Genomic DNA, 72089 nt, shown 5'->3' on the forward strand with positions numbered 1-72089 from the left:
TGCTTTCCTGATGTATAGTGATTAATCACTGATTATGGCGTGTACCCTATATATATCTTGTTTATGCCGTGTTAATGGCTTGAGAAAGGCTCACAATGTGAAGCCCGAAATGTTGCACATACATGGGGAATGAAGATCAGTTTTTTCAGTATCTCGCGCCTGGAGTGCTGTGACTTTTTTTGCCGTATATCACTATAAATAAATATGTATCTATAGCCATCTCTGTTCATATGCTTACATTATTTATATGTAGCACAATAACTGCATACATGCGTCATGTATTATACAAACTAGAGCCAATCCATCAGCAGGATCTATTGTAGAACTTGCACACTTCTTCGGCCGGTATTCAGACTCATCATCTTGGATGTATGCGGCACTTAACACAAGAGCGACTATTTCTGACTGAATAACTTTACATGATCCTGATCCGATTCCCATGGAGACCTGTGAATCTTTTTATTCAGCTCTACATTACACTATTATATATGACTAGATGGTGGCCCGATTCTAACGCATCGAGCATTCTAGAATATGTATGCGGCCGACCGGGCGCAATCAGCAGAGCGTTGTTTAAATTTGGCGCCAATATCGTTGATTTGACGCGGTGACCGGTCGCGACCAATCAGTAAAGCGGTGTTTAAATTTGGCGCCAATAATGCTGATTAGTCGCGGCTGGTGTCCGCGACCAATCAGCAGAGCGTTGTTTAAATTTGGCGCCAATATCGCTGATTGGTTGCGGCTGCCAGCCACGACCAATCAGCAGAGCGTTGTTTACATTTGGCGCCAATCTCGCTGATTGGTCGCGGCTGGCGGCCGCAACCAATCAGCAGAGCATTGTTTAAATTTGGCGCCAATCTCGCTGATTGGTCACGGCTGGAGTCCGCGACCAATCAGCAGAGCGCTGTTTAAATTTTGCACCAAAATCGCTGATTGGTCGTGGCTGGAGTCCGCGACCAATCAGCACAGCAGTGTTTAAATGTGTCGGCAAAATCACTGATTGGTCGCGGGCAGCATCCGCGACCAATCAGCACAGCAGTGTTTAAATGTGGCCCCAAAATCGCTGATTGGTCGCGGGCAGCATCCGCGACCAATCAGCACAGCAGTGTTTAAATGTGGCGCCAAAATCGCTGATTGGTCGCGGGCAGCATCCGCGACCAATCAGCACAGCAGTGTTTAAATGTGGCGCCAAAATCGCTGATTGGTCGCGGGCAGCATCCGCGACCAATCAGCACAGCAGTGTTTAAATGTGGCGCCAAAATCGCTGATTGGTCGCGGGCAGCATCCGCGACCAATCAGCACAGCAGTGTTTAAATGTGGCGCCAAAATCGCTGATTGGTCGCGGGCAGCGGCCGCGACCAATCAGCACAGCAGTGTTTAACTTTTGCGCCAAGATCACTGATTGGTCGCGGTCTCCAATCAGCGAATCGCATTGGTGAGGACCGGGGAGCAGAATCGTATTGGTGAGGACCGGGGAGCGCCGCTGCCTGTGCGGCTCCTTCCGCTGCGAGATTTCGGGAGATGAGCGGCTTCTCGCAGCAGAAGTATCCTGACCCGCAGCACCGCTCCCCGGTCCTCCCTTGACACCCTAGCCACATGGTTGTCATCGCTGCTGCCTGTGCGGCTACTTCCGCTGCGAGAAGCCGGGAGATGAGCGCCTCGCGCCGGTCATGTCCCGGCTGCATCTCCGTCCCGCAGATGGCTCCGGCGGTCGAGGTCCTTCTGCTGCTACCGTCCGGGAGATGAGCACCTCGCGCCGGTCATCTCCCGGCTGCATCTCCGTCCTGCAGATGGCTCCGGCGGTCGAGGTTCTTCTGCTGCTACCGGCCGGGAGATGGGCGCCTTGCGCCGGTCATGTCCCGGCTGCATCTCCGTCCCGCAGATGAGCCGCTAACGGCCACCATCTTTTTTGAGAAATCCCACGGCGCTGATTGGCCGCTGCCGGACCAATGAGCGACGTGGGATTTCCAGGACAGACAGACAGACAGAAAGACAGACAGACAGACGGGATAACACGATTATATATATAGATGCTGGTTACACAGTGATTTTGGCCATGGCAATCACGCTACCATGTAGCAGCACAGAACGAAGTTTGGCAGCTTGACCTATGTTATGATGAAACAGGGTGTAACCGCAGCATAAGCCAGACTGTGTGTGTAGAGTAACGTCACTGCCATGCGACATCTTTGCCTGCCATACAAACGTCAGCTGCTGGCCTCTGATTAGCCAGCGGTGTGAATTGCAGTGCAGGGACCCAGCGTGTCACTGCACCGCAACACACTTCAGCTGACTGTGCATCCTCTGGTGCACATCTAACTGCAGTAGGCACTGGCGTCAGCATGGGCCCAGTGGCACTTTCTGCGACCACAAGCATTTCGCCCCTGGGTAATGTATAGGACATGTGATGACTCTATCACCATTGTGGATGTGGTGTGGTGATCGGTGCTGCACTGCCACAGATAAAAGCACAGGATCAATGCTCAGTCAGCACCAATGATAAAATGAATGAGGTCAGCGCTGGGGCAGATTACTAACAGCCAATGCTGTGTACTGGGCGGGCAGAAGGCAGAGCTGCACAATGGAGCCGGGCAGTGCCAGCTCTGGTTGTGGGATTAGAAAAGAAAGCACAGGGAGTTGCCCAGTCTGGAGAGCAGCATGAAAACAAAAAGGGGTCAGGAAATGAAGTGAAATTACAGAGGAAGGAAAGGTAGAGACCTAAACCATTTATTCAGGTGTTGTACAAATTTTGCTGCCAAGTGGTAAAAGGTGGTTTTGCTGCAAGGTGGTTAAAGATGGTTTTCTGCCAGGTGGTTTCGCAGCCAGGTGGTTTTGCTGCCAGGTGGTTTTGCTGCCATGTAGTAAAAGGTGGTTTTGCTACAGGTGGTAAAAGATGGTATTGCTGCCAGGTGGTAAAAGATGGTATTGCTGCCAGGTGGTAAAAGATGGTATTGTTGCCAGGTGGTTAAAGATGGTATTGCTGCCAGGTGGTAAAAGATGGTATTGTTGCCAGGTGGTTAAAGATGGTATTGATGCCAGGTGGTAAAAGATGGTATTGCTGCCAGGTGGTAAAAGATGGTATTGTTGCCAGGTGGTTAAAGATGGTATTGTTGCCAGGTGGTTAAAGATGGTATTGCTGCCAGGTGGTTAAAGATGGTATTGCTGCCAGGTGGTTAAAGATGGTATTGCTGCCAGGTGGTAAAAGATGGTATTGTTGCCAGGTGGTTAAAGATGGAATTGCTGCCAGGTGGTTAAAGATGGTATTGCTGCCAGGTGGTTAAAGATGGTATTGCTGCCAGTTGGTTAAAGATGGTATTGCTGCCAGGTGGTTAAAGATGGTATTGCTGCCAGGTGGTTAAAGATGGTATTGCTGCCAGTTGGTTAAAGATGGTATTGCTGCCAGGTGGTTAAAGATGGTGTTGTTGCCAGGTGGTTAGAGATGGTATTTCTGCCAGGTGTTTAAAGTGGTATTGCTGCCAGGTGGTTAAAGGTGTTATTGCTGCCAGGTGTTTAAAGGTGGTATTGCTGCCAGGTGTTTAAAGATGGTATTGCTGCCAGTTGGTTAAAGATGGTATTGCTGCCAGGTGGTTAAAGATGGTATTGCTGCCAGGTGGTTAAAGATGGTATTGCTGCCAGGTGGTTAAAGATGGTATTGCTGCCAGGTGGTTAAAGATGGTATTGTTGCCAGGTGGTTAAAGATGGTATTGTTGCCAGGTGGTTAAAGATGGTATTGCTGCCAGGTGGTAAAAGATGGTATTGCTGCCAGGTGGTAAAAGATGGTATTGCTGCCAGGTGGTAAAAGATGGTATTGTTGCCAGGTGGTTAAAGATGGTATTGTTGCCAGGTGGTTAAAGATGGTATTGCTGCCAGGTGGTTAAAGATGGTATTGCTGCCAGGTGGTTAAAGATGGTATTGCTGCCAGGTGGTTAAAGATGGTATTGCTGCCAGGTGGTAAAAGATGGAATTGCTGCCAGGTGGTTAAAGATGGTATTGCTGCCAGGTGGTTAAAGATGGTATTGTTGCCAGGTGGTTAAAGATGGTATTGCTGCCAGGTGGTTAAAGATGGTATTGCTGCCAGGTGGTTAAAGATGGTATTGCTGCCAGTTGGTTAAAGATGGTATTGCTGCCAGGTGGTTAAAGATGGTGTTGTTGCCAGGTGGTTAGAGATGGTATTTCTGCCAGGTGTTTAAAGGTGGTATTGCTGCCAGGTGTTTAAAGGTGTTATTGCTGCAAGGTGTTTAAAGGTGGTATTGCTGCCAGGTGTTTAAAGATGGTATTGCTGCCAGTTGGTTAAAGATGGTATTGCTGCCAGGTGGTTAAAGATGGTATTGCTGCCAGGTGGTAAAAGATGGTATTGCTGCCAGGTGGTTAAAGATGGTATTGCTGCCAGGTGGTTAAAGATGGTATTGTTGCCAGGTGGTTAAAGATGGTATTGTTGCCAGGTGGTTAAAGATGGTATTGCTGCCAGGTGGTTAAAGATGGTATTGCTGCCAGTTGGTTAAAGATGGTATTGCTGCCAGGTGGTTAAAGGTGGTATTGCTGCCAGGTGTTTAAAGGTGGTATTGCTGCCAGGTGTTTAAAGGTGGTATTGTTGCCAGGTGGTAAAAGGTGGTTTTGCTGCCAGGTGGTAAAAGGTGGTTTTCCTATATAGAGTGGAGATATAACAAACAATAATGTTAAAGCACATTTCAGTCACAAGATATTGATGAACTATCCTCAGTACCTACAATATATCATAAAAGTGAGCACACCCCTAAGTGTAAATGGCACCAAGGAGAAGCCGTGTGCTGCTGGAAAATTACACGTTTGAAGAATAGGACGGCCGCTCAGCCCTGTTAAGCTGGATACACATGGGGGGTGAAGGAGAATTAAAAAAAACGCAAAAGGATGCGAAAAATAAATCTCCTGTTGGGCTGAGTGTATATTAACAATAACTATACAGATCTGGAGCTTTGTGTAAAACATTGTCATTGGGGGAATGATGTGTTAAATGCCCAAATGCAGACAAAGAACAGCAGACATAGAAAACTGTTTCAGATCCAGATTGACTACCATGAATGATAATAGTCAGTAATAAGTTAGTAAATGTTTAGCGCACTGGAAATTTCAATCTTAAAAGGAGAGGCAACATATTATAGAATGACGGTGAGCCCTGGGGGTGACATGTACGGAATGGATCTTGTATACTCACTGCTTTACATTCTGCAGCAGAAATAGGACAAGAAGGATAGAAGCCTAAAAGAAAGATAGAAACAAAGAAATATCAGTGTTAAGAAAAGCATCCTCTATTCCCAGAGATCCCATAATATTGAGTGCACTCGCTTACTCTACATCCTCCATTCCCAGAGATCCCATGATACCGAGTATACTCGCTTACTCTACATCCTCTCTTTCCAGAGATCCCATGATATTGAGTGCACTCGCTTACTCTACATCCTCCATTCCCAGAGATCCCATAATATTGAGTGCACTCGCTTACTCTACATCCTCCATTCCCAGAGATCCCATGATATTGAGTATACTCACTTACTCTACATCCTCTATTCCCAGAGATCCCGTGATATTGAGTGCACTCACTTACTCTACAGCCTCCATTCCCAGAGATCCCATGATACCGAGTATACTCGCTTACTCTACATCCTCCATTCCCAGAGATCCCATAATATTGAGTGCACTCGCTTACTCTACATCCTCCATTCCCAGAGATCCCATGATACCGAGTATACTCGCTTACTCTACATCCTCTCTTTCCAGAGATCCCATGATATTGAGTGCACTCGCTTACTCTACATCCTCCATTCCCAGAGATCCCATAATATTGAGTGCACTCGCTTACTCTACATCCTCCATTCCCAGAGATCCCATGATATTGAGTATACTCACTTACTCTACATCCTCTATTCCCAGAGATCCCGTGATATTGAGTGCACTCACTTACTCTACAGCCTCCATTCCCAGAGATCCCATGATACCGAGTATACTCGCTTACTCTACATCCTCCATTCCCAGAGATCCCATAATATTGAGTGCACTCGCTTACTCTACATCCTCTATTCCCAGAGATCCCATGATACCGAGTATACTCGCTTACTCTACATCCTCCATTCCCAGAGATCCCATAATATTGAGTGCACTCGCTTACTCTACATCCTCCATTCCCAGAGATCCCATAATATTGAGTGCACTCGCTTACTCTACATCCTCTATTCCCAGAGATCCCGTGATATTGAGTGCACTCACTTACTCTACAGCCTCCATTCCCAGAGATCCCATGATACCGAGTATACTCGCTTACTCTACATCCTCCATTCCCAGAGATCCCATAATATTGAGTGCACTCGCTTACTCTACATCCTCTATTCCCAGAGATCCCATGATACCGAGTATACTCGCTTACTCTACATCCTCCATTCCCAGAGATCCCATAATATTGAGTGCACTCGCTTACTCTACATCCTCTATTTCCAGAGATCCCATGATATTGAGTGCACTCGCTAACTCTACATCCTCAATTCCCAGAGATCCCATGATACTGAGTATAATCGCTTACTCTACATCCTCCATTCCCAGAGATCCCATGATACCGAGTATACTCGCTTACTCTACAGCCTCCATTCCCAGAGATCCCGTGATATTGAGTATACTCACTTACTCTACATCCTCTATTCCCAGAGATCCCATGATATTGAGTGCATTCGCTTACTCTACATCCTCCATTCCCAGAGATCCCATAATATTGAGTGCACTCGCTTACTCTACATCCTCCATTCCCAGAGATCCCATGATACTGAGTATACTCGCTTACTCTACAGCCTCCATTCCCAGAGATCCCGTGATATTGAGTGCACTCGCTTACTCTACAGCCTCCATTCCCAGAGATCCCATGATATTGAGTGCACTCGCTTACTCTACATCCTCCATTCCCAGAGATCCCATGATATTGAGTGCACTCGCTAACTCTACATCCTCCATTCCCAGAGATCCCAAGATATTGAGTGCACTCGCTTACTCTACATCCTCTATTTCCAGAGATCCCATGATATTGAGTGCACTCGCTAACTCTAAATCCTCAATTCCCAGAGATCCCATGATACTGAGTATAATCGCTTACTCTACATCCTCCATTTTCAGAGATCCCATGATATTGAGTGCACTCGCTAACTCTACATCCTCCATTCCCACAGATCGCATGATATTGAGTATACTCGCTTACTCTACATCCTCCATTCCCAGAGATCGCATGATATTGAGTGCACTCGCTAACTCTACATCCTCCATTCCCAGAGATCGCATGATATTGTGTGCACTCACTTACTCTACAGCCTCCATTCCCAGAGATCCCATGGTATTGAGTGCACTCACTAACTCTACATCTTCCATTCTCAGAGATCCCATGATATTGTGTGCACTCACTTACTCTACAGCCTCCATTTCCAGAGATCTCATGATACTGAGTGCTCTTGCTTACTCTACAAATATGTCCAGAAGACTCATGAAATGTGAGCGGATCTACTGTTCTTCTTGGACAGTAGGCAAGTAGCACAGTTTATAGTCTGTCCTGGTCACCATCTGAATGAATTAAAATGCCCGGTACTTCAGCTCGTACCATTCAAGTGAATAAAACCGCCATCGATTAACTCTTCACTGACATCCACTATACATGTAGGGTGCAAGTCGGTAGCAGGTGTATGGAGCGGGCTCTGGGGGAGAGCTCGCCCCATGACCAACAAATAATGGCTGTGACACACAGCCAGAACCTACCTATAACAGCCTAGGCTGTTAACCTATTAAATACCATGGTCAAACTCTGACAGCGGCATTAATATTGCGTCGGCATTGGGGCATCATAATACGCTCCGATATAAAGTGATCGCAGGATGCAGATGAAGACCTCTTTGCCCATCATCACGGAGAAACCCAGCCAGTCCGTTGTGGTAAAATAAATGGTGTCATTCAAAAGTACAACTCGTCCTGCAAAAACTCATGCCCTCATACGTCTATGTGGACAGAAAAAAGTTATGGCTCTTGGAGGAAGGGGAGGAAAATACAAAAACGCAAAAAACGGAAACTGGCCATGTCCAGAAGGGGTTAGACAATGCTTGTCTATTCTAGGGATAGGACATGAACTTTCTAGTCCCAGGAGAAGGCTTTTACCTCTAGTAATTACTATCCCAGACTTGAGCTCGGGCAGGAGGTAGAACTATAGGCCGCACATTACTATAAGACGCAGCCCAGGTTTAGAGAGCAGAAAAGAGATTTCCTATTAATTAAAGTTTCCCTGTGGTATAAAGACGTGGAGGGGTTAATATCACTAACTTTACTACACAAGGGGAGAATAAGGAGGCAATGGATCTATTCTGAGCTCTTACCTGCTCCTGATGGTCTTCTTCTTCCCTTTGATATTGGTCTTCTTCCTACAATACATGAAACATATATCATGTCATGGAAATGTGCAGTAACGGGGGATTAGGATCTGTAAAGGTTCCTTCTCAGGAGTGTGGCGGACAGAGGAAATTCCCCAGTTTCTCACTCCAACCCAAATACTTTCTTAGCACAATATGTCCATTTCCTCCATCACACAGATAAAGGGGTCTCCCAGGATTAAAATACTGATGACCAATCGTTAGGATCTGCCCCCAATTCCAGGGAAGCAGACGTCCGGATCCAGATGGAGATCCCACTGATTAGCTGACCCTGACTGTTACACCTGTGCAGATCGGGGGTCACAGGGCCTACATACATTAATGCTTGGTTCAGATGTCCATGGAGTGCGGTCTGAGTACAGACCCCCATCACTGACCGCCCAAACATGACCTCCCCATAGCCAAACACTGAGACAGCAACACTATCAGAAGGATTTGTTTAGTTGGACTAAAATGGACAAAATGGTGTAAAATACTAAAAGAGACATTGTCACATGCTAAATCCTGTACTGCAGCAATGAATGTGACCGCTGCAGCTAATCGCTGTCCTTGTGCCATTTACCATCTTTGGTCAATTGTTTTATATTGGAAAACCACATTAATGTGACTGATATGGGAGGAATGAGAATAAGTGATGTTGCAGCTACGTTCCATTTCTATTATAGGTACACATCTATATCTTCTATTAACAGTAAATTTCTGCACTTACGGAACTGCGATCTTCTCGTTGACCGCGTCCTCCATTATCTCTTCTGGGGTCTCCTCCCTATAGGACATGAAACAGAGATCATCCTATGTGTTAGGCGAGAGCAATAAGTACCAGGGTCACTACAAATACTGTCCTCCACCAGCGGGTCAGAGAAAACACAACCTTGTATAATGTATCAGGCGGGTCAGATAGTGTTATATTTCCAGAAATAACATACGTACTCGATGGATCCAAGGGTCGGACGCCAGACAGGTTTTGGAAACCTATCAGGAATGAAAGTCCATGGAGTAGTCAGGATTTTGTGGATCCATCTTTAGGAGAAGTGAAGAAAAGAAAATTAGTGACAAAGATTTCACAACAGCGAATGTATCACAGCGACCTCAGACCCGCAATGATCCGACAAAGGTGACATATCGGGGCGATCGCACCACTTAGGATGTATTGTGACTGCAGGGGGCGCCACTCTCTAATAACAGCTTCCTCTCCCTGCAGCTTCGTTCTCAGCTCAGGATGATGAAGGGTTAAATAATGTGTTTTTTTACTGGACCCTTTAGTTTTTGATACAGTCCAAGGCCCACATTTATCAAAGTAATTTAACCAGAATTCTGGCATAAATTGAATTAAAAAGTCACAACATTATGGCACAACTTGGAGTTGCTCAAAATTTTGCAACTTTTGGCGTTTTCACATCAGTTTTTCCCAGTTCCGTCAAAATGGGCATAGCTGTGACAGAACAGGGGTGCAGCAGGGGCGTCACACCACTGCTCATCTAATACATGACATGCTGTGGCATTCCCTACTCCAGACTAAGACTGGAGTAAGATTTCTGGCGTGGCGCACAGAGGTGCTCGCCACTCGTCAGATGCTCCTGATTCATTGATTCATGACGAGCGAGACACCCCCTCATGGATCAGGAGAGTCTGACGCCACTACGTCCCCTCATCAAGACTTGATGTATCAGGACCTTAGTTTTTCTTTTTTAATATAACTCCGATGCAGTTTTTTGTGCTATTAACAAAAGTAACTGTTTCTTAAAGTTAAAATTAGTCAAGTCATTAAGGGGTTAAATTGCACTTTTAGAAGGAATAAGAATGGTTTTCAGCAATTACTTTCTATTTCATCTGCACTTGTGATTACATGTGGGGTCCGGTGCTCTTATAGTATCACATTCCTACATCGTACACCCAGCTGTGACCGACAGAAAGGAAGGTGATGTGTTGTGAAGGGCACTGAGTGGTCTATCACAGTAGAATACCCCCGTATGTGACTCACCTCCACACTATATATTCCCGTAGTATGACACCCAGCGATGCTCCCCCATACAGTATGATGACCCAGTGATTACACCCCACGATGCTCCCCCATACAGTATGATGGCCCAGTGATGACACCCCACGATGCTCCCCCATACAGTATGATGGTCCAGTGATTACACCCCACGATGCTCCCCCATACAGTATGATGGCCCAGTGATTACACCCCACGATGCTCCCCCATACAGTATGATGACCCAGTGATTACACCCCACGATGCTCCCCCATACAGTATGATGGCCCAGTGATTACACCCCACGATGCTCCCCCATACAGTATGATGGCCCAGTGATGACACCCCACGATGCTCCCCCATACAGTATGATGACCCAGTGATTACACCCCACGATGCTCCCCCATACACTATGATGGCCCAGTGATTACACCCCACGATGCTCCCCCATACAGTATGATGACCCAGTGATTACACCCCACGATGCTCCCCCATACAGTATGATGACCCAGTGATGACACCCCACGATGCTCCCCCATACAGTATGATGACCCAGTGATGACACCCCACGATGCTCCCCCATACAGTATGATGACCCAGTGATTACACCCCACGATGCTCCCCCATACAGTATGATGACCCAGTGATTATACCCCACGATGCTCCCCCATACAGTATGATGGCCCAGTGATTACACCCCACGATGCTCCCCCATACAGTATGATGACCCAGTGATTATACCCCACGATGCTCCCCCATACAGTATGATGGCCCAGTGATTACACCCCACGATGCTCCCCCATACAGTATGATGGCCCAGTGATTACACCCCACGATGCTCCCCCATACAGTATGATGACCCAGTGATGACACCCCACGATGCTCCCCCATACAGTATGATGGTCCAGTGATTACACCCCACGATGCTCCCCCATACAGTATGATGGCCCAGTGATTACACCCCACGATGCTCCCCCATACAGTATGATGACCCAGTGATTACACCCCACAATGCTCCCCCATACAGTATGATGACCCAGTGATGACACCCCACGATGCTCCCCCATACAGTATGATGACCCAGTGATTACACCCCACGATGCTCCCCCATACAGTATGATGACCCAGTGATGACACCCAGCGATGCTCCCCCATACAGTATGATGGCCCAGTGATGACACCCAGCGATGCTCCCCCATACAGTATGATGGCCCAGTGATGACACCCAGCGATGCTCCCCCATACAGTATGATGGCCCAGTGATGACACCCCACGATGCTCCCCCATACAGTATGATGGCCCAGTGATGACACCCCACGATGCTCCCCCATACAGTATAATGACCCAGTGATTACACCCCACGATGCTCCCCCATACAGTATGATGACCCAGTGATTACACCCCACGATGCTTCCCCATACAGTATGATGACCCAGTGATGACACCCAGCGATGCTCCCCCATACAGTATGATGACCCAGTGATGACACCCAGCGATGCTCCCCCATACAGTATGATGGCCCAGTGATGACACCCAGCGATGCTCCCCCATACAGTATGATGGTCCCGTGATGACACCCAGCGATGCTCCCCCATACAGTATGATGGCCCAGTGATGACACCCCACGATGCTCCCCCATACAGTATGATGGTCCAGTGATTACACCCCACGATGCTCCCCCATACAGTATGATGGCCCAGTGATTACACCCCACGATGCTCCCCCATACAGTATGATGGCCCAGTGATTACACCCCACGATGCTCCCCCATACAGTATGATGACCCAGTGATGACACCCCACGATGCTCCCCCATACAGTATGATGACCCAGTGATTACACCCCACGATGCTCCCCCATACAGTATGATGACCCAGTGATGACACCCAGCGATGCTCCCCCATACAGTATGATGGCCCAGTGATGACACCCAGCGATGCTCCCCCATACAGTATGATGGCCCAGTGATGACACCCCACGATGCTCCCCCATACAGTATGATGACCCAGTGATGACACCCCACGATGCTCCCCCATACAGTATGATGACCCAGTGATTACACCCCACGATGCTCCCCCATACAGTATGATGACCCAGTGATGACACCCAGCGATGCTCCCCCATACAGTATGATGACCCAGTGATGACACCCAGCGATGCTCCCCCATACAGTATGATGGCCCAGTGATGACACCCAGCGATGCTCCCCCATACAGTATGATGGTCCCGTGATGACACCCAGCGATGCTCCCCCATACAGTATGATAGCCCAGTGATTACACCCCACGATGCTCCCCCATACAGTATGATGACCCAGTGATTACACCCCACGATGCTCCCCCATACAGTATGATGGCCCAGTGATTAAACCCCACGATGCTCCCCCATACAGTATGATGGCCCAGTGATTACACCCCACGATGCTCCCCCATACAGTATGATGACCCAGTGATGACACCCCACGATGCTCCCCCATACAGTATGATGGCCCAGTGATGACACCCAGCGATGCTCCCCCATACAGTATGATGGCCCAGTGATGACACCCAGCGATGCTCCCCCATACAGTATGATGACCCAGTGATTACACCCCACGATGCTCCCCCATACAGTATGATGGCCCAGTGATTACACCCCACGATGCTCCCCCAAACAGTATGATGGTCCAGTGATGACACCCCACGATGCTCCCCCATACAGTATGATGGCCCAGTGATGACACCCCACGATGCTCCCCCATACAGTATGATAGCCCAGTGATTAAACCCCACGATGCTCCCCCATACAGTATGATGGCCCAGTGATTACACCCCACGATGCTCCCCCATATAGTATGATGGTCCAGTGATGACACCCCGCGATGCTCCCCCATACAGTATGATGGCCCAGTGATGACACCCCACGATGCTCCCCCATATAGTATGATGGCCCAGTGATGACACCCCACGATGCTCCCCCATACAGTATGATGGCCCAGTGATGACACCCCACGATGCTCCCCCATACAGTATGATGGCCCAGTGATGACACCCCACGATGCTCCCCCATACAGTATGATGGCCCAGTGATTACACCCCACGATGCTCCCCCATACAATATGATGACCCAGTGATGACACCCTGCGATGCTACCACATACAGTATGATGGCCCAGTGATTACACCCCACGATGCTCTTCCATACAGTATGATGGCCAAGTGATGACACCCCGCGATGCTCCCCCATACAGTATGATGGTCCAGTGATTACACCCCACAATGCTCCCCCATACAGTATGATGGTCCAGTAATTACACCCCACGATGCTCCCCCATACAATATGATGACCCACTGATGACACCCCGCGATGCTCCCCCATACAGTATGGTAGCCCAGTGATGACACACCGCGATGCTCCCCCATACAGTATGATGGCCCAGTGATTGCACCCCACGATGCTCTTCCATACAGTATGATGGCCAAGTGATTACACCCCACGATGCTCCCCCATACAGTTTGATGGCCCAGTGATTACACCCCGCGATGCTCCCCCATACAGTATGATGGCCCAGTGATGGCACCCCACAATGCTCCCCCATACAGTATGATGGCCCAGTGATTACACCCCGCAATGCTCTTCCATACAGTATGATGGCCCAGTGATTACACCCCACGATGCTCCTCCATACAGTATGATGGCCAAGTGATTACACCCCTCGATGCTCCCCCATACAGTATGATGGCCCAGTGATGACACCCCACGATGCTCCTCTATATAGTATGATGGCCAAGTGATTACACCCCGCGATGCTCCTCCATACAGTTTGATGGCCCAGTGATGACACCCCACGATGCTACTCTATATAGTATGATGGTCCAGTGATTACACCCCGCGATGCTCCTCCAAACAGTATGATGGCCCAGTGATTACACCCCACGATGCTCCCCCATACAGTATGATGGCCCAGTGATTACACCCCGCGATGCTCCTCCATACAGTATGATGGTCCAGTGATTACACCCCACGATGCTCCCCCATACAGTATGATGGCCCAGTGATTACACCCCGCGATACTCCTCCATACAGTATGATGGTCCAGTGATTACACCCCACGATGCTCCCCCATACAGTATGATGGTCCAGTGATGACACCCCGCGATGCTCCCCCATACAGTATGATGGCCCAGTGATTACACGCCATGATGCTCCCCCATACAGTATAATGATCCAGTGCTGCATTCCCACCCAAAGGATAATACCTACAGCACACACATTATGATGCCCCTACTCATGACGCCCCAAAATTTGCATCCACATACAGTATGCTGCCCCAAGGCTTTCATCTCGCAGAATGATGCCCCACAGTATAATGCCCCAAGATACTCCTCCACACTCAGCCCAATGCATAATAAAGCCCTCACCAGTGCCCAGCCTCAAAACACACAGAATAGTGCAATAGCTAAAAACAAAAAATCTCACAAAGCATTGTTCCCATGATGAGCATGAATCTACAGGCTGCTCTGATCTATACTGTGTGGCTGGACGTTACAGGCGTAATCTAGAGACATCACTGTGTCTGCTGCACCAGACCTGAGACAGTGCAGAGAGCACAGGCTGTGTGGTGGTGTAGGGAGCTGACGGCTCTCTGCTCCACTATTCAACCATATCTATGAGGATACAGATTAAACATGTGCCGACCTCCTGAGACAGTACAGAGAGCACAGGCTGTGTGGTGGTGCAGGGAGCTGACGGCTCTCTGCTCCACTATTCAACCATATCTATGAGGATACAGATTAAACATGTGCCGACCTCCTGAGACAGTACAGAGAGCACAAGCTGTGTGATGGTGCGGGGAGCTGACGGCTCTCTGCTCCACTATTCAACCATATCTATGAGGATACAGATTAAACATGTGCCGACCTCCTGAGACAGTGCAGAGAGCACAGGCTGTGTGATGGTGCGGGGAGCTGACGGCTCTCTATTCCACTATTCAACCATATCTATGAGGATACAGATTAAACATGTGCTGACCTCCTGAGACAGCGCAGAGAGCACAGGCTGTGTGATGGTGCAGGGAGCTGACGGCTCTCTGCTCCACTATTCAACCATATCTATGAGGATACAGATTAAACATGTGCTGACCTCCTGAGACAGTGCAGAGAGCACAGGCTGTGTGATGGTGCAGGGAGCTGATGGTTCTCTGCTCCACTATTCCACCATATCTATGAGGATACAGATTAAACATGTGCCGACCTCCTGAGACAGTGCAGAGAGCACAGGCTCTGTGATGGTGCGGGGAGCTGACGGCTCTCTGCTCCACTATTCAACCATATCTATGAGGATACAGATTAAACATGTGCCGACCTCCTGAGACAGTGCAGAGAGCACAGGCTGTGTGGTGGTGCGGGGAGCTGACGGCTCTCTGCTCCACTATTCAGCCATGTCTATGAGGATACAGATTGGGTATGTGCTGACCTCCTGAGACAGCTTCCCCAAATACAGGATCCTAGACAGGGGCTATGCTATAGAAAGTATACATACTTATAATTATATATCGTGTTTTTCTAAAGGAGCCAAAGGAAAATGCTGGCTCATGTTGTATTTCTCCTGGTGCCCATATTACAGGGTCCGATAAATACAATCCATCTGAATCATGTGTCCTATAAACCTCCTAGACTGAGACATGACTTTCACACCCTGAATGACAACCATCAGTGTAGACAGGTACATAGTGTGTGCAGAAAGGTTTTATATCATCTCTACCTGGAAAAAAAAAGGCACTTACAAAGATTTTTCCATCCTGCACAGTTCTTTCTCTTCCATTTCTATTTTGTCTGCTAACAGTTCCCATCTGTGGTACATGGAACATATATCATCATCTCATATGTAAAGGTAGAAATATCAGCAATATGAAGAGAATTAGTGAACAAATTCTGCCTTTTCGCCTCCATTCAAAATACTTTGCCAACATTTTCCATCTGTCTCGCAAATGATACAATTTTGTCTATGTGGAGCTACCACTGGAGGGCGCTCACTGTATCACTGTACATGGACAGAAGAAACCTATAAGGCTGGCGGCATAGATAGACCTTATGGTCCAACTGCCCGAATTATTTACTTTTAATATACGTCGATCCCAGACTTATTTAATGATATAATGACTAGGAAATTTTCCTTTTTTGAACCTTCATTTCTTACTTCTAGTCTTCCAGGAGCCATGTCCTTTTATTTTTTGGTCTACATAATCATTTGAGGACTTGATTTTTTGCATGTTGAGTTGTATTTTTGAATTACACCAATCACTTTACCATACAATGTACTGAAAACAGGAAAATGGCCTGGCGATATTATTCTCTAGGGCGGTATTACTCTGTAGGGCGGTATTACTCTGTAGGCCGGTATTATTCTGTAGGGCGATATTATTCTCTAGGGCGGTATTACTCTGTAGGCCGGTATTACTCTGTAGGCCGGTATTATTCTGTAGGCCGGTATTATTCTGTAGGGCGGTGTTACTCTTTAGGGCGGTGTTACTCTTTAGGGCGGAATTATTCTGTAGGGCGGTATTACACTTTAAAGCGGTATTATTGTGTAGGGTGGTATTACTCTGTAGGACGGTACTACTTTTAAGGGCGGTATTACTCTTTAGGGCGGTATTACTCTTTAGGGCGGTGTTACTCTTTAGGGCGGTATTACTCTTTAGGGCGGTATTACTCTGTAGGGCGGTGTTACTCTGTAGGGCGGTGTTACTCTTTAGGGCGGTATTATTCTTTAGGGCGGTATTATTCTGTAGGTCAGTTCAAATACAGTGACCGCAAACTTATAAGATTTATTTTAGGATTTAATGTTTAATAATTATGTAAAACTTTGTAAATAATAAATGTTTTGTGGCCCCATTTTCTGAGCCCTGTAGCTGTAGACCGGAGCTTTCTTTTTTATTGATACCATTTTGGTGCACAAACGACATTTCAATTTATTCTTACTGCATTTTCTATGTGTAGCGCCCCGAGGGTTCGGTCGCTACAGAGGTATTGCATCTCACCCAGAGGTGTGATATCTCACTTCCAGGTGAGGATGGAGTGTGGCTCAGGACCCTAACACCCACATGCACTACACCACATTTCCGGGGGGCAGGGCGACAATGCTCCCGAGTGTGAGCATAACTGTCCCTGTCCCTGGCTGGAGTGGGGGGAGGGAACACCTAGAAAGGGGGAACCCAGTAGTCTGTGGGTGGGGAGAGTAGATCCAGGGTGCACTGTATAGAGGAGTATATATGGTGGGCACCATCTTAGAGTCAGGGAGAAAGAGAAGAGAAAGAGAAGGAGAAAGAAGTAGAGAGTGGGAGGGAGCAGAGGCTCTGCATGGGCTCTGCTCCGCAGGCAGGCCAAGTCTCAAGGCCTGGTCCTGGAGGAGAGGAACGGAGAGGAGAGGAATGGAGGAAGCTCTAGGAGAAGACCGAAGGGACCCCAGGGGTGCTGACCGGCTAGCCGCCACCGCACGCCCGCCGCTACCAGAGTAAGGGGGTCAGGCCAAGAAAAGGGAACCGGATCACTCATCTAGTGGAGGAGAGCAACTACCCTCAGCTAGTAACCGGAGGCCGTGGCATTGTACATGCACGGCCCCTAACTACACCCGTTAGGAAAGCACCACATAGGACCCAGGGAAATGGAACAAACGTTTGCCCGCCATGGCCCGAGGCAGCAGGACAGAAACGTGGTCAATTGAGGGGTACGACAGGCCAGAGAAAGGACACACGAAGGGGGTCCTGACAAGCACTCCAAAGGTACCTGGGAGTTGGCCGAGCCCCTCACCTGGTGAGCACAGGACGACGTGGGCAGCCATTACCTGCGCAGAAGTGGCTTGTAGTCTAAAACTGTGAGTAAAGACCCTGGACTGCATCACTGGACTCTGAGTCATTACTGTTGCTCCCGCGCACCATCACCCCCACTATCTGCGCTCACTGCCCTGAGGCTATACTCCTCCCGTGGGGAGTTATACTACCCCCTGCTGCACATACAACATCAGCCTCAGTGATCTGCCCTGCAGCGGCGGTTCTCAGTGACCGCAATCCACGGGTGGCGTAGTCGGACATTTAGAGATTACAAAACCAAAGAAACTGATCTGCCACTGGTTTGACCACCCTGAGCCACGGGACCGGGTCGCCGCCACGGAGACTACAACCCCCAGCATTACACAGAGACCCGGCTCCGGGTATTCCCCTACACACACGGCCCAGGGGGCGCGTCATATGCATCGTACAGCAACCGAAAAAATGATATTCTCGTGTTTCGCCTTTTTTCTTTTTGATGTTTTACGTCTGGTTAAAATAATTTTATATCTTGATAGGTCAGATTTTTACTGATGCGATGATATCAAATGTTTTTCTTGTAATTCTTTTTTTTTTTAATATGAAAAGGCGGGGGAGGGGGTGATTAAGACTTTTTTTTTTTTTGTACATATATATTGATAAAAACGACTCGGAAAATGGCGACAATGGGGAATTTTTTTTTTTTTCTCCAAATTTGAGAATGTACAAGGAAACAGATCCGGTAAAAGCCTAATGGTGCAAAATGTGTAATGAAACCAAATTACAAAAATGGCGTTTAGCAACTAAATATATGCATGTAAAAAAAATTGTTCCCCCAGGTGGAAAACGTATACTTTTATTTATTCTCTAATCTATTGTATCCCCCTGTAAAAATACTGTTCATCAGTGAGGGTCTGGGGCACTGAGAAGTCATTACCGATCTCCTGGAATAACCCTTTATCTCCTGGATTCTTTATCATTATCATATTTTGTCCATGGTGGAATAAATATTACGATTTATGGGATTATCTTTGCTTTGCTGGACTGAAATCTTGGATTGTGAAGTAAATATATATTATTACAGAAGTCACATTAAAAGGAACCTGTCACCCGATAAAGTGCTATTAACCTGCAGATATGGAGTTAATCTGCAGGTTAATAGTGTCCTAAACCTGCCCGGTGCCAGCACTGAGAGTCCCACTGCTGAGAGGAAATGAACGTTATTCCCCCAGCAGCCTCTAGTGATGGTCGGCAGCGGCTGGATCAGTCACCGCTGTGAATAGAGAGTGCCGGCTGTATCCGTCCCTGTACTGACTGACACTGGCTCAGGATTGGGGCCGGCTGTCAGTCATTGCTTTCAGTTACAGCCGCCTCTCTCTATACACAGCGGTGACTGATCCCCCACCGGCACCGCCTATATGACTGGAAGCCGGTGGGAATAAAGCTCATTTCTTCCCAGCAGCGGGGCTCCAAGTGCCGGCACCGGGCAGGTTCATAAAGCTATAAACCTGTCGATTAACCCCATATCTGCTGGTAATAGCATTTTTTCAGGTGACAGATTCCCTTTAAGATAATTGCTCAATTTCCTTTTTTTTCTCACTTGTATTTAATAAGTGAAATAACAATTCCTCTAATGTTTGTAACCCTTAAAAAAACACTTTGGCATCTTTGTAATAAAATATGACACATATCTATTATCTATCTATTATCTATCTATTATCTATCTATCTATTATCTATCTATCTATCATCTATCTATTATCTATTTATCCCTCTATCTATCTATCTATCTATCTATCTATTATCTATCTATAATCTATCAATCATCTATCAATCATCTATCTCATATCTATCTATTATCTATCATCTATCTATTCTCTATCTATTATCTATCATCTATCTATCATCTATCGATTATCTACTATCTATCTATCATCTATTATCTATCTATCTATTATCTATCTATTATCTATCTATCATCTATCTATCATCTATCATCTATCTATTATCTATCATCTATCTATTACCTATCTATTATCTATTATCTATCTATCATCTATCTATCACGTGCAGACAGGATTTATATTATCTGTCCTGAATACAGAGAATCACACATTGGGGAGAAGGAAACATCTATATCATGGCGTCATCTAGAAGGTTTACTTCTATGAGAGCAGTAATTCTCTACACTTACATAGTCACCATGTTCTTCGAGATCAGGTCCGCCAATTCCACATGTGTTTCAGACTCTGGATCCTCACTGGTGTCATCACTATCGTACAAGGAAGATACATCAACTTATAATAAATGGTCAGAAACTCAATAGTACAAGCAAATATAAGAAGCTTTGTCATCTATTTTATTAGAGAAATCTGCTTCCGTCTCCACTTATGAGCCACTTCTGCTCCCCCCGCCTCCTGAACTCACTGTCTACTCTGAAGAAAAAAACACACGTTAAATCTATCTTGGTGAAAGCAAGACAGCCGGTCAGGTCAGTGCGGTGTCTGATTACAATGCCTATTATAGTCTGTAGAGGAGGAAGGGTGAAGGGCAGAGGGAGAAAACAGGAAGCGAGAGACACAGAAACATAGTGCTGCAGCCAGATAGGAGGTTAACTTATCCAAGAGCTGGATGCACAGCTAGACTGCTGAGTACAGAGCTGGATGCACAGCTAGACTGCTGAGTACAGAGCTGGATGCACAGCTAGACTGCTGAGTACAGAGCTGGATTCACAGCTAGACTGCTGAGTACAGAGCTGGATTCACAGCTAGACTGCTGAGTACAGAGCTGGATTCACAGCTAGACTGCTGAGTACAGAGCTGGATTCACAGCTAGACTGCTGAGTACAGAGCTGGATTCACAGCTAGACTGCTGAGTACAGAGCTGGATGCACAGCTAGACTGCTGAGTACAGAGCTGGATGCACAGCTAGACTGCTGATTACAGAGCTGGATTCACAGCTAGACTGCTGAGTACAGAGCCGGATGCACAGCTAGACTGCTGAGTACAGAGCTGGATGCACAGCTAGACTGCTGAGTACAGAGCTGGATTCACAGCTAGACTGCTGAGTACAGAGCTGGATTCACAGCTAGACTGCTGAGTACAGAGCTGGATTCACAGCTAGACTGCTGAGTACAGAGCTGGATGCACAGCTAGACTGCTGAGTACAGAGCCGGATGCACAGCTAGACTGCTGAGTACAGAGCTGGATGCACAGCTAGACTGCTGAGTACAGAGCTGGATTCACAGCTAGACTGCTGAGTACAGAGCTGGATTCACAGCTAGACTGCTGAGTACAGAGCTGGATTCACAGCTAGACTGCTGAGTACTGCTGCTGCTTCTAAACATGCGTTAAGTAGAGAAAAATTATGAGGAATCGTTCTGTATGTGTGTGCTTTGCATAGGAGACATCATAACAGTGAGTCTCTGCTCTCTAGATCAGAGACAACTGAACATGAGAGAGGTGAACACTAGTGAAAAATAAAGGACACAAGTCATCTAATGGCCAGAAATAGTGTTATTCCTCATGTATACACCTAACTTCAGAAGAATGTTCTCTGGATGGCTGGAGGACCCAGCGGTCGGACCCCCGGCTAGGTTGGGACCAACCCCTACAGCTATAATTGCAATGAATATGTTCTATGCAATGTTATTGGCTTCAGCTATCACCCATTAGGTAAAGATGAATCGGCAGCACTACAAGTCTCAGTGTAGCTCTGGACTAAATGTAAGAATTGTTAAATCTATGAATGTAGTTATTAGGATTTTTGATGAGCATTGATGCCTGGAGTGGACACAGACAGAAAAGTGCCCGGTGCAGGAATAATATCTGGGCCTCTGTATCCAATAGCTCATCATAATGCATCATTCTTATGAAAGTGACCCCCTTAGCTCTGGGACCCCTGTGCATCTACAGAGGCTGCACCAGTGCTATGTCCACCTCTGATTGGTGCCTTCCCAATCCATCTCAGATATTAAGCCATCATATTAAATCACACAATTTAGAGTAACCATCATTTTATTTATTTTTTCTCGTGAATCAATAGTACATGTGAAAATAAGAAACTTGTAATATATCTTATTAAAGAGAAATCTGCTTCTTTCTCCTCCTGAACTAATCGTTCATTCTCAAAATTCTTAATTCACGGGTAAAATCTCTAATTAGTGAACACAAATGTTCCCTTTACTGAGATAGGAGACGACGATTGGTGCTCAGAAAGTTCTATGGAGACCTGGAGCTGTTGTTTCAGGAGAACTTGCAGCAGAATGTCTGTCTGCCTCTAGCTGCTCCATCCTCCTCTTCCTCTCCATAGAGTTTAATAAGCACCAACTGTCATCTCCTATCGCCCATCATTCTGCCTCGGAGTCTGAAGGGTCAGAGTAGCGGGCGCGATGATGTCATTACAGAGCGCCCACTGCTCTGAGATGTGCGGTGCTTCACACCACAGACTCAGCAGACCAGAGTATTGGGTGGAACGAGGAGAGGTGAGTATTGTATTTATTTTTTTAAATCAGTGACTGGTGGCCATAATGTATGGGGGTGCATTGTATTGTATGGAGGACCACAGGGGGTGCATTATATTGTATGGAGGACCATGGGGAGTGTATTATACTGTATGGAGGACCATGGGGGTGCATTCTAATGTATGGAGGACCATGAGGGGTGCATTATATTGTATAAATGACCATGTGGGGTGCATTACATTGTATGGAGTACCACGGGAGGTGCATTGTATTGTATGGAAGACCATGGGGGGAGGGCATTATATTGTATGGAGGACCATTGGGGGTGCATTATACTGTATGGAGGACCAAGGGGGTTCATTATATTGTATGGAAGACCATGAGGGAGGGCATTATATTGTATGGAGGACCATGGGGGTGCATTATATTGTATGGAGGTCCATGGGGGTGCATTATATTGTATGGAGATCCATGGGGGTGCATTATATTGTATGGAAGACCATGGGGGGTGCATTGTATTCTATGGAGGACCATTGGGTGGTGCATTATACTGTATGGAGGATCATGGTGGGTGCATTATATTTTATAGAGGACCATGGGAGGTGCATTATATTCTATGGAGGACCATTGGGTGGTGCATTATATTCTATGGAGGACCATGGGGAGTGTATTATACTATATGGAGGATTATGGGGGGTGTATTATAATATATGGAAGCAATTGAAGGTTTTGTGGGGTCTGTCATACAGTTTGTAGGCTATTATACTATTTTGAGGGCTAGTGCAGGCCATTATAAAGTGTGGGGGCCATTATACTGCATGTAGGCCCATTATACTGCATGGAGGGCTTGAAGGGCTGTGTGGGGGTCACAGTTGGGGGATCATACTGTGTTGGGGTCAGCATACTTTGCCTTGACAGTTGAGGTGGGGTACAGTAGGGTCATTATACTGTGCATGTGGAGGAGTTCACCATGGGGGTATCATACTGTGTTTGGGGGACACTTTTGTTGGCATCACACTTTATGGGGCAATGGAAGAGGAATCTAGGACTTCAGCTGGAGGAAAATGACTGTAAAGGCTGGAAAGTTGTAAGATCTGCTCCTTTGTAACTCGGGGTAAAGTGTAATTACCCCACAGTCAGTCAGTGGGGGGAGGGGAGAAACTGTGAGAATATTGATCATTTATCATCCAGAACGTTTGCTTTCATTAGCGCAATAAATCTCAGCACTTACATCATCTGTTCTATCTTCTCCAGGAAGATTGTCTTCTCCTGAATGTCTTCTTTGAGGAAGGTGATACGCTCCTCCCTATTGTACATGGAGAATAGATCTGATAGTGAAATCTACAAACGCCAGGAATTATTCAGCTGTTCAGCAGTATTATAGCGACCATGACACATGTGGTAAGTTCTCCCCTTCTCCCTCCATTCTAGGTCCTTTCTTTGACAACAGTTTTACATTTACTATATTACTCTGTTAAAGGGAAACTGTCAGCAGGTTTTTTGCTATTTAATATTGGAGCAGCTTGATGCAGGGTCAGAGACCCTTATTCCAGCAAGATGTCACCCACTGAGCTGCTTGCTGTAGGTTCAATAAAATCAGTGTTTTATCAGCAGGAGATTATCACTAGAGGACTAGTAAATCTGCTGCCATGTAGTCCTCCACACTCATGAGCTCTGTGTAACTCTGCACCCACTTCTGTTTGGCAGCTTTCTGCCTATGCACAGTGCACGCAGAAAGCAGCCAATCAATGATGTGGGCGGGGCTAGATAGAGCTCAGCATTCAGATAACTGCTAGATCTGCAGCAGAAAAAACAGGGATTTTATTAAAACTGCAGCCAGCAGCCCAGTAAGTGACACATCACTGGAATTAATGCTTTTAGATGGTGAAGGAAAAACTTGGTGATAGATTCTTTTCAATGCGTAGCATCACCCCCTTTAGTCCAGTTAATAATAAACAAAAGAAAAAAAAATACACATATTTGGTATCACCGTGTTCAGTAAAGTCCGATCTATGAAAATATAAAATGAATTGACCCAATCTGTAAAAAGTGTAAAGCAAAAAAATAAATCAAAATGGGAAAATTGCGCGATTTTGATTGCTACAACTCCACAAAAAAAGTACTAAGAAGCGAACGAAGCGTCGTAACTCCCCCAAAATAATATCAATAAAGACATCATGTCACCACGCAAAAAACCACAAGCCCCACATAGCTCCATCCACCAAAAATAATAATGTTACGGGTATTCAAAAATGGAGACTGAAGCTAATATTGTAGTAATTTTTTTTTCACCACTTAAATAAAACAAAAATACAAGTTTGATATTGTTGTAATCGCAGTGACCTGATTGGTCCGGGCATTTGTCCGTGAATAAAGAACGGACATCAGACACAGAAATTCATTATTATATATATGTATAGAGGGAGCATTACGGTCACTATTCTGATTCATGACTTTTCTTATTTCGGACTTACATAATTTGTTCTCTGATTTTCTCTCGATACAAATAAACGCCAAATCCTAAATTGGAGAAATAGAGAAGTTTCCTTATAAATAGCCGAATCTTAAATACCAATTGTATCCATAGTAAATATTTCCATTACCAGCTAATTAACAAATATAAGGTTTTCTCATTAATAATGTATGGGATGGGAGAAGTTGGAAGGAGAGGAAGCTTGTCATAAGAAATCAGACACTTATGTAGGTAGGAAATGGGGAATAATAAGGACGGACAGGAGTGTAAGACACGTATACTCACTGTAATACTTCTACTACAACCCTCAGAGGAGTTCCGGGCGAGCGGCTGCTTATATAGTCCTCATGATGTCATAATGTCCAGGCAGAGGTCACCATGGCGCCGATCCTGTGATGTCACAACATTCTAGAATGTGCCCTTCAGCCAATGAGATCCAATATAATCATATGTAATAAAGTCTATGGAGGGTTTATAAATGTATGTAAATATTCTGATACAGCAAATTGTTAGAAATAATAGGACCCCCCAACACACCCATGACCACATATGTGCAGAAGCATCTTATAATCCAATGTGTTTCTTATATTGTTATTATACATATACACCATATGGACACACATATAGGGGTGCAGAATTATATAACATCTCATTCTATATCCTTAGGCATTAATTTGGAGTTGGTCCCTTTCTACAAGATTTTGGAAGCGTTTGTGGGAATTTTTGCCCCTTATTTCAGAAGAGCTGATGCTGGATGGGTGGTCCTCCTGACCAGCAATCTTCATCCCAAAGGTGTTGGATGGTGTTGAAGTCCAGGCTCTGTGCAGCCAGTCAGGTTCTTCCACACCAAACTCTCACAACTTTGCATTTATGGTCCTTGCTTTGTGCATGGCTGTAAGCCATAATCATCAACATTAACAGAAATAAACACGTGAAATAGATCACTCTGTGTGTAATGACTCTATATAATATATCAGCTTCACTTTTTGTATTGAAGAACTAAAATAAATTTACTTTTTGATGATATTCTAATTTAGTGAGATGCACCTGTATATACATTCTCCATCCTGGTTTATATGTCCCTTATTCTGGGACTCATCCTGATATATATCCCCAATGTTCTGCCGCTGTTCTTTAATGTATAGTATAAAATCATCCATTATACTCATCAGGGCCAAAAGTCATGGGGCATAATGCACTCTCCATAGGCCTCCTTACAATATACTGCACAGCCTATAGTCATCCATAAAGTTTTAATGTGCCTCATAGTCACCCATAACGTTTAATGCACAGCCCATAGTCCTCCATAAAGTATAATGCACCTCATAGTCACCCATAACGTATAATGCACAGCCCGTAGTGCTCCATAAAGTATGATGCACAGCCCATAGTCACCCATAAAGTATAATGCACAGCCCATAGTCACCCATAAAGTATAATGCACAGCCCATAGTCCTCCATAAAGTATAATGCACAGCCCATAGTCACCCATAAAGTATAATGCACAGCCCATAGTCACCCATAAAGTATAATGCACAGCCCATAGGCCTCCATAAAGTATAATGAGTCTCATAGTCACCCATAAAGTATAATGCACAGCCCCTAGTGCTCCATAAACTATAATGCACCTCATAGTCACCCATAAAGTATAATGCACAGCCCATAGTCCTCCATACAGTATAATGTACAGCCCTTAGTCCTCCATAAAGTATAATGCACCTCATAGTCCCCCATAACGTATAATGCACAGCCCGTAGTGCTCCATAAAGTGTGATGCACAGCCCATAGTCACCCATAAAGTATAATGCACAGCCCATAGTCACCCATAAAGTATAATGCGTCTCATAGTCACCCATAAAGTATAATGCACAGCCCCTAGTGCTCCATAAACTATAATGCACCTCATAGTCACCCATAAAGTATAATGCACAGCCCATAGACCTCCATACAGTATAATGTACAGCCCTTAGTCCTCCATAAAGTATAATGCACCTCATAGTCCACCATAAAGTATAATGCACCTCATTGTCCACCATAAAGTATAATGCACAGCCCATAGTCATACATAGTAGTATAATGCACAGCCCATAGTCATCCATAGTAGTATAATGCACAGCCCATAAATCGCCATAAAGTATATGTGGCACCCCAGGGGTCCTGTTGCCACAGCGGCATTGCCTCCCTCAAAAGAGGTAATGCCATGCCTGGAAGCAAGCAGGGGTCCCCTAGTCAGAGGTACTAAACATGCAACATTTTCCTGGCTCCAGACCAGCAAGGGGAGCTCCTCCCCTTGGCAACTGGTATCTGGGGGCGGGGTTAGTGAGTCAGTGTGAGGAGTTGAAGAGAGGATGTTGAGGAGAGAGGAGCTGGGGACTGGAGCTGCGCGGCAATTCACCCCAGAAGCATCAGCACAGAAGAACCGGACACCGGAGTCCGTGGCTGTGGGGCACTGAAGGCCCAGCCGCAGAAACCGAAGGGCAGGAGACTGCAGGTCTCCTGGCCCCATCAGACGCCCGGAGGCTCAGCAGCACCGCAGGGTCCAGCACCGCCACGTGGGAGCGACGCACCAGCAAGGCCCGAGCTGCCTGCCATACGGGTGAGTACAGAAACGCCGCACTCAGGGACGAGGGCCACCGCACAACTACAAGCAGCAGGGCCAAAGAGTTTAGTGGAAAGGGAAGGCCTCCAACTTCACCTGACAAGGAGGATTCTTTACTTGCTTCCAGGCTGCATCTATCGGCCCGTCACCGAGTACCCCACGGCCCAGGGGGCGCACCATAAAATGCGTCTCAGTCATCCATAACGTAAAATGCACAGCCCCTAGTCATACATAGTAGTATAATGCACAGCCCATAGTCATACATAGTAGTATAATGCACAGCCCATAGTCATCCATAGTAGTATAATGCACAGCCCATAGTCATACATAGTAGTATAATGCACAGCCCATAGTCATACATAGTAGTATAATGCACAGCCCATAGTCATCCATAGTAGTATAATGCACAGTCCATAGTCATACAGAGTAGTATAGTGCACAGCCCATAGTCATACATAGTAGTATAATGCACAGCCCATAGTCATCCATAGTAGTATAATGCACAGCCCATAGTCATCCATGTAGTATAATGCACAGCCCATAGTCATACACAGTAGTATAATGCACAACCCATAGTCATACATAGTAGTATAATGCACAGCCCATAGTCATACATAGTAGTATAATGCACAGCCCATAGTCATACATAGTAGTATAATGCACAGCCCATAGTCATACATAGTAGTATAATGCACAGCCCATAGTCATACATAGTAGTATAATGCACAGCCCATAGTCATACATAGTAGTATAATGCACAGACCATAGTCATACATAGTAGTATAATGCACAGCCCATAGTCATACATAGTAGTATAATGCACAGCCCATAGTCATACATAGTAGTATAATGCACAGCCCACAGTCATACATAGTAGTATAATGCACAGCCCATAGTCATACATAGCAGTATAATGCACAGCCCACATTCATACATAGTAGTATAATGCACAGCCCATAGTCATACATAGCAGTATAGTGCACAGCCCATAGTCATACATAGTAGTATAATGCACAGCCCACAGTCATCCATAGTAGTATAATGCACAGTCCACAGTCATACATAGTAGTATAATGCACAGCCCATAGTCATACATAGCAGTATAATGCACAGCCCATAGTCATACATAGTAGTATAATGCACAGCCCACAGTCATACATAGCAGTATAATGCACAGCCCACATTCATACATAGCAGTATAATGCACAGCCCATAGTCATACATAGTAGTATAATGCACAGCCCATAGTCATACATAGTAGTATAATGCACAGCCCACAGTCATACATAGTAGTATAATGCACAGCCCACATTCATACATAGCAGTATAATGCACAGCCCACATTCATACATAGCAGTATAATGCACAGCCCATAGTCATACATAGTAGTATAATGCACAGCCCATAGTCATACATAGTAGTATAATGCACAGCCCATAGTCATACATAGCAGTATAATGCACAGCCCACATTCATACATAGCAGTATAATGCACAGCCCATAGTCATACATAGTAGTATAATGCACAGCCCATAGTCATACATAGTAGTATAATGCACAGCCCATAGTCATACATAGTAGTATAATGCACAGCCCACAGTCATACATAGTAGTATAATGCACAGCCCACAGTCATCCATAGTAGTATAATGCACAGTCCATAGTCATACATAGCAGTATAATGCACAGCCCATAGTCATCCATAGTAGTATAATGCACAGCCCACAGTCATACATAGTAGTATAATGCACAGCCAACAGTCATACATAGCAGTATAATGCACAGCCCATAGTCATACATAGTAGTATAATGCACATCCCATAGTCATACATAGTAGTATAATGCACATCCCATAGTCATACATAGTAGTATAATGCACAGCCCATAGTCATCCATAGTAGTATAATGCACAGCCCATAGTCATCCATAGTAGTATAATGCACAGCCCATAGTCATCCATAGTAGTATAGTGCACAGCCCATAGTCATCCATAGTAGTATAATGCACAGCCCATAGTCATCCATAGTAGTATAATGCACAGCCCACAGTCATCCATAGTAGTATAATGCACAGTCCATAGTCATACATAGCAGTATAATGCACAGCCCATAGTCATACATAGCAGTATAATGCACAGCCCATAGTCATCCATAGTAGTATAATGCACAGCCCATAGTCATCCATAGTAGTATAATGCACAGCCCACAGTCATACATAGCAGTATAATGCACAGCCCACAGTCATACATAGCAGTATAATGCACAGCCCATAGTCATCCATAGTAGTATAATGCACAGCCCACAGTCATACATAGCAGTATAATGCACAGCCCATAGTCATACATAGTAGTATAATGCACAGCCCATAGTCATCCATAGTAGTATAATGCACAGCCCACAGTCATACATAGCAGTATAATGCACAGCCCATAGTCATACATAGTAGTATAATGCACAGCCAACAGTCATACATAGCAGTATAATGCACAGCCCATAGTCATACATAGTAGTATAATGCACATCCCATAGTCATACATAGTAGTATAATGCACATCCCATAGTCATCCATCGTAGTATAATGCACAGCCCATAGTCATCCATAGTAGTATAATGCACAGCCCATAGTCATCCATAGTAGTATAATGCACAGCCCATAGTCATCCATAGTAGTATAGTGCACAGCCCATAGTCATACATAGTAGTATAATGCACAGCCCATAGTCATACATAGTAGTATAGTGCACAGCCCATAGTCATACATAGTAGTATAATGCACATCCCATAGTCATACATAGTAGTATAATGCACAGCCCATAGTCATACATAGTAGTATAATGCACATCCCATAGTCATACATAGTAGTATAATGCACAGCCCATAGTCATACATAGTAGTATAATGCACATCCCATAGTCATACATAGTAGTATAATGCACAGCCCATAGTCATACATAGTAGTATAATGCACAGCCCACAGTCATACATAGTAGTATAATGCACATCCCATAGTCATACATAGTAGTATAATGCACATCCCATAGTCATACATAGTAGTATAATGCACATCCCATAGTCATACATAGTAGTATAATGCACAGCCCATAGTCATACATAGTAGTATAATGCACATCCCATAGTCATACATAGTAGTATAATGCACAGCCCATAGTCATACATAGTAGTATAATGCACAGCCCACAGTCATCCATAGTAGTATAATGCACAGTCCATAGTCATACATAGCAGTATAATGCACAGCCCATAGTCATACATAGTAGTATAGTGCACAGCCCATAGTCATACATAGTAGTATAATGCACAGCCCACAGTCATACATAGCAGTATAATGCACAGCCCATAGTCATACATAGTAGTATAGTGCACAGCCCATAGTCATACATAGTAGTATAATGCACATCCCATAGTCATACATAGTAGTATAGTGCACAGCCCATAGTCATACATAGTAGTATAATGCACATCCCATAGTCATACATAGTAGTATAATGCACATCCCATAGTCATACATAGTAGTATAATGCACAGCCCATAGTCATACATAGTAGTATAATGCACAGCCCACAGTCATACATAGCAGTATAATGCACAGCCCATAGTCATACATAGTAGTATAGTGCACAGCCCATAGTCATACATAGTAGTATAGTGCACAACCCATAGTCATACATAGTAGTATAATGCACAGCCCACAGTCATACATAGCAGTATAATGCACAGCCCATAGTCATACATAGTAGTATAGTGCACAACCCATAGTCATCCATGTAGTATAATGCACAGCCCATAGTCATACATAGTAGTATAATGCACAGCCCATAGTCATCCATAGTAGTATAATGCACAGCCCATAGTCATACATAGTAGTATAATGCACAGCCCATAGTCATACATAGTAGTATAATGCACAGCCCATAGTCATACATGGCAGTATAATGCACAGCCCATAGTCATACATAGGAGTATAATGCACAGACCATAGTCAAACATAGTAGTATAGTGCACAGCCCATAGTCATACATAGTAGTATAATGCACAGCCCACAGTCATACATAGCAGTATAATGCACAGCCCATAGTCATCCATAGTAGTATAGTGCACAGCCCATAGTCATACATAGTAGTATAATGCACAGCCCACAGTCATACATAGCAGTATAATGCACAGCCCATAGTCATACATAGTAGTATAGTGCACAGCCCATAGTCATACATAGTAGTATAATGCACAGCCCACAGTCATACATAGCAGTATAATGCACAGCCCATAGTCATACATAGTAGTATAATGCACAGCCCATAGTCATACATAGTAGTATAATGCACAGCCCATAGTCATACATAGTAGTATAATGCACAGCCCATAGTCATACATGGCAGTATAATGCACAGCCCATAGTCATACATAGGAGTATAATGCACAGACCATAGTCAAACATAGTAGTATAGTGCACAGCCCATAGTCATACATAGTAGTATAATGCACAGCCCACAGTCATACATAGCAGTATAATGCACAGCCCATAGTCATACATAGTAGTATAGTGCACAGCCCATAGTCATACATAGTAGTATAATGCACAGCCCACAGTCATACATAGCAGTATAATGCACAGCCCATAGTCATACATAGTAGTATAGTGCACAGCCCATAGTCATCCATGTAGTATAATGCACAGCCCATAGTCATCCATAGTAGTATAATGCACAGCCCACGGTCATACATAGCAGTATAATGCACAACCCATAGTCATACATAGTAGTATAATGCACAGACCATAGTCATACATAGTAGTATAGTGCACAACCCATAGTCATACATAGTAGTATAGTGCACAGCCCATAGTCATACATAGTAGTATAGTGCAAAGCCCATAGTCATACATAGTAGTATAATGCACAGCCCATAGTCATACATAGTAGTATAGTGCACAGCCCATAGTCATCCATAGTAGTATAATGCACAGCCCATAGTCATCCATAGTAGTATAATGCACAACCCATAGTCATACATTGTAGTATAATGCACAACCCATAGTCATACATAGTAGTATAGTGCACAGTCCATAGTCATACATAGTAGTATAGTGCACAGCCCATAGTCATCCATAGTAGTATAATGCACAGCCCATAGTCATACATAGTAGTATAGTGCACAGCCCATAGTCATACATAGTAGTATAGTGCACAGCCCATAGTCATACATAGTAGTATAATGCACAGCCCATAGTCATACATAGTAGTATAGTGCACAGCCCATAGTCATACATAGTAGTATAGTGCACAGACCATAGTCATACATAGTAGTATAATGCACAGCCCATAGTCATACATAGTAGTATAGTGCACAGACCATAGTCATACATAGTAGTATAGTGCACAGCCCATAGTCATCCATAGTAGTATAATGCACAGCCCATAGTCATACATAGTAGTATAGTGCACAGCCCATAGTCATACATAGTAGTATAATGCACAACCCATAGTCATCCATAGTAGTATAATGCACAGTCCACAGTCATACATAGTATTATAATGCACAGCCCATAGTCATACATAGCAGTATAGTGCACAGCCCATAGTCATACATAGTAGTATAATGCACAACCCATAGTCATCCATAGTAGTATAATGCACAGTCCACAGTCATACATAGTATTATAATGCACAGCCCATAGTCATACATAGTAGTATAGTGCACAGCCCACAGTCATCCATAGTAGTATAATGCACAGTCCACAGTCATACATAGTATTATAATGCACAGCCCATAGTCATACATAGCAGTATAGTGCACAGCCCACAGTCATACATAGTAGTATAATGCACAGCCCACAGTCATACATAGCAGTATAATGCACAGCCCATAGTCATACATAGTAGTATAATGCACAGCCCATAGTCATACATAGTAGTATAGTGCACAACCCATAGTCATCCATGTAGTATAATGCACAGCCCATAGTCATACATAGTAGTATAATGCACAGCCCATAGTCATACATAGTAGTATAATGCACAGCCCACAGTCATACATAGTAGTATAATGCACAGCCCACAGTCATACATAGTAGTATAGTGCAAAGCCCATAGTCATACATAGTAGTATAGTGCACAGCCCATAGTCATACATAGTAGTATAATGCACAGCCCACAGTCATACATAGCAGTATAATGCACAGCCCATAGTCATACATAGTAGTATAGTGCACAGCCCACAGTCATACATAGTAGTATAGTGCACAGCCCATAGTCATACATAGTAGTATAATGCACAGCCCACAGTCATACATAGCAGTATAATGCACAGCCCATAGTCATACATAGTAGTATAGTGCACAGCCCATAGTCATACATAGTAGTATAGTGCACAGCCCATAGTCATACATAGTAGTATAGTGCACAGCCCATAGTCATACATAGCAGTATAATGCACAGCCCACAGTCATACATAGTAGTATAGTGCACAGCCCATAGTCATACATAGTAGTATAGTGCACAGCCCATAGTCATACATAGTAGTATAGTGCACAGCCCATAGTCATACATAGTAGTATAGTGCACAGCCCATAGTCATACATAGCAGTATAATGCACAGCCCACAGTCATACATAGTAGTATAATGCACAGCCCACAGTCATACATAGCAGTATAATGCACAGCCCACAGTCATACATAGCAGTATAATGCACAGCCCACAGTCATACATAGCAGTATAATGCACAGCCCACAGTCATACATAGCAGTATAATGCACAGCCCATAGTCATACATAGCAGTATAATGCACAGCCCATAGTCATACATAGTAGTATAATGCACAGCCCACAGTCATACATAGTAGTATAATGCACAGCCCACAGTCATACATAGTAGTATAATGCACAGCCCATAGTCATACATAGTAGTATAGTGCACAGCCCATAGTCATACATAGTAGTATAGTGCACAGCCCACAGTCATACATAGCAGTATAATGCACAGCCCACAGTCATACATAGTAGTATAATGCACAGCCCACAGTCATACATAGCAGTATAATGCACAGCCCACAGTCATACATAGTAGTATAATGCACAGCCCATAGTCATACATAGTAGTATAGTGCACAGCCCACAGTCATACATAGCAGTATAATGCACAGCCCACAGTCATACATAGTAGTATAATGCACAGCCCATAGTCATACATAGTATTATAGTGCACAGCCCACAGTCATACATAGCAGTATAATGCACAGCCCACAGTCATACATAGTAGTATAATGCACAGCCCACAGTCATACATAGTAGTATAGTGCACAGCCCATAGTCATACATAGCAGTATAATGCACAGCCCACAGTCATACAAAGTAGTATAATGCACAGCCCACAGTCATACATAGTAGTATAATGCACAGCCCATAGTCATACATAGTAGTATAGTGCACAGCCCACAGTCATACATAGCAGTATAATGCACAGCCCACAGTCATACATAGTAGTATAATGCACAGCCCACAGTCATACATAGTAGTATAATGCACAGCCCATAGTCATACATAGTAGTATAATGCACAGCCCACAGTCATACATAGTAGTATAATGCACAGCCCACAGTCATACATAGTAGTATAATGCACAGCCCATAGTCATACATAGCAGTATAATGCACAGCCCACAGTCATACATAGTAGTATAATGCACAGCCCACAGTCATACATAGTAGTATAATGCACAGCCCATAGTCATACATAGCAGTATAATGCACAGCCCACAGTCATACATAGTAGTATAATGCACAGCCCATAGTCATACATAGTAGTATAATGCACAGCCCATAGTCATACATAGTAGTATAATGCACAGCCCATAGTCATACATAGTAGTATAATGCACAGCCCATAGTCATACATAGCAGTATAATGCACAGCCCATAGTCAAACATAGTAGTATAGTGCACAGCCCACAGTCATACATAGTAGTATAGTGCACAACCCATAGTCATACATAGTAGTATAATGCACAGCCCATAGTCATACATAGTAGTATAGTGCACAGCCCATAGTCATACATAGTAGTATAGTGCACAACCCATAGTCATACATAGTAGTATAATGCACAGCCCACAGTCATACATAGCAGTATAATGCACAGCCCATAGTCATACATAGTAGTATAATGCACAGCCCATAGTCATACATAGTAGTATAGTGCACAGCCCATAGTCATACATAGTAGTATAGTGCACAGCCCATAGTCATACATAGTAGTATAATGCACAGCCCATAGTCATACATAGTAGTATAGTGCACAGCCCACAGTCATACATAGTAGTATAGTGCACAGCCCATAGTCATACATAGTAGTATAGTGCACAACCCATAGTCATACATAGTAGTATAATGCACAGCCCACAGTCATACATAGCAGTATAATGCACAGCCCATAGTCATACATAGTAGTATAATGCACAGCCCACAGTCATACATAGTAGTATAGTGCACAGCCCATAGTCATACATAGTAGTATAGTGCACAACCCATAGTCATACATAGTAGTATAATGCACAGCCCACAGTCATACATAGCAGTATAATGCACAACCCATAGTCATCCATGTAGTATAATGCACAGCCCATAGTCATACATAGTAGTATAGTGCACAGCCCATAGTCATACATAGTAGTATAATGCACAGCCCATAGTCATACATAGTAGTATAATGCACAGCCCATAGTCATACATAGTAGTATAGTGCACAGCCCATAGTCATACATAGTAGTATAGTGCACAGCCCATAGTCATACATAGTAGTATAGTGCACAGCCCATAGTCATACATAGTAGTATAATGCACAGCCCATAGTCATACATAGTAGTATAATGCACAGCCCATAGTCATACATAGTAGTATAATGCACAGCCCATAGTCATACATAGTAGTATAATGCACAGCCCACAGTCATACATAGCAGTATAATGCACAGCCCATAGTCATCCATAGTAGTATAGTGCACAGCCCATAGTCATCCATAGTAGTATAGTGCACAGCCCATAGTCATACATAGTAGTATAATGCACAGCTCATAGTCATACATAGCAGTATAATGCACAGCCCACAGTCATACATAGTAGTATAGTGCACAGCCCATAGTCATACATAGTAGTATAGTGCACAGCCCATAGTCATACATAGTAGTATAATGCACAGCCCATAGTCATACATAGCAGTATAATGCACAGCCCATAGTCATACATAGTAGTATAGTGCACAGCCCACAGTCATACATAGTAGTATAATGCACAACCCATAGTCATCCATAGTAGTATAGTGCACAGCCCATAGTCATACATAGTAGTATAGTGCACAGCCCATAGTCATACATAGTAGTATAATGCACAGCCCATAGTCATACATAGTAGTATAGTGCACAACCCATAGTCATCCATGTAGTATAATGCACAGCCCATAGTCATACATAGTAGTATAATGCACAGCCCATAGTCATACATAGTAGTATAGTGCACAGCCCATAGTCATACATAGCAGTATAATGCACAGCCTATAGTCATCCATGTAGTATAATGCACAGTCCATAGTCATACATAGCAGTATAATGCACAGCCCATAGTCATACATAGTAGTATAATGCACAGCCCAAAGTCATACATAGTAGTATAATGCACTGCCCATAGTCATACATAGTAGTATAATGCACAGTCCATAGTCATACATAGTAGTATAATGCACTGCCCATAGTCATACATAGTAGTATAATGCACAGTCCATAGTCATACATAGTAGTATAATGCACTGCCCATAGTCATACATAGTAGTATAATGCACAGCCTATAGTCATCCATGTAGTATAATGCACAGCCCATAGTCATACATAGCAGTATAAAGCACAGCCCATAGTCATACATAGTAGTATAATGCACAGCCCATAGTCATACATAGTAGTATAATGCACTGCCCATAGTCATACATAGTAGTATAATGCACAGTCCATAGTCATACATAGTAGTATAATGCACAGCCCACAGTCATACATAGCAGTATAATGCACAGCCCATAGTCATCCATGTAGTATAATGCACAGCCCATAGTCATACGTAGTAGTATAATGCACAGCCCATAGTCATACATAGTAGTATAATGCACAGCCCATAGTCATTCATAGTAGTATAATGCACAGTCCATAATCATACATAGTAGTATAATGCACAGCCCATAGTCATACATAGTAGTATAATGCACAGTCCACAGTCATCCATAGTAGTATAATGCACAGTCCACAGTCATACATAGTATTATAATGCACAGCCCATAGTCATACATAGCAGTATAATGCACAGCCCATAGTCATACATAGTAGTATAATGCACAGCCCACAGTCATCCATAGTAGTATAATGCACAGTCCACAGTCATACATAGTATTATAATGCACAGCCCATAGTCATACATAGTAGTATAATGCTCAGCCCACAGTCATACATAGCAGTATAATGCACAGCCCATAGTCATACATAGTAGTATAATGCACAGCCCACAGTCATACATAGCAGTATAATGCACAGCCCATAGTCATACATAGTAGTATAATGCACAGCCCATAGTCATACATAGCAGTATAATGCACAGCCCACAGTCATACATAGTAGTATAATGCACAGCCCATAGTCATACATAGCAGTATAATGCACAGCCCACAGTCATACATAGTAGTATAGTGCACAGCCCATAGTCATACATAGTAGTATAATGCACAGTCCACAGTCATACATAGTAGTATAGTGCACAGCCCATAGTCATACATAGCAGTATAATGCACAGCCCACAGTCATACATAGTAGTATAGTGCACAGCCCATAGTCATACATAGTAGTATAATGCACAGCCCACAGTCATACATAGTAGTATAATGCACAGCCCATAGTCATACATAGCAGTATAATGCACAGCCCACAGTCATACATAGTAGTATAGTGCACAGCCCACAGTCATACATAGCAGTATAATGCACAGCCCATAGTCATCCATGTAGTATAATGCACAGCCCATAGTCATCCATAGTAGTATAATGCACAGTCCATAGTCATACATAGTAGTATAATGCACAGCCCATAGTCATACATAGTAGTATAATGCACAGCCCACAGTCATCCATAGTAGTATAATGCACAGTCCACAGTCATACATAGTATTATAATGCACAGCCCATAGTCATACATAGCAGTATAATGCACAGCCCATAGTCATACATAGTAGTATAGTGCACAGCCCATAGTCATACATAGTAGTATAATGCACAGCCCACAGTCATACATAGCAGTATAATGCACAGCCCATAGTCATACATAGTAGTATAGTGCACAACCCATAGTCATCCATGTAGTATAATGCACAGCCCATAGTCATACATAGTAGTATAATGCACAGCCCATAGTCATACATAGTAGTATAATGCACAGCCCATAGTCATACATAGTAGTATAATGCACAGCCCATAGTCATACATAGCAGTATAATGCACAGCCCATAGTCATACATAGGAGTATAATGCACAGCCCATAGTCATACATAGTAGTATAATGCACAGCCCACAGTCATACATAGCAGTATAATGCACAGCCCATAGTCATACATAGTAGTATAATGCACAGCCCATAGTCATACATAGTAGTATAGTGCACAGCCCACAGTCATACATAGTAGTATAGTGCACAGCCCATAGTCATACATAGCAGTATAATGCACAGCCCATAGTCATACATAGTAGTATAATGCACAGCCCATAGTCATACATAGTAGTATAGTGCACAGCCCACAGTCATACATAGTAGTATAGTGCACAGCCCATAGTCATACAAAGTAGTATAATGCACAGCCCACAGTCATACATAGTAGTATAATGCACAGCCCATAGTCATACATAGTAGTATAGTGCACAACCCATAGTCATCCATGTAGTATAATGCACAGCCCATAGTCATACATAGTAGTATAATGCACAGCCCATAGTCATACATAGTAGTATAATGCACAGCCCATAGTCATACATAGTAGTATAATGCACAGCCCATAGTCATACATAGTAGTATAATGCACAGCCCATAGTCATACATAGCAGTATAATGCACAGCCCATAGTCATACATAGGATTATAATGCACAGCCCATAGTCATACATAGTAGTATAATGCACAGCCCACAGTCATACATATCAGTATAATGCACAGCCCATAGTCATACATAGTAGTATAATGCACAGCCCATAGTCATACATAGTAGTATAGTGCACAGCCCATAGTCATACATAGCAGTATAATGCACAGCCCATAGTCATACATAGTAGTATAGTGCACAGCCCATAGTCATACATAGCAGTATAATGCACAGCCTATACTCATACATAGTAGTATAATGCACAGCCCATAGTCATACATAGTAGTATAGTGCACAACCCATAGTCATCCATGTAGTATAATGCACAGCCCATAGTCATACATAGTAGTATAATGCACAGCCCATAGTCATACATAGTAGTATAATGCACAGCCCATAGTCATACATAGTAGTATAATGCACAGCCCATAGTCATACATAGGAGTATAATGCACAGTCCATAGTCATACATAGCAGTATAATGCACAGCCCATAGTCATACATAGCAGTATAATGCATATCCCATAGTCATACATAGTAGTATAGTGCACAGCCCACAGTCATACATAGTAGTATAATGCACAGCCCATAGTCATACATAGTAGTATAGTGCACAGCCCACAGTCATAAGTAGTAGTATAATGCACAGCCCATAGTCATACATAGCAGTATAATGCACAGCCCACAGTCATACATAGTAGTATAGTGCACAGCCCATAGTCATACATAGTAGTATAATGCACAACCCATAGTCATACATAGTAGTATAATGCACAACCCATAGTCATACATAGTAGTATAATGCACAGCCCACAGTCATACATAGTAGTATAATGAACAACCCATAGTCATACATAGCAGTATAATGCACAGCCCACAGTCATACATAGTAGTATAGTGCACAGCCCATAGTCATACATAGTAGTATAATGCACAGCCCATAGTCATACATAGTAGTATAATGCACAACCCATAGTCATACATAGTAGTATAATGCACAACCCATAGTCATACATAGTAGTATAGTGCACAGCCCACAGTCATACATAGTAGTATAATGCACAGCCCATAGTCATACATAGCAGTATAATGCACAGCCCACAGTCATACATAGTAGTATAGTGCACAGCCCATAGTTATACATAGTAGTATAATGCACAGCCCATAGTCATACATAGTAGTATAATGCACAACCCATAGTCATACATAGTAGTATAATGCACAGCCCACAGTCATACATAGTAGTATAATGCACAACCCATAGTCATACATAGTAGTATAATACACAGCCCATAGTCATACATAGTAGTATAATGCACAACTCATAGTCATCCATAGTAGTATAATGCACAGCCCACAGTCATACATAGTAGTATAATGCACAACCCATAGTCATACATAGTAGTATAATGCACAGCCCATAGTCATACATAGTAGTATAGTGCACAGCCCATAGTCATACATAGTAGTATAATGCACAACCCATAGTCATACATAGCAGTATAATGTACAACCCATAGTCATACATAGTAGTATAGTGCACAGCCCATAGTCATACATAGTAGTATAATGCACAGCCCATAGTCATACATAGTAGTATAATGCACAGCCCATAGTCATACATAGTAGTATAATGCACAACCCATAGTCATACATAGTAGTATAGTGCACAGCCCATAGTCATACATAGTAGTATAATGCACAACCCATAGTCATACATAGTAGTATAATGGACAACCCATAGTCATACATAGTAGTATAGTGCACAGCCCATAGTCATACATAGCAGTATAATGCACAACCCATAGTCATACATAGCAGTATAATGTACAACCCATAGTCATACATAGTAGTATAATGCACAACCCATAGTCATACATAGTAGTATAGTGCACAGCCCATAGTCATACATAGTAGTATAGTGCACAACCCATAGTCATACATAGTAGTATAATGCACAACCCATAGTCATACATAGTAGTATAGTGCACAGCCCACAGTCATACATAGCAGTATAATACACAGCCCATAGTCATACATAGTAGTATAATGCACAGCCCATAGTCATACATAGTAGTATAGTGCACAGCCCATAGTCATACATAGCAGTATAATGCACAGCCCATAGTCATACATAGTAGTATAATGCACAGCCCATAGTCATACATAGTAGTATAATGCACAACCCATAGTCATACATAGTAGTATAGTGCACAGCCCATAGTCATACATAGTAGTATAATACACAGCCCATAGTCATACATAGTAGTATAATGCACAGCCCATAGTCATACATAGTAGTATAGTGCACAGCCCATAGTCATACATAGCAGTATAATGCACAGCCCATAGTCATACATAGTAGTATAATGCACAGCCCACAGTCATACATAGCAGTATAGTGCACAACCCATAGTCATACATAGTAGTATAATGCACAGCCCACAGTCATACATAGCAGTATAGTGCACAGCCCATAGTCATACATAGCAGTATAATGCACAGCCCATAGTCATACATAGTAGTATAATGCACAGCCCACAGTCATACATAGCAGTATAGTGCACAGCCCATAGTCATACATAGCAGTATAATGCACAGCCCATAGTCATACATAGTAGTATAGTGCACAGCCCATAGTCATACATAGTAGTATAATGCACAACCCATAGTCATACATAGCAGTATAATGTACAACCCATAGTCATACATAGTAGTATAATGCACAGCCCATAGTCATACATAGTAGTATAATGCACAACCCATAGTCATACATAGCAGTATAATGCACAGCCCATAGTCATACATAGTAGTATAATGCACAACCCATAGTCATACATAGTAGTATAATGCACAACCCATAGTCATACATAGTAGTATAGTGCACAGCCCATAGTCATACATAGTAGTATAATGCACAACCCATAGTCATACATAGTAGTATAATGCACAGACCATAGTCATACATAGTAGTATAGTGCACAGCCCACAGTCATACATAGCAGTATAATGCACAGCCCATAGTCATACATAGTAGTATAATGCACAACCCATAGTCATACATAGCAGTATAATGCACAGCCCATAGTCATACATAGCAGTATAATGCACAGCCCATAGTCATACATAGTAGTATAATGTACAACCCATAGTCATACATAGTAGTATAATGCACAGACCATAGTCATACATAGTAGTATAGTGCACAGCCCACAGTCATACATAGCAGTATAATGCACAGCCCATAGTCATACATAGTAGTATAATGCACAACCCATAGTCATACATAGCAGTATAATGCACAGCCCATAGTCATACATAGCAGTATAATGCACAGCCCATAGTCATACATAGTAGTATAATGCACAACCCATAGTCATACATAGTAGTATAATGCAGAGACCATAGTCATACATAGTAGTATAGTGCACAGCCCACAGTCATACATAGCAGTATAATACACAGCCCATAGTCATACATAGTAGTATAATGCACAACCCATAGTCATACATAGTAGTATAGTGCACAGCCCATAGTCATACATAGTAGTATAGTGCACAGCCCATAGTCATACATAGTAGTATAATGCACAACCCATAGTCATACATAGTAGTATAGTGCACAGCCCATAGTCATCCATAGTAGTATAATGCACAGCCCATAGTCATCCATAGTAGTATAATGCACAACCCATAGTCATACATAGTAGTATAATGCACAACCCATAGTCATACATAGTAGTATAATGCACAACCCATAGTCATACATAGTAGTATAGTGCACAGCCCATAGTCATACATAGTAGTATAATGCACAGCCCATAGTCATACATAGTAGTATAATGCACAGTCCATAGTCATCCATAGTAGTATAATGCACAGCCCATAGTCATACATAGTAGTATAATGCACAGCCCATAGTCATACATAGTAGTATAATGCACAGCCCATAGTCATACATAGCAGTATAATGCACAGCCCATAGTCATACATAGTAGTATAATGCACAGCCCATAGTCATACATAGTAGTATAGTGCACAGCCCATAGTCATACATAGCAGTATAATGCACAGCCCATAGTCATCCATAGTAGTATAATGCACAGCCCATAGTCATCCATAGTAGTATAATGCACAGCCCATAGTCATACATAGTAGTATAGTGCACAGCCCATAGTCATCCATAGTAGTATAATGCACAGCCCATAGTCATACATAGTAGTATAATGCACAGCCCATAGTCATACATAGTAGTATAATGCACAGCCCATAGTCATACATAGTAGTATAGTGCACAGCCCATAGTCATCCATAGTAGTATAATGCACAGCCCATAGTCATCCATAGTAGTATAATGCACAGCCCACAGTCATACATAGTAGTATAATGCACAGCCCACAGTCATACATAGTAGTATAATGCACAGCCCATAGTCATACATAGTAGTATAATGCACAGCCCATAGTCATACATAGTAGTATAATGCACAGCCCATAGTCATACATAGTAGTATAATGCATAGCCCATAGTCATACATAGTAGTATAATGCACAGCCCACAGTCATACATAGTAGTATAATGCACAGCCCATAGTCATACATAGTAGTATAATGCACAGCCCATAGTCATACATAGTAGTATAATGCACAGCCCATAGTCATACATAGTAGTATAATGCACAGCCCATAGTCATACATAGTAGTATAATGCACAGCCCATAGTCATACATAGTAGTATAATGCACAGCCCACAGTCATACATAGTAGTATAATGCACAGCCCATATTAATACATAGTAGTATAATGCACAGCCCATAGTCATACATGGTAGTATAATGCACAGCCCATAGTCATACATAGTAGTATAATGCACAACCCATAGTCATACATAGTAGTATAATGCACAGCCCATAGTCATACATAGTAGTTTAATGCACAGCCCATAGTCATACATAGCAGTATAATGCACAGCCCATAGTCATACATGGTAGTATAATGCACAGCCCATAGTCATACATAGTAGTATAATGCACAGCCCATAGTCATACATAGTAGTATAGTGCACAGCCCATAGTCATACATAGTAGTATAGTGCACATCCCATAGTCATACATAGTAGTATAATGCACAGCCCATAGTCATACATAGTAGTATAATGCACAACCCATAGTCATACATAGTAGTATAATGCACAGCCCATAGTCATACATAGTAGTATAATACACAGCCCATAGTCATACATAGTAGTATAATGCACAGCCCATAGTCATACATAGTAGTATAATACACAGCCCATAGTCATACATAGTAGTATAATGCACAGCCCATAGTCATACATAGTAGTATAGTGCACAGCCCATAGTCATACATAGTAGTATAATGCACAGCCCACAGTCATACATAGTAGTATAATGCACAGCCCATAGTCATACATAGTAGTATAATGCACAGCCCATAGTCATACATAGTAGTATAATGCACAGCCCATAGTCATACATAGTAGTATAATGCACAGCCCATAGTCATACATAGTAGTATAATGCACAGCCCACAGTCATACATAGTAGTGTAATGCACAGCCCACAGTCATACATAGCAGTATAATGCACAGCCCACAGTCATACATAGTAGTATAATGCACAGCCCATAGTCATACATAGTAGTATAATGCACAGCCCATAGTCATACATAGTAGTATAATGCACAGCCCATAGTCATACATAGTAGTATAATGCACAGCCCATAGTCATACATAGTAGTATAATGCACAGCCCACAGTCATACATAGTAGTATAATGCACAGCCCACAGTCATACATAGCAGTATAATGCACAGCCCACAGTCATACATAGTAGTATAATGCACAGCCCACAGTCATACATAGTAGTATAATGCACAGCCCATAGTCATACATAGCAGTATAATGCACAGCCCATAGTCATCCATAGTAGTATAATGCACAGCCCATAGTCATCCATAGTAGTATAATGTACAGCCCATATTCATACATAGTAGTATAATGCACAGCCCATAGTCATCCATAGTAGTATAATGTACAGCCCATATTCATACATAGCAGTATAATGCACAGCCCATAGTCATACATAGTAGTATAATGCACAGCCCATAGTCATCCATAGTAGTATAATGCACAGCCCATAGTCATACATAGTAGTATAATGCACAGCCCATAGTCATACATAGCAGTATAATGCACTGCCCACAGTCATACATAGCAGTATAATGCACAGCCCATAGTCATACATAGCAGTATAATGCACAGCCCATAGTCATACATAGTAGTATAATGCACAGCCCATAGTCATACATAGTAGTATAATGCACAGCCCATAGTCATACATAGTAGTATAATGCACAGCCCATAGTCATACATAGTAGTATAATGCACAGCCCATAGTCATACATAGTAGTATAATGCACAACCCATAGTCATACATAGCAGTATAATGCACAGCCCATAGTCATACATAGTAGTATAATGCACAGCCCATAGTCATACATAGTAGTATACTGCACAGCCCATAGTCATACATAGTAGTATAATGCACAGCCCATAGTCATACATAGTAGTATAATGCACAACCCATAGTCATACATAGCAGTATAATGCACAGCCCATAGTCATACATAGTAGTATAATGCACAGTCCATAGTCATACATAGCAGTATAATGCACAGCCCATAGTCATCCATAGTAGTATAATGTACAGCCCATATTCATACATAGTAGTATAATGCACAGCCCACAGTCATACATAGCAGTATAATGCACAGCCCATAGTCATACATAGTAGTATAATGCACAGTCCATAGTCATACATAGCAGTATAATGCACAGCCCATAGTCATACATAGTAGTATAATGCACTGCCCACAGTCATACATAGCAGTATAATGCACAGCCCATAGTCATACATAGTAGTATAATGCACAGCCCATAGTCATACATAGTAGTATAATGCACAGCCCATAGTCATCCATAGTAGTATAATGCACAGCCCATAGTCATACATAGTAGTATAATGCACAGCCCACAGTCATACATAGCAGTATAATGCACAGCCCATAGTCATACATAGTAGTATAATGCACAGCCCATAGTCATCCATAGTAGTATAGTGCACATCCCATAGTCATACATAGTAGTATAGTGCACAGCCCATAGTCATACATAGTAGTATAATGCACAGCCCATAGTCATACATAGTAGTATAATGCACAGCCCATAGTCATCCATAGTAGTATAATGCACAGCCCACAGTCATACATAGTAGTATAATGCTCAGCCCATAGTCATCCATAGTAGTATAATGCACAGCCCACAGTCATACATAGTAGTATAATGCACAGCCCACAGTCATACATAGCAGTATAATGCACAGCCCATAGTCATCCATAGTAGTATAATGCACAGCCCACAGTCATACATAGTAGTATAATGCACAGCCCACAGTCATACATAGCAGTATAATGCACAGCCCATAGTCATACATAGTAGTATAGTGCACAGCCCATAGTCATACATAGTAGTATAATGCTCAGCCCATAGTCATCCATAGTAGTATAATGCACAGCCCACAGTCATACATAGTAGTATAATGCACAGCCCATAGTCATCCATAGTAGTATAGTGCACAGCCCATAGTCATACATAGTAGTATAATGCTCAGCCCATAGTCATCCATAGTAGTATAATGCACAGCCCACAGTCATACATAGTAGTATAATGCACAGCCCACAGTCATACATAGCAGTATAATGCACAGCCCATAGTCATCCATAGTAGTATAATGCACAGCCCACAGTCATACATAGTAGTATAATGCACAGCCCACAGTCATACATAGCAGTATAATGCACAGCCCATAGTCATCCATAGTAGTATAATGCACAGCCCACAGTCATACATAGTAGTATAATGCACAGCCCACAGTCATACATAGCAGTATAATGCACAGCCCATAGTCATCCATAGTAGTATAATGCACAGCCCACAGTCATACATAGCAGTATAATGCACAGCCCACAGTCATACATAGTAGTATAATGCACAGCCCTTAGTCATCCATAGTAGTATAATGCACAGCCCACAGTCATACATAGTAGTATAATGCACAGCCCATAGTCATACATAGCAGTATAATGCACAGCCCATAGTCATACATAGTAGTATAATGCACAGCCCACAGTCATACATAGTAGTATAATGCACAGCCCATAGTCATACATAGTAGTATAATGCACAGCCCACAGTCATACATAGTAGTATAATGCACAGCCCATAGTCATACATAGCAGTATAATGCACAGCCCATAGTCATACATAGTAGTATAATGCACAGCCCATAGTCATACATAGTACTATAATGCACAGCCAATACTCATACATAGTAGTATAGTGCACAGCCCATAGTCATACATAGTAGTATAATGCACAGCCCATAGTCATACATAGTAGTATAATGCACAGCCCATAGTCATACATAGCAGTATAATGCACAGCCCATAGTCATCCATAGTAGTATAATGCACAGCCCATAGTCATCCATAGTAGTATAATGCACAGCCCACAGTCATACATAGTAGTATAATGCACAGACCATAGTCATACATAGTAGTATAGTGCACAGCCCACAGTCATACATAGTAGTATAATGCACAGCCCATAGTCATACATAGTAGTATAATGCACAACCCATAGTCATACATAGTAGTATAATGCACAGACCATAGTCATACATAGTAGTATAATGCACAACCCATAGTCATACATAGTAGTATAATGCACAGCCCATAGTCATACATAGTAGTATAATGCACAACCCATAGTCATACATAGTAGTATAGTGCACAGCCCATAGTCATACATAGTAGTATAATGCACAACCCATAGTCATACATAGTAGTATAATGCACAGCCCATAGTCATACATAGTAGTATAATGCACAACCCATAGTCATACATAGTAGTATAGTGCACAGCCCATAGTCATACATAGTAGTATAATGCACAACCCATAGTCATACATAGTAGTATATTGCACAGCCCATAGTCATACATAGTAGTATAATGCACAACCCATAGTCATCCATAGTAGTATAATGCACAACCCATAGTCATACATAGTAGTATAATGCACAGCCCATAGTCATACATAGTAGTATAATGCACAACCCATAGTCATACATAGTAGTATAGTGCACAACCCATAGTCATACATAGTAGTATAGTGCACAGCCCATAGTCATACATAGTAGTATAATGCACAACCCATAGTCATACATAGTAGTATATTGCACAGCCCATAGTCATACATAGTAGTATAATGCACAACCCATAGTCATACATAGTAGTATAATGCACAACCCATAGTCATACATAGTAGTATAGTGCACAGCCCATAGTCATACATAGTAGTATAATGCACAGCCCATAGTCATACATAGTAGTATAATGCACAGCCCATAGTCATCCATAGTAGTATAATGCACAGCCCATAGTCATACACAGTAGTATAATGCACAGCCCATAGTCATACATAGTAGTATAATGCACAGCCCATAGTCATACATAGCAGTATAATGCACAGCCCATAGTCATACATAGTAGTATAATGCACAGCCCATAGTCATACATAGTAGTATAGTGCACAGCCCATAGTCATACATAGCAGTATAATGCACAGCCCATAGTCATCCATAGTAGTATAATGCACAGCCCATAGTCATACATAGTAGTATAGTGCACAGCCCATAGTCATCCATAGTAGTATAATGCACCGCCCATAGTCATACATAGTAGTATAATGCACAGCCCATAGTCATACATAGTAGTATAATGCACAGCCCATAGTCATACATAGTAGTATAATGCACAACCCATAGTCATCCATAGTAGTATAATGCACAGCCCACAGTCATACATAGTAGTATAATGCACAACCCATAGTCATACATAGTAGTATAATGCACAGCCCATAGTCATACATAGTAGTATAGTGCACAGCCCATAGTCATACATAGTAGTATAGTGCACAGCCCATAGTCATACATAGTAGTATAATGCACAACCCATAGTCATACATAGCAGTATAATGTACAACCCATAGTCATACATAGTAGTATAGTGCACAGCCCATAGTCATACATAGTAGTATAATACACAGCCCATAGTCATACATAGTAGTATAATGCACAGCCCATAGTCATACATAGTAGTATAATGCACAGCCCATAGTCATACATAGTAGTATAATGCACAACCCATAGTCATACATAGTAGTATAGTGCACAGCCCATAGTCATACATAGTAGTATAATGCACAACCCATAGTCATACATAGTAGTATAATGCACAACCCATAGTCATACATAGTAGTATAGTGCACAGCCCATAGTCATACATAGTAGTATAATGCACAACCCATAGTCATACATAGCAGTATAATGTACAACCCATAGTCATACATAGTAGTATAATGCACAACCCATAGTCATACATAGTAGTATAATGCACAACCCATAGTCATACATAGTAGTATAGTGCACAGCCCATAGTCATACATAGTAGTATAATGCACAACCCATAGTCATACATAGCAGTATAATGCACAGCCCATAGTCATACATAGTAGTATAATGCACAACCCATAGTCATACATAGTAGTATAGTGCACAGCCCATAGTCATACATAGCAGTATAATGCACAGCCCATAGTCATACATAGTAGTATAATGCACAGCCCACAGTCATACATAGCAGCATAATGCCCAGCCCATAGTCATACATAGTAGTATAGTGCACAGCCCATAGTCATACATAGTAGTATAGTGCACAGCCCATAGTCATACATAGTAGTATAATGCACAACCCATAGTCATACATAGCAGTATAATGCACAGCCCATAGTCATACATAGCAGTATAATGCACAGCCCATAGTCATACATAGTAGTATAATGCACAACCCATAGTCATACATAGTAGTATAATGCACAGACCATAGTCATACATAGTAGTATAGTGCACAGCCCATAGTCATACATAGTAGTATAATGCACAACCCATAGTCATACATAGTAGTATAGTGCACAGCCCATAGTCATACATAGTAGTATAATGCACAGCCCACAGTCATACATAGCAGTATAATGCACAGCCCATAGTCATACATAGTAGTATAATGCACAACCCATAGTCATACATAGTAGTATAGTGCACAGCCCATAGTCATACATAGTAGTATAATGCACAACCCATAGTCATACATAGTAGTATAGTGCACAGCCCATAGTCATACATAGTAGTATAATGCACAACCCATAGTCATACATAGTAGTATAGTGCACAGCCCATAGTCATCCATAGTAGTATAATGCACAGCCCATAGTCATCCATAGTAGTATAATGCACAACCCATAGTCATACATAGTAGTATAATGCACAACCCATAGTCATACATAGTAGTATAGTGCACAGCCCATAGTCATACATAGTAGTATAATGCACAGCCCATAGTCATACATAGTAGTATAATGCACAGTCCATAGTCATACATAGCAGTATAATGCACAGCCCATAGTCATACATAGTAGTATAATGCACAGCCCATAGTCATACATAGTAGTATAATGCACAGCCCATAGTCATACATAGCAGTATAATGCACAGCCCATAGTCATACATAGCAGTATAATGCACAGCCCATAGTCATACATAGTAGTATAATGCACAGCCCATAGTCATACATAGTAGTATAGTGCACAGCCCATAGTCATCCATAGTAGTATAATGCACAGCCCATAGTCATACATAGTAGTATAGTGCACAGCCCATAGTCATCCATAGTAGTATAATGCACAGCCCATAGTCATACATAGTAGTATAATGCACAGCCCATAGTCATACATAGTAGTATAATGCACAGCCCATAGTCATACATAGTAGTATAGTGCACAGCCCATAGTCATCCATAGTAGTATAATGCACAGCCCATAGTCATCCATAGTAGTATAATGCACAGCCCACAGTCATACATAGTAGTATAATGCACAGCCCACAGTCATACATAGTAGTATAATGCACAGCCCATAGTCATACATAGTAGTATAATGCACAGCCCATAGTCATACATAGTAGTATAATGCATAGCCCATAGTCATACATAGTAGTATAATGCACAGCCCACAGTCATACATAGTAGTATAATGCACAGCCCATAGTCATACATAGTAGTATAATGCACAGCCCATAGTCATACATAGTAGTATAATGCACAGCCCACAGTCATACATAGCAGCATAATGCCCAGCCCATAGTCATACATAGTAGTATAGTGCACAGCCCATAGTCATACATAGTAGTATAGTGCACAGCCCATAGTCATACATAGTAGTATAATGCACAACCCATAGTCATACATAGCAGTATAATGCACAGCCCATAGTCATACATAGCAGTATAATGCACAGCCCATAGTCATACATAGTAGTATAATGCACAACCCATAGTCATACATAGTAGTATAATGCACAGACCATAGTCATACATAGTAGTATAGTGCACAGCCCATAGTCATACATAGTAGTATAATGCACAACCCATAGTCATACATAGTAGTATAGTGCACAGCCCATAGTCATACATAGTAGTATAATGCACAGCCCACAGTCATACATAGCAGTATAATGCACAGCCCATAGTCATACATAGTAGTATAATGCACAACCCATAGTCATACATAGTAGTATAGTGCACAGCCCATAGTCATACATAGTAGTATGATGCACAACCCATAGTCATACATAGTAGTATAGTGCACAGCCCATAGTCATACATAGTAGTATAATGCACAACCCATAGTCATACATAGTAGTATAGTGCACAGCCCATAGTCATCCATAGTAGTATAATGCACAGCCCATAGTCATACATAGTAGTATAATGCACAACCCATAGTCATACATAGTAGTATAATGCACAACCCATAGTCATACATAGTAGTATAGTGCACAGCCCATAGTCATACATAGTAGTATAATGCACAGCCCATAGTCATACATAGTAGTATAATGCACAGCCCATAGTCATACATAGTAGTATAATGCACAGTCCATAGTCATACATAGCAGTATAATGCACAGCCCATAGTCATACATAGTAGTATAATGCACAGCCCATAGTCATACATAGTAGTATAATGCACAGCCCATAGTCATACATAGCAGTATAATGCACAGCCCATAGTCATACATAGCAGTATAATGCACAGCCCATAGTCATACATAGTAGTATAATGCACAGCCCATAGTCATACATAGTAGTATAGTGCACAGCCCATAGTCATCCATAGTAGTATAATGCACAGCCCATAGTCATACATAGTAGTATAGTGCACAGCCCATAGTCATCCATAGTAGTATAATGCACAGCCCATAGTCATACATAGTAGTATAATGCACAGCCCATAGTCATACATAGTAGTATAATGCACAGCCCATAGTCATACATAGTAGTATAGTGCACAGCCCATAGTCATCCATAGTAGTATAATGCACAGCCCATAGTCATCCATAGTAGTATAATGCACAGCCCACAGTCATACATAGTAGTATAATGCACAGCCCACAGTCATACATAGTAGTATAATGCACAGCCCATAGTCATACATAGTAGTATAATGCACAGCCCATAGTCATACATAGTAGTATAATGCACAGCCCATAGTCATACATAGTAGTATAATGCATAGCCCATAGTCATACATAGTAGTATAATGCACAGCCCACAGTCATACATAGTAGTATAATGCACAGCCCATAGTCATACATAGTAGTATAATGCACAGCCCATAGTCATACATAGTAGTATAATGCACAGCCCATAGTCATACATAGTAGTTTAATGCACAGCCCATATTCATACATAGTAGTATAATGCACAGCCCATAGTCATACATAGTAGTATAGTGCACAGCCCACAGTCATACATAGTAGTATAATGCACAGCCCATAGTCATACATAGTAGTATAATGCACAACCCATAGTCATACATAGTAGTATAATGCACAGCCCATAGTCATACATAGTAGTTTAATGCACAGCCCATAGTCATACATAGCAGTATAATGCACAGCCCATAGTCATACATGGTAGTATAATGCACAGCCCATAGTCATACATAGTAGTATAATGCACAGCCCATAGTCATACATAGTAGTATAGTGCACAGCCCATAGTCATACATAGTAGTATAGTGCACATCCCATAGTCATACATAGTAGTATAATGCACAGCCCATAGTCATACATAGTAGTATAATGCACAACCCATAGTCATACATAGTAGTATAGTGCACAGCCCACAGTCATACATAGCAGTATAATACACAGCCCATAGTCATACATAGTAGTATAATGCACAGCCCATAGTCATACATAGTAGTATAATACATAGCCCATAGTCATACATAGTAGTATAATGCACAGCCCATAGTCATACATAGTAGTATAGTGCACAGCCCATACTCATACATAGTAGTATAATGCACAGCCCACAGTCATACATAGTAGTATAATGCACAGCCCATAGTCATACATAGTAGTATAATGCACAGCCCATAGTCATACATAGTAGTATAATGCACAGCCCATAGTCATACATAGTAGTATAATGCACAGCCCATAGTCATACATAGTAGTATAATGCACAGCCCATAGTCATACATAGTAGTATAATGCACAGTCCATAGTCATCCATAGTAGTATAATGCACAGCCCATAGTCATACATAGTAGTATAATGCACAGCCCATAGTCATACATAGTAGTATAATGCACAGCCCATAGTCATACATAGCAGTATAATGCACAGCCCATAGTCATACATAGTAGTATAATGCACAGCCCATAGTCATACATAGTAGTATAGTGCACAGCCCATAGTCATCCATAGTAGTATAATGCACAGCCCATAGTCATACATAGTAGTATAATGCACAGCCCATAGTCATACATAGTAGTATAATGCACAGCCCATAGTCATCCATAGTAGTATAATGCACAGCCCATAGTCATACATAGTAGTATAGTGCACAGCCCATAGTCATCCATAGTAGTATAATGCACAGCCCATAGTCATACATAGTAGTATAATGCACAGCCCATAGTCATACATAGTAGTATAATGCACAGCCCATAGTCATACATAGTAGTATAATGCACAGCCCATAGTCATCCATAGTAGTATAATGCACAGCCCACAGTCATACATAGTAGTATAATGCACAGCCCATAGTCATACATAGTAGTATAATGCACAGCCCATAGTCATCCATAGTAGTATAATGCACAGCCCATAGTCATACATAGTAGTATAGTGCACAGCCCATAGTCATCCATAGTAGTATAATGCACAGCCCATAGTCATACATAGTAGTATAATGCACAGCCCATAGTCATACATAGTAGTATAATGCACAGCCCATAGTCATACATAGTAGTATAATGCACAGCCCATAGTCATCCATAGTAGTATAATGCACAGCCCATAGTCATCCATAGTAGTATAATGCACAGCCCATAGTCATACATAGTAGTATAATGCACAGCCCATAGTCATACATAGTAGTATAATGCACAGCCCATAGTCATACATAGTAGTATAGTGCACAGCCCATAGTCATCCATAGTAGTATAATGCACAGCCCATAGTCATCCATAGTAGTATAATGCACAGCCCACAGTCATACATAGTAGTATAATGCACAGCCCACAGTCATACATAGTAGTATAATGCACAGCCCATAGTCATACATAGTAGTATAATGCATAGCCCATAGTCATACATAGTAGTATAATGCACAGCCCACAGTCATACATAGTAGTATAATGCACAGCCCATAGTCATACATAGTAGTATAATGCACAGCCCATAGTCATACATAGTAGTATAATGCACAGCCCATAGTCATACATAGTAGTATAATGCACAGCCCATAGTCATACATAGTAGTTTAATGCACAGCCCATATTCATACATAGTAGTATAATGCACAGCCCATAGTCATACATGGTAGTATAATGCACAGCCCATAGTCATACATAGTAGTATAATGCACAACCCATAGTCATACATAGTAGTATAATGCACAGCCCATAGTCATACATAGTAGTTTAATGCACAGCCCATAGTCATACATAGCAGTATAATGCACAGCCCATAGTCATACATGGTAGTATAATGCACAGCCCATAGTCATACATAGTAGTATAATGCACAGCCCATAGTCATACATAGTAGTATAGTGCACAGCCCATAGTCATACATAGTAGTATAGTGCACATCCCATAGTCATACATAGTAGTATAATGCACAGCCCATAGTCATACATAGTAGTATAATGCACAGCCCATAGTCATACATAGTAGTATAGTGCACAGCCCATAGTCATACATAGTAGTATAGTGCACATCCCATAGTCATACATAGTAGTATAATGCACAACCCATAGTCATACATAGTAGTATAGTGCACAGCCCACAGTCATACATAGCAGTATAATACACAGCCCATAGTCATACATAGTAGTATAATGCACAGCCCATAGTCATACATAGTAGTATAATGCACAGCCCATAGTCATACATAGTAGTATAGTGCACAGCCCATAGTCATACATAGTAGTATAATGCACAGCCCACAGTCATACATAGTAGTATAATGCACAGCCCATAGTCATACATAGTAGTATAATGCACAGCCCATAGTCATACATAGTAGTATAATGCACAGCCCATAGTCATACATAGTAGTATAATGCACAGCCCATAGTCATACATAGTAGTATAATGCACAGCCCACAGTCATACATAGTAGTGTAATGCACAGCCCACAGTCATACATAGCAGTATAATGCACAGCCCACAGTCATACATAGTAGTATAATGCACAGCCCATAGTCATACATAGTAGTATAATGCACAGCCCATAGTCATACATAGTAGTTTAATGCACAGCCCATATTCATACATAGTAGTATAATGCACAGCCCACAGTCATACATAGTAGTATAATGCACAGCCCATAGTCATCCATAGCAGTATAATGCACAGCCCATAGTCATCCATAGTAGTATAATGCACAGCCCATAGTCATCCATAGTAGTATAATGTACAGCCCATAGTCATCCATAGTAGTATAATGCTCAGCCCATAGTCATACATAGTAGTATAATGCACAGCCCATAGTCATACATAGCAGTATAATGCACTGCCCACAGTCATACATAGCAGTATAATGCACAGCCCATAGTCATACATAGTAGTATAATGCACAGCCCATAGTCATACATAGCAGTATAATGCACAGCCCATAGTCATACATAGTAGTATAATGCACAGCCCATAGTCATACATAGTAGTATAATGCACAGCCCATAGTCATACATAGTAGTATAATGCACAACCCATAGTCATACATAGTAGTATAATGCACAGCCCATAGTCATACATAGTAGTATAATGCACAACCCATAGTCATACATAGTAGTATAATGCACAGACCATAGTCATACATAGTAGTATAATGCACAGCCCATAGTCATACATAGTAGTATAATGCACAGCCCATAGTCATACATAGTAGTTTAATGCACAGCCCATATTCATACATAGTAGTATAATGCACAGCCCATAGTCATACATGGTAGTATAATGCACAGCCCATAGTCATACATAGTAGTATAATGCACAGCCCATAGTCATACATAGTAGTATAATGCACAGCCCACAGTCATACATAGTAGTATAATGCACAGCCCATAGTCATACATAGTAGTATAGTGCACAGCCCATAGTCATCCATAGTAGTATAATGCACAGCCCATAGTCATACATAGTAGTATAATGCACAGCCCATAGTCATACATAGTAGTATAATGCACAGCCCATAGTCATACATAGTAGTATAGTGCACAGCCCATAGTCATCCATAGTAGTATAATGCACAGCCCATAGTCATACATAGTAGTATAGTGCACAGCCCATAGTCATACATAGTAGTATAATGCACAGCCCATAGTCATACATAGTAGTATAATGCACAGCCCATAGTCATACATAGTATTATAGTGCACAGCCCATAGTCATACATAGTAGTATAATGCACAGCCCATAGTCATACATAGTAGTATAGTGCACAGCCCATATTCATACATAGTAGTATAATGCACAGCCCACAGTCATACATAGCAGTATAATGCACAGCCCATAGTCATACATAGTAGTATAATGCACAGTCCATAGTCATACATAGCAGTATAATGCACAGCCCACAGTCATACATAGTAGTATAATGCACTGCCCACAGTCATACATAGCAGTATAATGCACAGCCCATAGTTATACATAGTAGTATAATGCACAGCCCATAGTCATACATAGTAGTATAATGCTCAGCCCATAGTCATCCATAGTAGTATAATGCACAGCCCATAGTCATACATAGTAGTATAATGCACAGCCCACAGTCATACATAGTAGTATAATGCACAGCCCATAGTCATACATAGTAGTATAATGCTCAGCCCATAGTCATCCATAGTAGTATAATGCACAGCCCATAGTCATACATAGTAGTATAATGCACAGCCCACAGTCATACATAGTAGTATAGTGCACAGCCCATAGTCATACATAGTAGTATAATGCACAGCCCATAGTCATACATAGTAGTATAATGCACAGCCCATAGTCATCCATAGTAGTATAGTGCACAGCCCATAGTCATACATAGTAGTATAATGCTCAGCCCATAGTCATCCATAGTAGTATAATGCACAGCCCACAGTCATACATAGTAGTATAATGCACAGCCCACAGTCATACATAGCAGTATAATGCACAGCCCATAGTCATCCATAGTAGTATAATGCACAGCCCACAGTCATACATAGTAGTATAATGCACAGCCCATAGTCATCCATAGTAGTATAATGCACAGCCCATAGTCATACATAGTAGTATAATGCACAGCCCACAGTCATACATAGTAGTATAATGCACAGCCCATAGTCATACATAGCAGTATAATGCACAGCCCATAGTCATACATAGTAGTATAATGCACAGCCCATAGTCATACATAGTAGTATAGTGCACAGCCCATAGTCATACATAGTAGTATAATGCACAGCCCATAGTCATACATAGTAGTATAGTGCACAGCCCATAGTCATACATAGTAGTATAATGCACAGCCCACAGTCATACATAGTAGTATAATGCACAGCCCATAGTCATACATAGCAGTATAATGCACAGCCCATAGTCATACATAGTAGTATAATGCACAGCCCATAGTCATACATAGTAGTATAGTGCACAGCCCATAGTCATACATAGTAGTATAATGCACAGCCCATAGTCATACATAGTAGTATAATGCACAGCCCATAGTCATACATAGTAGTATAGTGCACAGCCCATAGTCATACATAGTAGTATAATGCACAACCCATAGTCATACATAGCAGTATAATGCACAGCCCATAGTCATCCATAGTAGTATAATGCACAGCCCATAGTCATCCATAGTAGTATAATGCACAGCCCACAGTCATACATAGTAGTATAATGCACAGCCCATAGTCATCCATAGTAGTATAATGCACAGCCCACAGTCATACATAGCAGTATAATGCACAGCCCATAGTCATCCATAGTAGTATAATGCACAGCCCATAGTCATCCATAGTAGTATAATGCACAGCCCATAGTCATACATAGCAGTATAATGCACAGCCCACAGTCATACATAGTAGTATAATGCACAGCCCATAGTCATACATAGCAGTATAATGCACAGCCCATAGTCATACATAGTAGTATAATGCACAGCCCATAGTCATACATAGTACTATAATGCACAGCCAATACTCATACATAGTAGTATAGTGCACAGCCCATAGTCATACATAGTAGTATAATGCACAGCCCATAGTCATACATAGTAGTATAATGCACAGCCCATAGTCATACATAGCAGTATAATGCACAGCCCATAGTCATCCATAGCAGTATAATGCACAGCCCATAGTCATACATAGCAGTATAATGCACAGCCCATAGTCATACATAGTAGTATAGTGCACAGCCCATAGTCATACATAGTAGTATAATGCACAGCCCATAGTCATACATAGTAGTATAATGCACAGCCCACAGTCATACATAGTAGTATAATGCACAGCCCATAGTCATCCATAGTAGTATAATGCACAGACCACAGTCATACATAGTAGTATAATGCACAGCCCATAGTCATCCATAGTAGTATAATGCACAGCCCACAGTCATACATAGTAGTATAATGCACAGCCCATAGTCATCCATAGTAGTATAATGCACAGCCCATAGTCATACATAGTAGTATAATGCACAACCCATAGTCATACATAGTAGTATAATGCACAACCCATAGTCATACATAGTAGTAAAATGCACAACCCATAGTCATACATAGTAGTATAATGCACAGCCCATAGTCATCCATAGTAGTATAATGCACAGCCCATAGTCATACATAGCAGTATAATGCACAGCCCATAGTCATACATAGCAGTATAATGCACAGCCCATAGTCATACATAGCAGTATAATGCACAGCCCATAGTCATACATAGTAGTATAATGCACAGCCCATAGTCATACATAGTAGTATAATGCACAACCCATAGTCATACATAGTAGTATAATGCACAGCCCATAGTCATCCATAGTAGTATAATGCACAGCCCATAGCCATACATAGCAGTATAATGCACAGCCCATAGTCATACATAGCAGTATAATGCACAGCCCATAGTCATACATAGCAGTATAATGCACAGCCCATAGTCATACATAGTAGTATAATGCACAGCCCATAGTCATACATAGTAGTATAATGCACAGCCCATAGTCATACATAGTAGTATAATGCACAGCCCATAGTCATCCATAGTAGTATAATGCACAGCCCATAGTCATACATAGTAGTATAATGCACAGCCCATAGTCATACATAGTAGTATAATGCACAGCCCATAGTCATACATAGTAGTATAATGCACAGCCCATAGTCATACATAGTAGTATATTGCACAGCCCATAGTCATACATAGTAGTATAATGCACAGCCCATAGTCATCCATAGTAGTATAATGCACAGCCCATAGTCATACATAGTAGTATAATGCACAGCCCATAGTCATACATAGTAGTATAATGCACAACCCATAGTCATACATAGTAGTATAATGCACAGCCCATAGTCATCCATAGTAGTATAATGCACAGCCCATAGTCATACATAGCAGTATATTGCACAGCCCATAGTCATACATAGCAGTATAATGCACAGCCCATAGTCATACATAGCACTATAATGCACAGCCCATAGTCATACATAGTAGTATAATGCACAGCCCATAGTCATACATAGTAGTATAATGCACAGCCCATAGTCATGCATAGTAGTATAATGCACAGCCCATAGTCATACATAGTAGTATAATGCACAGCCCATAGTCATACATAGCAGTATAATGCACAGCCCATAGTCATACATAGTAGTATAATGCACAGCCCATAGTCATACATAGTAGTATAGTGCACAGCCCATAGTTATCCATAGTAGTATAATGCACAGCCCATATTCATCCATAGTAGTATAATGCACAGCCCATATTCATCCATAGTAGTATAATGCATAGCCCATAGTCATACATAGTAGTATAATGCACAGCCCATAGTCATACATAGTAGTATAATGCACAGCCCATAGTCATACATAGTAGTATAATGCACAGCCCATAGTCATACATAGTAGTATAATGCACAGCCCATAGTCATACATGGTAGTATAATGCACAGCCCATAGTCATACATAGCAGTATAATGCACAGCCCATAGTCATACATAGTAGTATAATGCACAGCCCATAGTCATACATAGTAGTATAATGCACAGCCCATAGTCATACATAGTAGTATAATGCACAGCCCATAGTCATCCATAGTAGTATAATGCACAGCCCATAGTCATCCATAGTAGTATAATGCACAGCCCATAGTCATCCATAGTAGTATAATGCACAGCCCATAGTCATACATAGTAGTAAAATGCACAGCCCATAGTCATACATAGTAGTATAGTGCACAGCCCATAGTCATACATAGTAGTATAATGCACAGCCCATAGTCATACATAGCAGTATAATGCACAGCCCATAGTCATACATAGTAGTATAATGCACAGCCCATAGTCATCCATAGTAGTATAATGCACAGCCCATATTCATCCATAGTAGTATAATGCATAGCCCATAGTCATCCATAGTAGTATAATGCACAGCCCATAGTCATCCATAGTAGTATAATGCACAGCCCATATTCATCCATAGTAGTATAATGCACAGCCCATATTCATCCATAGTAGTATAATGCATAGCCCATAGTCATACATAGTAGTATAATGCACAGCCCATAGTCATACATAGTAGTATAATGCACAGCCCATAGTCATACATAGTAGTATAATGCACAGCCCATAGTCATACATAGTAGTATAATGCACAGCCCATAGTCATACATGGTAGTATAATGCACAGCCCATAGTCATACATAGCAGTATAATGCACAGCCCATAGTCATACATAGTAGTATAATGCACAGCCCATAGTCATCCATAGTAGTATAATGCACAGCCCATAGTCATACATAGTAGTATAATGCACAGCCCATAGTCATACATAGTAGTATAATGCACAGCCCATAGTCATACATAGTAGTATAATGCACAGCCCATAGTCATACATAGTAGTATAATGCACAGCCCATAGTCATACATAGTAGTATAATGCACAGCCCATAGTCATACATAGTAGTATAATGCACAGCCCATAGTCATACATAGTAGTAGAATGCACAGCCCATAGTCATACATAGTAGTATAATGCACAGCCCATAGTCATACATAGTAGTATAGTGCACAGCCCATAGTCATCCATAGTAGTATAATGCACAGCCCATAGTCATACATAGTAGTATAGTGCACAGCCCATAGTCATCCATAGTAGTATAATGCACAGCCCATAGTCATACATAGTAGTATAGTGCACAGCCCATAGTCATCCATAGTAGTATAATGCACAGCCCATAGTCATACATAGTAGTATAATGCACAGCCCATAGTCATACATAGTAGTATAATGCACAGCCCATAGTCATACATAGTAGTATAGTGCACAGCCCATAGTCATACATAGTAGTATAATGCACAGCCCATAGTCATACATAGTAGTATAGTGCACAGCCCATAGTCATCCATAGTAGTATAATGCACAGCCCATAGTCATACATAGTAGTATAGTGCACAGCCCATAGTCATCCATAGTAGTATAATGCACAGCCCATAGTCATACATAGTAGTAGAATGCACAGCCCATAGTCATACATAGTAGTATAATGCACAGCCCATAGTCATACATAGTAGTATAGTGCACAGCCCATAGTCATACATAGTAGTATAATGCACAGCCCATAGTCATACATAGTAGTATAGTGCACAGCCCATAGTCATCCATAGTAGTATAATGCACAGCCCATAGTCATACATAGTAGTATAATGCACAGCCCATAGTCATCCATAGTAGTATAGTGCACAGCCCATAGTCATACATAGTAGTATAATGCACAGCCCATAGTCATACATAGTAGTATAATGCACAGCCCATAGTCATACATAGTAGTATAATGCACAGCCCATAGTCATACATAGTAGTATAATGCACAGCCCATAGTCATACATAGTAGTATAATGCACAGCCCATAGTCATACATAGTAGTATAATGCACAGCCCATAGTCATACATAGTAGTATAGTGCACAGCCCATAGTCATCCATAGTAGTATAATGCACAGCCCATAGTCATACATAGTAGTATAATGCACAGCCCATAGTCATACATAGCAGTATAGTGCACAGCCCATAGTCATACATAGTAGTATAATGCACAGCCCATAGTCATACATAGTAGTATAGTGCACAGCCCATAGTCATACATAGTAGTATAATGCACAGCCCATAGTCATACATAGTAGTATAGTGCACAGCCCATAGTCATCCATAGTAGTATAATGCACAGCCCATAGTCATACATAGTAGTATAGTGCACAGCCCATAGTCATACATAGTAGTATAATGCACAGCCCATAGTCATACATAGTAGTATAGTGCACAGCCCATAGTCATACATAGTAGTATAATGCACAGCCCATAGTCATCCATAGTAGTATAATGCACAGCCCATAGTCATACATAGTAGTATAGTGCACAGCCCATAGTCATCCATAGTAGTATAATGCACAGCCCATAGTCATACATAGTAGTATAGTGCACAGCCCATAGTCATACATAGCAGTATAATGCACAGCCCATAGTCATACATAGTAGTATAGTGCACAGCCCATAGTCATACATAGTAGTATAATGCACAGCCCATAGTCATACATAGTAGTATAGTGCACAGCCCATAGTCATACATAGTAGTATAATGCACAGCCCATAGTCATACATAGTAGTATAGTGCACAGCCCATAGTCATCCATAGTAGTATAATGCACAGCCCATAGTCATACATAGTAGTATAATGCACAGCCCATAGTCATCCATGTAGTATAATGCACAGCCCATAGTCATCCATGTAGTATAATGCACAGCCCATAGTTATACATAGTAGTATAATTCACAGTCCATAGTCATACATAGTAGTATAGTGCACAGCCCATAGTCATACATAGTAGTATAGTGCACAGTCCACAGTCATCCATAGTAGTATAGTGCACAGCCCATAGTCATACATAGTAGTATAATGCACAGTCCATAGTCATACATAGTAGTATAATGCACAGCCCATAGTCATCCATGTAGTATAATGCACAGTCCACAGTCATCCATAGTAGTATAGTGCACAGCCCATAGTCATACATAGTAGTATAGTGCACAGTCCACAGTCATCCATAGTAGTATAGTGCACAGCCCATAGTCATACATAGTAGTATAATGCACAGTCCATAGTCATACATAGTAGTATAATGCACAGCCCATAGTCATACATAGTAGTATAATGCACAGCCCATAGTCATACATAGTAGTATAATGCACAGCCCATAGTCATACATAGTAGTATAGTGCACAGCCCATAGTCATCCATAGTAGTATAATGCACAGCCCATAGTCATACATAGTAGTATAGTGCACAGCCCATAGTCATACATAGTAGTATAATGCACAGCCCATAGTCATACATAGTAGTATAATGCACAGCCCATAGTCATACATAGTAGTATAGTGCACAGCCCATAGTCATCCATAGTAGTATAATGCACAGCCCATAGTCATACATAGTAGTATAGTGCACAGCCCATAGTCATACATAGTAGTATAATGCACAGCCCATAGTCATACATAGTAGTATAATGCACAGCCCATAGTCATACATAGTAGTATAGTGCACAGCCCATAGTCATCCATAGTAGTATAATGCACAGCCCATAGTCATACATAGTAGTATAGTGCACAGCCCATAGTCATACATAGTAGTATAATGCACAGCCCATAGTCATCCATAGTAGTATAATGCACAGCCCATAGTCATACATAGTAGTATAATGCACAGCCCATAGTCATACATAGTAGTATAATGCACAGCCCATAGTCATACATAGTAGTATAGTGCACAGCCCATAGTCATCCATAGTAGTATAATGCACAGCCCATAGTCATACATAGTAGTATAGTGCACAGCCCATAGTCATCCATGTAGTATAATGCACAGTCCACAGTCATCCATAGTAGTATAATGCACAGCCCATAGTCATCCATAGTAGTATAATGCACAGCCCATAGTCATACATAGTAGTATAGTGCACAGCCCATAGTCATACATAGTAGTATAATGCACAGCCCATAGTCATACATAGTAGTATAGTGCACAGGCCATAGTCATCCATAGTAGTATAATGCACAGCCCATAGTCATACATAGTAGTATAATGCACAGCCCATAGTCATACATAGTAGTATAGTGCACAGCCCATAGTCATCCATGTAGTATAATGCACAGTCCACAGTCATCCATAGTAGTATAATGCACAGCCCATAGTCATACATAGTAGTATAATGCACAGCCCATAGTCATACATAGTAGTATAGTGCACAGCCCATAGTCATCCATAGTAGTATAATGCACAGCCCATAGTCATACATAGTAGTATAGTGCACAGCCCATAGTCATCCATAGCAGTATAATGCACAGCCCATAGTCATACATAGTAGTATAGTGCACAGCCCATAGTCATACATAGTAGTATAATGCACAGCCCATAGTCATACATAGTAGTATAGTGCACAGCCCATAGTCATCCATAGTAGTATAATGCACAGCCCATAGTCATACATAGTAGTATAGTGCACAGCCCATAGTCATCCATGTAGTATAATGCACAGTCCACAGTCATCCATAGTAGTATAATGCACAGCCCATAGTCATCCATGTAGTATAATGCACAGTCCACAGTCATCCATAGTAGTATAGTGCACAGCCCATAGTCATACATAGTAGTATAGTGCACAGCCCATAGTCATACATAGTAGTATAGTGCACAGCCCATAGTCATACATAGTAGTATAATGCACAGCCCATAGTCATACATAGTAGTATAATGCACAGCCCATAGTCATACATAGTAGTATAGTGCACAGCCCATAGTCATCCATAGTAGTATAATGCACAGCCCATAGTCATACATAGTAGTATAGTGCACAGCCCATAGTCATACATAGTAGTATAATGCACAGCCCATAGTCATACATAGTAGTATAGTGCACAGCCCATAGTCATACATAGTAGTATAATGCACAGCCCATAGTCATACATAGTAGTATAATGCACAGCCCATAGTCATACATAGTAGTATAATGCACAGCCCATAGTCATACATAGTAGTATAGTGCACAGCCCATAGTCATACATAGCAGTATAATGCACAGCCCATAGTCATACATAGTAGTATAATGCACAGCCCATAGTCATACATAGTAGTATAGTGCACAGCCCATAGTCATCCATAGTAGTATAATGCACAGCCCATAGTCATACATAGTAGTATAGTGCACAGCCCATAGTCATACATAGCAGTATAATGCACAGCCCATAGTCATACATAGTAGTATAGTGCACAGCCCATAGTCATACATAGTAGTATAATGCACAGTCCATAGTCATACATAGTAGTATAGTGCACAGCCCATAGTCATACATAGTAGTATAATGCACAGCCCATAGTCATACATAGTAGTATAGTGCACAGCCCATAGTCATACATAGTAGTATAGTGCACAGCCCATAGTCATACATAGTAGTATAGTGCACAGCCCATAGTCATACATAGTAGTTTAATGCACAGCCCATAGTCATACATAGTAGTATAATGCACAGCCCATAGTCATACATAGTAGTATAATGCACAGCCCATAGTCATACATAGTAGTATAATGCACAGCCCATAGTCATACATAGTAGTATAATGCACAGCCCATAGTCATCCATAGCAGTATAATGCACAGCCCATAGTCATACATAGTAGTATAGTGCACAGCCCATAGTCATCCATAGCAGTATAATGCACAGCCCATAGTCATACATAGTAGTATAGTGCACAGCCCATAGTCATACATAGTAGTATAATGCACAGCCCATAGTCATACATAGTAGTATAGTGCACAGCCCATAGTCATCCATAGTAGTATAATGCACAGCCCATAGTCATACATAGTAGTATAGTGCACAGCCCATAGTCATCCATGTAGTATAATGCACAGTCCACAGTCATCCATAGTAGTATAATGCACAGCCCATAGTCATCCATGTAGTATAATGCACAGTCCACAGTCATCCATAGTAGTATAGTGCACAGCCCATAGTCATACATAGTAGTATAGTGCACAGCCCATAGTCATACATAGTAGTATAGTGCACAGCCCATAGTCATACATAGTAGTATAATGCACAGCCCATAGTCATACATAGTAGTATAATGCACAGCCCATAGTCATACATAGTAGTATAGTGCACAGCCCATAGTCATCCATAGTAGTATAATGCACAGCCCATAGTCATACATAGTAGTATAGTGCACAGCCCATAGTCATACATAGTAGTATAATGCACAGCCCATAGTCATACATAGTAGTATAGTGCACAGCCCATAGTCATACATAGTAGTATAATGCACAGCCCATAGTCATACATAGTAGTATAATGCACAGCCCATAGTCATACATAGTAGTATAGTGCACAGCCCATAGTCATACATAGCAGTATAATGCACAGCCCATAGTCATACATAGTAGTATAGTGCACAGCCCATAGTCATACATAGTAGTATAATGCACAGTCCATAGTCATACATAGTAGTATAGTGCACAGCCCATAGTCATACATAGTAGTATAATGCACAGCCCATAGTCATACATAGTAGTATAGTGCACAGCCCATAGTCATACATAGTAGTATAGTGCACAGCCCATAGTCATACATAGTAGTATAGTGCACAGCCCATAGTCATACATAGTAGTTTAATGCACAGCCCATAGTCATACATAGTAGTATAATGCACAGCCCATAGTCATACATAGTAGTATAATGCACAGCCCATAGTCATACATAGTAGTATAATGCACAGCCCATAGTCATACATAGTAGTATAATGCACAGCCCATAGTCATCCATAGCAGTATAATGCACAGCCCATAGTCATACATAGTAGTATAGTGCACAGCCCATAGTCATCCATAGCAGTATAATGCACAGCCCATAGTCATACATAGTAGTATAGTGCACAGCCCATAGTCATACATAGTAGTATAATGCACAGCCCATAGTCATACATAGTAGTATAGTGCACAGCCCATAGTCATCCATAGTAGTATAATGCACAGCCCATAGTCATACATAGTAGTATAGTGCACAGCCCATAGTCATCCATGTAGTATAATGCACAGTCCACAGTCATCCATAGTAGTATAATGCACAGCCCATAGTCATCCATGTAGTATAATGCACAGTCCACAGTCATCCATAGTAGTATAGTGCACAGCCCATAGTCATACATAGTAGTATAGTGCACAGCCCATAGTCATACATAGTAGTATAGTGCACAGCCCATAGTCATACATAGTAGTATAATGCACAGCCCATAGTCATACATAGTAGTATAATGCACAGCCCATAGTCATACATAGTAGTATAGTGCACAGCCCATAGTCATCCATAGTAGTATAATGCACAGCCCATAGTCATACATAGTAGTATAGTGCACAGCCCATAGTCATACATAGTAGTATAATGCACAGCCCATAGTCATACATAGTAGTATAGTGCACAGCCCATAGTCATACATAGTAGTATAATGCACAGCCCATAGTCATACATAGTAGTATAATGCACAGCCCATAGTCATACATAGTAGTATAATGCACAGCCCATAGTCATACATAGTAGTATAGTGCACAGCCCATAGTCATACATAGCAGTATAATGCACAGCCCATAGTCATACATAGTAGTATAATGCACAGCCCATAGTCATACATAGTAGTATAGTGCACAGCCCATAGTCATCCATAGTAGTATAATGCACAGCCCATAGTCATACATAGTAGTATAGTGCACAGCCCATAGTCATACATAGCAGTATAATGCACAGCCCATAGTCATACATAGTAGTATAGTGCACAGCCCATAGTCATACATAGTAGTATAATGCACAGTCCATAGTCATACATAGTAGTATAGTGCACAGCCCATAGTCATACATAGTAGTATAATGCACAGCCCATAGTCATACATAGTAGTATAGTGCACAGCCCATAGTCATACATAGTAGTATAGTGCACAGCCCATAGTCATACATAGTAGTATAGTGCACAGCCCATAGTCATACATAGTAGTTTAATGCACAGCCCATAGTCATACATAGTAGTATAATGCACAGCCCATAGTCATACATAGTAGTATAATGCACAGCCCATAGTCATACATAGTAGTATAATGCACAGCCCATAGTCATACATAGTAGTATAATGCACAGCCCATAGTCATCCATAGTAGTATAATGCACAGCCCATAGTCATACATAGTAGTATAATGCACAGCCCATAGTCATACATAGTAGTATAGTGCACAGCCCATAGTCATCCATAGTAGTATAATGCACAGCCCATAGTCATACATAGTAGTATAGTGCACAGCCCATAGTCATACATAGTAGTATAGTGCACAGCCCATAGTCATACATAGTAGTATAGTGCACAGCCCATAGTCATACATAGTAGTATAGTGCACAGCCCATAGTCATACATAGTAGTTTAATGCACAGCCCATAGTCATACATAGTAGTATAATGCACAGCCCATAGTCATACATAGTAGTATAATGCACAGCCCATAGTCATACATAGTAGTATAATGCACAGCCCATAGTCATACATAGTAGTATAATGCACAGCCCATAGTCATCCATAGTAGTATAATGCACAGCCCATAGTCATACATAGTAGTATAATGCACAGCCCATAGTCATACATAGTAGTATAGTGCACAGCCCATAGTCATCCATAGTAGTATAATGCACAGCCCATAGTCATACATAGTAGTATAGTGCACAGCCCATAGTCATACATAGTAGTATAATGCACAGCCCATAGTCATACATAGTAGTATAGTGCACAGCCCATAGTCATCCATAGTAGTATAATGCACAGCCCATAGTCATACATAGTAGTATAGTGCACAGCCCATAGTCATACATAGTAGTATAATGCACAGCCCATAGTCATACATAGTAGTATAATGCACAGCCCATAGTCATCCATGTAGTATAATGCACAGTCCACAGTCATCCATAGTAGTATAATGCACAGCCCATAGTCATACATAGTAGTATAATGCACAGCCCATAGTCATACATAGTAGTATAATGCACAGCCCATAGTCATACATAGTAGTATAGTGCACAGCCCATAGTCATCCATAGTAGTATAATGCACAGCCCATAGTCATACATAGTAGTATAATGCACAGCCCATAGTCATCCATAGCAGTATAATGCACAGCCCATAGTCATACATAGTAGTATAGTGCACAGCCCATAGTCATCCATAGTAGTATAATGCACAGCCCATAGTCATACATAGTAGTATAATGCACAGCCCATAGTCATACATAGTAGTATAGTGCACAGCCCATAGTCATCCATAGTAGTATAATGCACAGCCCATAGTCATACATAGTAGTATAATGCACTGCCCATAGTCATACATAGTAGTATAATGCACAGTCCACAGTCATACATAGTAGTATAATGCACTGCCCATAGTCATACATAGTAGTATAATGCACAGTCCACAGTCATACATAGTAGTATAATGCACAGCCCATAGTCATCCATAGTAGTATAATGCACAGCCCATAGTCATACATAGTAGTATAGTGCACAGCCCATAGTCATACATAGTAGTATAATGCACAGCCCATAGTCATCCATAGTAGTATAATGCACAGTCCACAGTCATCCATAGTAGTATAATGCACAGTCCACAGTCATCCATAGTAGTATAATGCACAGCCCATAGTCATCCATAGTAGTATAATGCACAGCCCATAGTCATACATAGTAGTATAATGCACTGCCCATAGTCATACATAGTAGTATAGTGCACAGTCCACAGTCATACATAGTAGTATAGTGCACAGCCTATAGTCATACATAGTAGTATAATGCACAGCCCATAGTCATACATAGTAGTATAATGCACAGCCCATAGTCATCCATAGTAGTATAATGCACTGCCCATAGTCATACATAGTAGTATAGTGCACAGTCCACAGTCATACATAGTAGTAAAGTGCACAGCCCATAGTCATACATGTAGTATAATGCACAGCCCATAGTCATACATAGTAGTATAGTGCACAGCCTATAGTCATACATAGTAGTATAATGCACAGCCCATAGTCATACATAGTAGTATAATGCACAGCCCATAGTCATCCATAGTAGTATAATGCACAGCCTATAGTCATACATAGTAGTATAC

The 72089-nt window shown here is 41.9% G+C and overlaps 1 long non-coding RNA gene across 1 annotated transcript; it reads left to right on the forward strand.

The window, feature by feature from the left end:
• The first annotated feature begins 2623 nt into the window (after positions 1 to 2623).
• Positions 2624 to 25889, forward strand: LOC141164174 (uncharacterized). Its single transcript, XR_012250862.1, has 3 exons — positions 2624 to 2710; positions 23895 to 24041; positions 25780 to 25889. It is a non-coding gene; the product is annotated as an uncharacterized lncRNA (long non-coding RNA).
• The last annotated feature ends 46200 nt before the right edge of the window (positions 25890 to 72089 follow it).

This window comes from Phyllobates terribilis, unplaced genomic scaffold (assembly GCF_046119375.1).
Source record: "Phyllobates terribilis strain yellow unplaced genomic scaffold, ASM4611937v1 Scaffold_10__3_contigs__length_209671492, whole genome shotgun sequence".
Lineage (NCBI taxonomy): Eukaryota > Metazoa > Chordata > Amphibia > Anura > Dendrobatidae > Phyllobates > Phyllobates terribilis.